The 72,089-nt window shown below is 33.3% G+C and overlaps 5 protein-coding genes across 5 annotated transcripts in view; 2 read left to right on the top strand and 3 right to left on the bottom strand.

The window, feature by feature from the left end:
• LOC131595619 (condensin-1 complex subunit CAP-D2-like) overlaps window positions 1-5,625 on the bottom strand; it is an 8,041-nt gene extending 2,416 nt beyond the window's left edge. The window contains exons 1-12 of the mRNA XM_058868016.1: window positions 5,403-5,625; window positions 5,019-5,329; window positions 4,672-4,835; window positions 3,413-4,583; window positions 2,988-3,179; window positions 1,725-2,375; window positions 1,426-1,602; window positions 849-916; window positions 522-744; window positions 333-432; window positions 102-217; window positions 1-19 (exon numbers count right to left, since the gene is read on the bottom strand). The exon at window positions 1-19 is cut by the window's left edge and continues 39 nt beyond it. Coding sequence (XP_058723999.1) covers window positions 1-19; window positions 102-217; window positions 333-432; window positions 522-744; window positions 849-916; window positions 1,426-1,602; window positions 1,725-2,375; window positions 2,988-3,179; window positions 3,413-4,583; window positions 4,672-4,835; window positions 5,019-5,329; window positions 5,403-5,538 — 3,328 coding nt within the window. The 5' untranslated portion in view covers window positions 5,539-5,625. The remainder of the gene's footprint in view (window positions 20-101; window positions 218-332; window positions 433-521; window positions 745-848; window positions 917-1,425; window positions 1,603-1,724; window positions 2,376-2,987; window positions 3,180-3,412; window positions 4,584-4,671; window positions 4,836-5,018; window positions 5,330-5,402) is intronic.
• An 11,626-nt stretch (window positions 5,626-17,251) lies between these two features.
• LOC131600029 (chitinase 2-like) lies at window positions 17,252-18,292 on the top strand. Its single transcript, XM_058872260.1, has one exon. The coding sequence runs from the start codon at window positions 17,282-17,284 to the stop codon at window positions 18,185-18,187; it is 906 nt and encodes a 301-aa protein (XP_058728243.1). The 5' UTR covers window positions 17,252-17,281; the 3' UTR covers window positions 18,188-18,292.
• A 7,595-nt stretch (window positions 18,293-25,887) lies between these two features.
• Window positions 25,888-35,109, top strand: LOC131598136 (uncharacterized). Its single transcript, XM_058870766.1, has 12 exons — window positions 25,888-26,025; window positions 26,110-26,205; window positions 28,979-29,099; window positions 29,190-29,280; window positions 29,364-29,491; window positions 29,570-29,660; window positions 33,918-34,043; window positions 34,181-34,301; window positions 34,383-34,553; window positions 34,644-34,685; window positions 34,795-34,854; window positions 34,945-35,109. Exons 1-12 carry the CDS (start codon window positions 25,888-25,890, stop codon window positions 35,107-35,109), a joined length of 1,350 nt encoding a protein of 449 aa, XP_058726749.1.
• A 3,598-nt stretch (window positions 35,110-38,707) lies between these two features.
• Window positions 38,708-40,624, bottom strand: LOC131598135 (uncharacterized). The gene is made up of 5 exons (XM_058870765.1): window positions 40,577-40,624; window positions 39,600-39,705; window positions 39,329-39,508; window positions 38,814-39,242; window positions 38,708-38,712 (listed from the first exon to the last, which is right to left on the bottom strand). Exons 1-5 carry the CDS (start codon window positions 40,622-40,624, stop codon window positions 38,708-38,710), a joined length of 768 nt encoding a protein of 255 aa, XP_058726748.1.
• Window positions 40,625-48,222: 7,598 nt separating this feature from the next.
• Window positions 48,223-53,885, bottom strand: LOC131595618 (uncharacterized). The gene is made up of 7 exons (XM_058868015.1): window positions 53,727-53,885; window positions 53,332-53,399; window positions 52,105-52,210; window positions 50,153-50,332; window positions 48,932-49,411; window positions 48,645-48,719; window positions 48,223-48,490 (listed from the first exon to the last, which is right to left on the bottom strand). Exons 2-7 carry the CDS (start codon window positions 53,377-53,379, stop codon window positions 48,486-48,488), a joined length of 894 nt encoding a protein of 297 aa, XP_058723998.1. The 5' UTR covers window positions 53,380-53,399; window positions 53,727-53,885; the 3' UTR covers window positions 48,223-48,485.
• Between the last annotated feature and the right edge of the window lie 18,204 nt (window positions 53,886-72,089).

Genomic DNA, 72,089 nt, shown 5'->3' with positions numbered 1-72,089 from the left:
GCGCTTCCATTTGACGGTCCTGGAGTACTTAAAAAACTAAATGAGGGAGGCAATCGGAATAAACATGGGAAGCAATGCAAACATTGTGAGATAACATATACCTTCTTGATGGAAGCAATTAAAAATTGCATGATGTTGCAGAAAGATTCATTGCTCAGGTTCTGCTTGGATAATTTGCTAAGTATGTCAGGAAGCAAATTATATATTGGATTGTTTCCTGTTGCAATGCCAAGAGAGTGAGACTATATTAAATACCTTTCTACCTGGAAAAATGTAATATCGAGAATAATAGGAGACAATTTTATGCAAATCAGAAAATTATAAGGAAAAACCTTTCTTAGAAAGTTCAAGAAAAAACAACTTCGCGAGATTTGAAATTCTCTCATCTTCGTCTTCTAATCTAACTGCCATTTCATTAATGTACCCTTTCACCTGATGGAGAAATGATTGCATCAGTGTCTAAAGCACAGCAAAATTTTGAAAGGGACAAAAACAATATTAACAACTTAAGTGTTCTATACCTTCATCATGTCATTTAATATGAGATGCGAAAGCACCAGAACCGCATTCTTCCTTACAGATACACAAGGATCTTGTAGGCGGGCATACATTTTTTCTGTCCATGGTTCTAACAGATTGGGAAACCTTACTGCTAAGTCTCCTAGTGCAATAGTGCAATTAGAACGGACAATTTCTGACTGTGCATTTTCCACAACTGTGAAGAGAAGCTGAAGATTTGCATCACTGAAAAAAACTTACTTAGAACACTTTCATTTCATTATATGGCATATATAAAGTAGGGACAGAAATTCAGGATAAGTGGTAGAGAATGGGCAAGAATAACTCACCAAAATTCTGCATCGATGGCCATCAAACGACACAAAGCAAGCATTGCAGGAGCCTGTAATTCTGGATACTGAAGAAAGCAGTTATATGTCAGAGCCCATATAACCCATATGTCCCTGGATAATAACCAGGCTCTGATACTATCTTGAGTTTGTGATTTTGTAAAAGATGAGAGAAAATTTTGATTGATAATTATTATTGACTTGATACTAAAAGACTCAATATTAATCCCTATTTATAGGGATACATAGACTCAATCATAAATCAAGAACAAATCATAATAATAATAATTAATATCAAACATGATACTAAGATATTATATATATTCTAACATTATCAAACAACAAATTAATGAATTAAAGCTGTGAAATCACATAAAGATAAAAATTTAAAAAGTTTCTTTCCTTGAACACTTTAAAATTGTATCTGACATTAATTATATGTAAAAAATATATTCAATTTTCACATTTCAAAACTGCTGTTTTCCATATACATGATGAAAAATACACCAAATTACAAACAGATCAATACAAAATGGAACATATTAATTTTTATGAAGTAGGATATCAAAGCAATCACCTTTTGCAGTAGTCCAAAATTTCTACAAAGCTTTGACAAAAAGGTTGCACAAATACCAACCAAATTCTTTTCATTTGAACCACCAGAAACAATTTCCTTTTCTGCTTTTTCAAACATTGCATCAAGTGCAGCATCCTCAGAGGCTGCAAATCCTAACTCGGCATTTATATCATTATCCTGCAACACATTAATTAACCAAATTTAAAGAATTGACAGTAAAAGATCAAAATATGTTAATGAAAACTGTTAGTTGAAGCTATCAAGTATGACAGAACAGTAGTTAAAAACACTGATTGCACCTTTTGTGTACCACCAGCTGACGCTGTGCCATTACCGTCGGCACTCTGACTCTCAATGTTTTTTTTCTCTTTTGCAAGTTTCTGCTTCTGAATTTTACGGCCACATGATTCAATATAGACCAAATGATTCATGGCAATATGACTTATGACAAATAAACATCTGCACAGCTTTGCCTCATGAACTGTGATTGGAATGCTGCTATTAGTGTCAATGTCACTACCACCACAATCCTTAAAAACAGAACTGAGAGATTTATTTATCATGTCAGATGCTATGGTTTCTGGAGTAGGGTGAACAGCATATATGGCAGTTATTGCTTTGTCAGCAGCAGCATACCAAATATTTGCTGGAAGCGAATAGCCAGTAATTAAACTATCGAGAATGCCAAATATTCGAACACTATTATTTGCCAACAACTTTGTCTTGTCGTCTTCAGAAAGCCTCTCAATAGCAAGACAGGCTGTCCTTGCCAGCAAAGGATCAACTTTAGACCAACGGCCAAACCCAATATCAATGATGTCTTGTAAATGTGAGCCAAGTACCCCAGTTGATGTCTTTTCGACCATGCAAAGGACAGATAAAGCACCACGGCTTTGCTCTGCAGTGGTTCCACCAACATTGAAACAAAAGAAATCCCATAGTGCTGATATCTGCAATAGTGGAAGCATTTTGAAAAAAATCAAATCAATAGCAACAATGTATTTTGATGGAGGAAATGAAAGGAAGCCACTGTAATAATTCAAACAAGAGTTCGTAGCTTATTGCCAGCATTAACAATCTGAATCCTACTTCCCAATTTAAAACATATTTGCGTTTATTTATGCTTATCTAAGAGCAGTGTTTATCATCAAATGATATTTAAGTATGCAAGTATCAGCCAATTCTCATCACAAATCATATTTAAACTAGTGAACAGGGATATAAAACAAAAGAAAACATACAGCCTTGTTTACATTAAATATCTAAATCTTATCTTATAAAGTAATTTATTTAACTCAGAAAAGAGCCACTGAACTTTTTTACAACATGAATTAATATTTGATATAACTAGGATATAGTGTTGCTAGTCATGTTTGTATAAAATACAGGCTCGTGTTTGAAATTGACGACCTCAATGCATTTATCATTTTAGGCCTTCAAAAAATCAAAGTTCTAGTTCTTCCTAGGTATATTAAATATCATCATTGAGGCAAATCTAGAGGCAGTCAATTTCAAATAACTTATTTATATAACATACAGCATAACTATGCATGAAAACATACTGTGCTGGAAGATATATCTCCCTTAGAGACCAGGGTGCCAACTATAAACTCAAGAGCTGCCAGATCTCCTATATTGGAACCAGTTGCAAGGCTCAAGAGATTCTGGGCAGTTTCCGTTGGGCTTTTCCTTATGTATATTGTACTGAAAGCATTCTCCACTGCTTCAAAGATGGATTTATCCTGAGAAAATGCCTACAACCAAGAGCAAATGCCAGAGTAAATTAATTTCAGAAAAATCAACAGTCAACAATTCACATACAAAGAGTACACAACACAACACAATTAAGAAACAACTACAGCCAACGACAGAATCAGTTGCATGGATCATACAGAACCATTCCACTTTGTCATTAATAAACATTGAAGCAACAACTAAATAAACTTTGAATAACCTTGTTAGACAATAGAGAGAACTTATGGCTTACCAGGGGCAACATCTTTCGGAGACATTCTTCTGAGCCATCAATTTGAAATTGCTTACACCTCATCAACAAGAGAATTGTATTTTCAACATCAGTAGCAGAAGATGACGCCATCAACTGGACAAGTGTTGGCATTGTGGCCTCTATACATTTAGAGAATCTCAATCCAGCCTCAAGCGATGCAACCAATGCCCTAGTCTGCTCCAAGTTCCCAACATCAGGCACACTACTATCACTACCATTCTGCATAGGGACTGCATCTTCTTCCTGTGACATAAATGTATCAGTCACACTCTCTTGCCGTTCCTTCTCAACAACTTCAAAATTCAAATCATCTACTTCACCATCCACATTAGAATTTTCATTATCAGAACCTTCGGAAGGCTCAAGCTCTTTCAACTTCTTCTTATACTGATCCAACGTTGCCTCAAATGAAGCTACTCGGAGCTGTGGGCCAAAAGGATTATGCTGCAACATCATGATTAACAGATTCAAAGCAGACTTTCTGACTATTGCACTCTTGTCCTCCAATCTCCCAGCAGCAACTTCTGCAACCTCAATCCATAAACCAATTGAAACTGAGTGTTCCTCACATAACTCCCCCCACACCTGAAGCACACGACTCCTGGTATAAGCTGAAACATCCCTACATCTCTCAAGCAAAATTTCCAACATAGCTTGCTTAGTACGCAGCCGAATGTTCTTCGTACTCGCTTCACCATCAATATCCTTAAACGCCTTTGATACTAGCTTCCCCAACACAGCAACAAGAGCATTTCTGATCTTATAAGATTCACCACCAAAGTGAGGAACAAGAATGCCAATGTTAGTTGATATCAATTTGGGAATACGGTCTGCTAACTCCACAAGAAAACGCCCCACATTTTCAGCACCAACAGTGTCCTTAACATAATCTTTTGGATTAGTCCTTCCAATTTCTCTAACAATAGAAGTTGCAAGGCTTCCATCTAAATACTTCTTTTGGGCACCAGCGACCGCATCCGCCATATGGACAACAACAAAATCATATTTGTGAATAAGGTGCATGATGGATACACTAGACTGTGTCGTGTAATGGTACTTAGTGGAGCAGGCTCCGATTATGCGACAGAGGGCATCTTTCGAGTTGGAATCTTTTAAAATCACCGCATTTTCAAACATCGAGAATGCATTTCTACAAAAAATGAATGAAAAAAAATCAGAAATCCTGAATAGTGATGCCACACTGAAGAAAAATGAAAGAATAGGACATCATTACTCACTTTGTGATGAAAGACAAGTAACCTTCGTCAGGATCAGATGAACCAAAAAGTAATTCAAGGTTTATCTCCAACGAGCTGGCAATGAGAGTGAGAATCCGAGCTCTCTGCGGCTCCCAATTCCACGAATGTACGGGCTGTTTCTTCCTGGCACTAGCTGCCACTACCTGAAACCACAATACAGCATGCTTCAAACTAAACAATTTTGCTACCCTATAAAATCTGCTACTAATTCCTATAATTCTCGAATATTAGATCTACCTATACCAGATATTTCAATTTACACAATAGAATATAGTTTGATTTCTAGGTTAACATAAACTAATGTTTGAAATGTTGACAGTAGTTACCTTGGGGGCATGGTTGGAATCTTCAGCGAGAACAATGTTAACAAGGAAGTAAGTGTAAATTTTAAAAGCGTTGCGATGGGAAGCAACGCGGTCAATAACAAGAATATGGTCGTCGTGGTCGTTGGAAGCCCTTGAAAGAGAATCAACATTGGGGAGAAGAACGGCGAGATTGGAACGGAGAGTTTCGACGAGGTTGAGTTTAGATAAGTTAGGTAAAGAAGCGTAACCGCGAAGGAGAGAGTAAAGACGGTCGAAAACGTCTTGGTCTTCGACGCAGAGGATTTCTCTGTCTGAGAGGTCGAACGAAACACCTGTAGAAGAAGAGAGATTGTTAGATTAGTTGAGTATTTGGATTTTGTTGAGTTTGATTGAATTGTTGTTTACCTTTTACGAATTCTTCGAGTTGGGAAGAAGAGAGGGAAGCGATGTTGGTGGGGTTTTGGACTGTGAGGGAATTGTCTTCCGGTGAATCTTGTTCTAGGTCTTCGAGAGTACGAGGGAAGACGAAGTGAGGAGCCATGAGAGAGAGAGGTTTTCTCTTCTGTTCAGTTGTGTGGCGTTGGATCTCGGCTCTGTGTGTTACCGTTTGGTGAACTACGAAATTCAAATGAAACTGGAAATGATAAGAGCGGGGAACCGATGTTAAGATAATTAATAAATTTTATAATTTTTTTATAAAATTATTTATCTTTCTCTATTTTTATTTTTTTTACATTCCTTTCATATTCAACACTAGTAAGATACCCGTGCTTCCGCACGGGTAAATTTATTTAATATTGTATGAAATTTAATTGAATACGTATAAATTTAAAATAAATAATTTAATTATAAATTAAAAATATCATATAAATTTAATTATATTAAATAATTATATAAAATTATTTCTCAATTTATCTCTCAATTTAAAGTAATTGTTGATTAAAATAAAATAGATATTTTGTTGATAATGACCCGTGAAATAAAAAATTTATTTGATGCAATATAAAGGATATTTAAATACAAACGAAAAACGAACAATAATCATATGAATTTAATTGTATTAAATAATCATTAAAAAAAGAATCGTGAAATGAAGAAAGAAAAAAAATTAAAAAATAAGGATATTATCTCTCTAATAAAAACAATTATTAATTAAAATAAAATAAGTATTGTGCTGATAGTAACCCGTGAGATTACAATATTTTTAATTTTATTAAAATTAAAAAATACATTATTTTTTAGAGTTGATACATAAATAGAGAAAAAAAATTAAAGTGAAAGTAAGAAAGTGTGGGAAGAAAATTTGAGAGAAATTTGAAATTTTAATTAAGATAGAGAAAGTGTGTAATGATCGATTAAAATAAATTAAATATTGTATTGATAGTGACACGTGAGAGAAATAAATATTTAATTTTATTAAAATTAAAAAAATAAATTATTAATAATTTTGTGATTAAATGAAAATTAGTTAAAAGAAAGTAAGAAAGTGTGGGAAAATGAAATGTGAAAGAAATTTGAAATTTAAGTAAGAGAGAGAAGTGTGTTGGGGAGAAAAAGTTGTTTATTGAAAGATTAAAAAGTTGGACCAATGAGAGACCAACAATTGTCGCTTGGTTATTGAAAAGTTGAAAAAGTGATATGTGATTTTGTTAGTTACAGAATTGCCCTTTTTTATGTGTAAAGAATTTTTTAGTAAAGGGCATATTAGTCAGATTGGTGAATCTCTTATTAATTGTTTGTATAGTAGATAGTAGATTACACCTTCATTATATTTTTTTTATTTCTTAATATTTGTTCAATTTAAACTTGCAATATTTTATACATTCACATATTCTTCTTTCTATATACTACATCTTTGTTCTTATTTTGTAGGGTTGGTCAAGAAATCAATTGTTTTTTATATTAAGTGATTTAAAGTGAGATGGTAATGTGATTTGGATGTTTTTCTCATAATAAAGACATTTTATTATTTATTTTATATATACATAGTTTATTTGAATTATGATAACATTTGATTTTTTTTATAGGAGAATTTTGATAAAGAACTTGCGATAAAGTTGTCAGAGCATCCTGAAATATCTGAACCATCACCGGGGTATCCTGTTGACCCTAATATTGGTTTTCAGACTTGGTATAAGGTTTCAGGTGGAAAGAAAAAAATAGGAGAATGTATTGTATTGGAGGGTATTCCAAAAGTATTAAGCGGCGTAGTAGGGATTTTAAAATGAGATATGCTGATGGAGAAGGATCATCCACTCCACCTATATTAACCGCCGAAATGCTTGAAACTGTGAGAAACTTGGCGAATACTGAGGCAGCACAACAAGTAGCAACAAGAAATTTGGAAATTGAAGAGATGAAGAGAAAACAATTAGAGATGCAAGAAGAAATGCAAAGAAGAGAAAGAGAATTACGGGAAGAAATGAGGAGGCAATCACAAGAGTATCAAGAAGCAATGCGTATTGCAAACGAGCGGGCACAAAGGTTTGATCAATTTTTGGCTTCACAAAATACCGGTGGTGGATTTGGAGGAACTAGTGGATATGGAGGAGTTGTTGAAGAAGAAGAGAAACAAGATGAAGAGAATAATTAAATTTGGAAATTTAAGTTTATTTTAAATTGTATGGAATAATTTATGTGTTAACAACTATGTTGAACTTTATTTTTAAATATTATTGTAATTTTAAGTTGAGTTTTATTTAATTTTTATAATTAATCTAAATTATAATTATATTTTTATTTTAATTATTATGTTTGATTTAATAAATTATATTTTTTTCACATGAAAAACGTTTTGCCAAGGGATTTACTCCAAACAAGCTAAAAAAGTTGTGCAATTTGCGAAGGGCTTTACCCTAGGCAAATAATCTGACGCATTATGTGCACTACCTGTCAACTAGCTGGTGCCTATGTCTGCGTGATGCAGACTTTTAAAAATAGTTTGCAATTAGCGAGGGGCTTATCCCCTGGCAATTTAGCGACGTGGTTAACCCCTCGGAAAAAGAATTACGATCCCCTGTTTTCCTAGGGGAGTTGTCCCCTCGCAAATTTTGTATTTGCGAGGGGTTTTTTGCCACTTGTGAGGGGATTTGCCCCTGTTTTTCTTGTAGTGATAGATGTCAAAGATATTGAAAATTGAAAAAGAAGAGAAAAATCATAACTTAAAGAAAGAAAGGTGACAAGTTTTTCAAAGTGATGAATAGTAATTTAGAAATATATGGAGTTGAGTATTATATATAAAGAAAAGAAAGAAAAGAAAAGTTGAAGAAACACAATGGCTTATATCATTTACTTTCCTTCAACCAAAACATAAGTAATAGAATAGAGAAAATTTAAGAAAATGATCGATAGAAAAAATATTAGAGAGAGATAGAGACATATTTGTGAAGGAGATAGATGGAGAAAAAATCTTGAAGGAGTGGATCCAAATTTGTTGAAGAAAAGAAAAATGAAAATCACATCTTGCCATGCCACTTTAATTCATTATTCTCCCATGTAATTTATATTCGCTACAATCACTCTAAACACGCTTTGATTCGCTTTTTCAATCATGATCATCTGATCTTTATCAAAGGTTAATAATGCATCACACTTTAATCACTACCGATCATTTTTAATCACACGGCTGATATATTTGCGCTACCACATAACAATATTGATGCAACTTTTCAAATTTCCTGCCTCAACCCATTCTCCAATATAGACGCATATCTCTCTGATTAGACATATTTGAACCAATCTTTACTCTTCACTCTTTCATTTTCACTTTTCATCTCTCTCTCGTTTCTCATTTCTCATTATTCTTCTCATATGAAACAAAATATGATCTTCGTCTCTCCAACACGCTATCAAATAATCTCATTATTTTAAAGTTGAAGTTTTTACAAATCTCACATTTTGATAATGTTTGGTGCTTATTGTTTGAAGTTGTTACTTTTGTTATATAATCCAAGTTGTAGTTCAAGCACAAATTAATTACTATTAGAGTTTGTTATGTTATTTAATTAGTATACAAGTAACATAGTTGTATATATACAAATATTTGTAATTCAATTGTATTAAGCATTCAATAATACGCCAATTCTTATTTTGCATTCTCTCTCATTCTCTTCTCACTCATGTTGAGAATCAAGTGTGAGGAAGCTGTGTAAGACTCACACTTGAGGGGGAGTGTTGAGAATCAAATGTGAGGAAGAACTCTCACGTTGGTTAGAAAAGGGAAGAAAGAACACTTTATAAGTAAGAGAACTCACATACCTATCACCTTAAGGTTTTAGATGGAGAAGTGGTGTGTCTCTCACAAAGTGTGTCCCAAAATGTAATATGCTCCCTCGTTGACCCCCTCGAAGTGTCTCCAGCAGTGGTATCACAAGCATTTGGTTTTTAGATAGGGATCGGCTCACTTGTATCGAAACACTTCCCGTAGGTGGTGCGTAGAAGGTGTTCCATTGAAGGGTGTCAATGGTGGTACAAGTGTATGTGGAAGAGAGAGATTTCACATGAGGGGGAGCATTGTGTAAGACTCGCACTTGAGGAGGAGTGTTGAGAATCAAGTGTGAGGAAGATGTTTAAGACTCACACTTGAGGAGGTGTTGAGAATCAAGTGTGAGGAAGAACTCCCACATTGGTTTGAAAAGGGAAGATAGAACATTTTATAAGTGATAGAACCCACACACCTATCACCTTAAGATTTTAGGTGGACAAGTGGTGTCTCTCTCACAAAGTGTGTTCCAAAATGTAATATGCTCCCTCGTTGACCCCCTCGAAGTGTCTCCAACAACTCAAAGTGTCTCTGATAAGTCCCAAAATGTACTTATTTTGTGTATGTAAATAGTGTCACTTATCGAAACTTTTGTTAATACCGTTTGAATAATTCCCCGTTTTGTGTATAAATACGTATACTTTGTGAATAATTGTATTTTCATATACTTATATACCGTTTAATAGTTTTTCCTTTGTTTTTATAGGTATTCATGCTTATTGGAGCCTCGAGGAATAAAGTGTCGAAGGCATGGCTCCGATTGCGCGATTTTGGATCAAATAAGCAAGTTTTGTGCAGAGAGCACCGCTCAGCGGCGTCTAAGCGCTCTTTCCAGGGGCGAACCAATTTTCCTGGCCGCTAAGCGGTGACTCTGGCCGCTAAGCGGAGGCCTGTTTACTGTTCTTGATATTTTTGTAATACGTGTAGTCCGCTAAGCGAGATTTGGCCGCTAAGCGGCCGTAGCAGAAATTATGTTTATATTCTTTCATTTGAACCATTTTAGGGTTATGGTTTTGGGAAAGTTTTAGTTCCAACTCCATCATTTTCATTCTTAGAATAGGATTAGCTTAGAAAACAACACCGGGTCATGCACTTGGAAGATCGGAGGTGGATTTCTCATCAACCGGAGCTGACAACCCGCGAGATGTTTGGTTTATCTTCGCTATTCTTTGTGTATTTCTTTTGTGTTGGGTTTGTTTGTATAGTTACTCGAATCTTATGTATATTTACCGATTATAATGTTATATTTAACTTGCTTTATAAATCTGTGTTGATGTTGTTCTGGATTTTTGCTCTATGCTGGGGATTTGGGGTGCTTTAGAGATAAACTTCTTGAATCCTTATCTAGGATGATTATCTGTTGGTTCTGAACTCTAGAGATAGATTTAGAGCTAGCATTCACTGTTTGTATCTGTTCTTAATGCTTTCGTGTTTGAGCGGCGCGCGAGAGATCGCCGACGCGAGAATACGGATGTTCTCGCGACTTCGCGTTAGAGATAACCTTAGTTGTGAGATGATCTCGTTTGTGCTCCAGAGATGGACACTTATGTGAGAGATACGTGATGACATAGATGAGTATCGTGGGTTGAGTATAACGGGTTGGTAAGTGTATGTTTGTGAAGAGTGGATATATTTACATTCCTGATAAGTTATTTCTCTTCTAAGAATGTGTTTATTCTTTTCTTGTCTATATCTTTGTTTACTTTTTTTTCTCATTCAAACCCAAGCTCGAAACCGTAGAAACTGTTGAATGGCATCTCTCCATCTCTGTGGACGATAAATCCCGGATCAATATTTCCAAATCTTGTTTGTTGCTTGCCCTAAACTGCATTCAACAAAATGGCGCCGTTGCCGGGGATGGCTTGATTGCATCGCAATAGTTTTAGTGGTTTTGAGCTTTGTATATATCGTATATATTGTATAGTTTCACTTGTATATATATATTTACTTGTACATGTTTACTTGTTTATGTTCACCATATAAGTTTACTTGTATATGTTACATATAAGTATACTTTTATTGGTGAATGTTGGTGAAACATGTTGATCTCGGATGAGCTCTTTAATAACAAATCTTCACTTTTCAAATTGTGAATCCAACATTCACCAATTTTCTCTTTTTGTATGATAATAATTATATTTGTTCCATACTTGTATATACGTGTTTGTTTGTGTATATAGGTGTAGACTTTCGTTTTTATGTTCGTTTAATTGTTTTATATATTTGTACCCGTAACGTTTGTTGAGTGTTTGGTTAGGACACTTTCTTTAGGCTTGTGCGGTGAGACGTCACCATGGCATGACGGGAGGAAGCTACTTTCCAAACACCAAAACAATAAAGGCGTCGAGCTAACGACGTAAAACAAGCGCTTGTTGGGAGGCACCCCAACGGTTGTAAATTTTGTTTATTTGGATCAAATAAGCAAGTTTTGTGCAGAGAGCGCCGCTGAGCGGCGTGTAAGCGCGCTTTCCAGGGGCGAACCAAATTTTTCTGGCCGCTAAGCGGTGACTCTGGCCGCTAAGCGGAGGCCTGTTTGCTGTTCTTGATATTTTTGTAATACGTGTAGTCCGCTAAGCGAGATTTGGCCGCTAAGCGGCCGTAGCAGAAATTGTGTTTATATTTCTTCATTTGTAACATTTCTAGGTTATGGTTTTGGAGAGTTTTTGGTTCCAACTCCATCATTTTCATTCTTAGAGTAGGATTAGCTTAGAAAACAACACCGGGTCATGCACTTGGAAGATCGGAGGTGGATTTCTCATCAACCGGAGCTGACAACCCGCGAGATGTTTGGTTTATCTTCACTATTCTTTGTGTATTTCTTTTGTGTTGGGTTTTGTTTGTATATTTACTCGAATCTTATGTATATTTACCGATTATAATGTTATATTTAACTTGCTTTATAAATCTGTGTTGATGTTGTTCTGGATTTTTGCTCTATGCTGGGGATTTGGGGTGCTTTAGAGATAAACTTCTTGAATCCTTATCTAGGATGATTATCTGTTGGTTCTGAACTCTAGAGATAGATTTAGAGCTAGCATTCACTGTTTGTATCTGTTCTTAATGCTTTCGTGTTTGAGCGGCGCGCGAGAGATCGCCGACGCGAGAATACGGATGTTCTCGCGACTTCGCGTTAGAGATAACCTTAGTTGTGAGATGATCTCGTTTGTGCTCCAGAGATGGACACTTATGTGAGAAATACGTGATGACATAGATGAGTATCGTGGGTTGAGTATAACGGGTTGGTAAGTGTAACGGCCAGGAAAATTGGTTCGCCCCTGGAAAGCGCGCTTAGACGCCGCTGAGCGGTGCTCTCTGCACAAAACTTGCTTATTTGATCCAAAATCGCGCAATCGGAGCCGTGCCTTCGACACTTTATTCCTCTAGGCTCCAATAAGCATGAATACCTATAAAAACAAAGGAAAAACTATTAAACGGTATATAAGTATATGAAAATACAATTATTCACAAAGTATACGTATTTATACACAAAACGGAGAATTATTCAAACAGTAAAATTTTGTTTTCTTGCTTAGTATCAGTGGGATTCCTATTCCACTTGGTTCACTCATTTTTCCCACTTTCACCAAGGCTATTTAGTAGTAGATACTAGTGTTATTTTTCTAATTCTTTTATTGGTTGTTTGGATTCAAATTTTGTTCGGTGATTCAAAGATTTTTGAGGTGATTCTCCGAAGATTGAGTGTTTCAACTTGCGGATGTATGGTAGAATATTGTTTTTGAAGTTGTATCATTCAAAGTACTCATTTATCGCTTTCTATAGCATAACATGTTTAGGAAACTTTTCATTTGCACAATTACCATACCATTTATTCTTTTGCATTACTTGCTTGTTGATTGAATCACTTTAGTTCCCAAACCATAAATGTGAGGAAGCTTTCCATTGTTCATATATGCTGGAGGCCACAATCTTTGTTTTAACTGGATTTTATTATGCTTAATCTTTTGTTTATGTTGATTTTATGAAAGCATGAAAAGGATCAAGGCATTTTGTTTCATTTTGAGCACAACTACCAAAACCTAATAGTCAATTCACCTTGTCAGTGTGTGATCATTTGTTAACCCTTTTTAGCCTTTTTGTCAATGTCCATGTTGTTTTTGCTAAATGCTTATCTTTGAGTGTTTAGTTCTCATTTTTGCATGGATGATTGATTCTTTGTTTTCTTGAACCCTCAACCATGATTTTTTGTATGATTTTTTACCTTGCCTTAGAAAGTAGGGAGTATTCATATGATGGTGTGGTTGAATTCAAGTTGGGGAGAGAAATGGTTGCTACTTATGTGGTTGTTGCTATGAGGTTGAAAAGAAAAGAAAAAAATGTGTAAAGAAAAGAAAAGAAAAAAGAAAGAAAAAAAAAGGGAGAAAAAAGTTTTGAAAAAGAAAAAGAAAAGAGAAGCGAATAATTGTGCTAATAAGTATTGTGATTGGTTTGAGAAACTTGTGGTTAAGGAAGAAGTTTAATCGAGATTTTGTTGTTTGAATCTTTGGTGGATTGATCACTCCCTTAGGTTATTGCAAGTTTTTGTTTCGATTAGCCTTAGGACATATCCCTTGTTTGTTAACCAAGCCACATTACAACCTTGAAAAGTCCTTGTGATTCTTGCTTTTGTATCTTCAATGTGATTTTTGGATGAATGCATAATTTAATCTTTTGTTTGCAAGATTGTTGGATGAGTGTTAAAAGTCCTTCACCCTTGTGTGTTCTTCATCCATTGATGAATTTTTGCTAGATGTGATTCATGATGTGAGCATGTATTGTGTTAGAATATTTTGTATGCTTTTTGTGCTTAGGACTTGTTTCGTTTACATGTTGTCGTTGTAGGATAGTGGTAAGTATTTACTTTGTTTATACGTTTTTGTATTAAACCATACATTTGTTTTTGGTTTTCAAAACTTGTTGATTCACAATTCTTTGGTTTATTACTTTCAATTCTTTGATTTATTTGACATTGTTTGAGGACAAACAAAGTTTCAAGTTGGGGAGAGTTTGATAAGTGCCAAAATGTACTTATTTTGTGTATGTAAATAGTGTCACTTATCGATACTTTTGTTAATACCGTTTGAATAATTCCCCGTTTTGTGTATAAATACGTATACTTTGTGAATAATTGTATTTTCATATACTTATATACCGTTTAATAGTTTTTCCTTTGTTTTTATAGGTATTCATGCTTATTGGAGCCTCGAGGAATAAAGTGTCGAAGGCACGGCTCCGATTGCGCGATTTTGGATCAAATAAGCAAGTTTTGTGCAGAGAGCACCGCTCAGCAGCGTCTAAGCGCGCTTTCCAGGGGCGAACCAATTTTCCTGGCCGCTAAGCGGTGACTCTGGCCGCTAAGCGGAGGCCTGTTTACTGTTCTTGATATTTTTGTAATACGTGTAGTCCGCTAAGCGAGATTTGGCCGCTAAGCGGCCGTAGCAGAAATTATGTTTATATTCTTTCATTTGAACCATTTTAGGGTTATGGTTTTGGGAAAGTTTTAGTTCCAACTTCCAACTCCATCATTTTCATTCTTAGAGTAGGATTAGCTTAGAAAACAACACCGGGTCATGCACTTGGAAGATCGGAGGTGGATTTCTCATCAACCGGAGCTGACAACCCGCGAGATGTTTGGTTTATCTTCGCTATTCTTTGTGTATTTCTTTTGTGTTGGGTTTGTTTGTATAGTTACTCGAATCTTATGTATATTTACCGATTATAATGTTATATTTAACTTGCTTTATAAATCTGTGTTGATGTTGTTCTGGATTTTTGCTCTATGCTGGGGATTTGGGGTGCTTTAGAGATAAACTTCTTGAATCCTTATCTAGGATGATTATCTGTTGGTTCTGAACTTTAGAGATAGATTTAGAGCTAGCATTCACTGTTTGTATCTGTTCTTAATGCTTTCGTGTTTGAGCGGCGCGCGAGAGATCGCCGACGCGAGAATACGGATGTTCTCGCGACTTCGCGTTAGAGATAACCTTAGTTGTGAGATGATCTCGTTTGTGCTCCAGAGATGGACACTTATGTGAGAGATACGTGATGACATAGATGAGTATCGTGGGTTGAGTATAACGGGTTGGTAAGTGTATGTTTGTGAAGAGTGGATATATTTACATTCCTGATAAGTTATTTCTCTTCTAAGAATGTGTTTATTCTTTTCTTGTCTATATCTTTGTTTACTTTTTTTTCTCATTCAAACCCAAGCTCGAAACCGTAGAAACTGTTGAATGGCATCTCTCCATCTCTGTGGACGATAAATCCCGGATTAATATTTCCAAATCTTGTTTGTTGCTTGCCCTATACTGCATTCAACAGTCTCCCGCACCGACAAATTGGTATCTAGAGCTCCAGTTATTTTGTTGACCATGTTTTTAAGAATAAGACGCTAGTGGCCGTGTTTCTAGGGATCATGAATCAATTTTGTTGTAGATATGAATGGTGGGAACAATATTCTCAATTCTCTTCCAATTCATGACATCAAGAATTGAATTCGATGGAGCAAGCAGATGAAATCTTTATTAGGTTTCTATGAAACCCATGAAGTTGTCATCAATGGCGTTCTTGAAGTAGCTGACAATGCAATTGATGCTTAGAGAATCAATTACAAGAATGCCAAGAAGAAAGACTGCAAGGTGGCGTTTTGAATTTAGTCGTCGGTAGATGCGCCGAATTTTGATCGAATTTCTCACGCTGAATTGGCAAAGGAGGCATGGGATATTCTTATAAAGTATTATGAAGAGGGTGATAAGGTTATAACTGTCAAGTTGCAGACACTGCGGAGGCAATATGAATTACTGCAGATGGGAGAAGAAAAAAAGAATGTAGACTATGTCTCGAAGAAGCATAATCTTGTCCATCTCATAAAAGATTGTGGTGAAACCCTTACTGATAAGATGATAGCTGAAAAGGTAATTCATATATTAATTTCTCACTTTGATCACATTATCGTAGCTATTCAAGAACAACAATCTTGAAATACTAAAATTAAAAAAAAAATTGATTGGTTAGTTGGAGCACAATGAGATGAGGTTTCTGCGAAAAAAATGAGTACAAGATTCAATTCACAACTATGTTATAAAGTGCAAATAAATTATTTATTCACACATGTCCTTAATACCTTAAAGTTTTATTTGGGAGTTTGGAGGGGAAGGGAGTGGAGGGCTTTGGAAAATAGGAAGAATTGGGTGAAAGGAATAGAAAGATTTTGGGTAGGAAGGTTTGATTTTATTCATAACATCAAAAACCTCATAAAATGGTGGAACTAAAAAATTGTATTGAAGGAGGATTTTGGAGGGCTTACATAAATTTTCCAAATATCATTTAGGTTGTTATACTATTTTGAAAATTAACAATTTAGTAATGATAATGACTTTTTTATCATTGTAAACAAAATCATTTTTTTCAAAAAATGTCAAATATTTTTCTATATTTTTTTAAAATTTCGTTTTCGAAAGCCTTCCCCTCCCATCCCCTCCAAACTCGCAAACATAACCTTAGGGTCCGTTTGGTGCGTAGGATAAAAGACATAATAGAATATCTGTATCATATACTATCCCAATCTAGTGTTTACTAACACAACATAATAGAAAAAGTTAATCCTCATACTTATACTTTTAAATATAGTTTTAACATTCCGTAGAATTATCAAAGATCACAAGTCAAGAAAAACTAAGAAAGTGGTCAAAAAAATTAAAATAGTGGAAGTAAGCCGTAAACGGCGATTTACTTTCAAAACAAGCTTCAACAACTTAAAAATATAGTCATACAACTTGACGTTTATAAAGCAATAATAATTATTCTTATAAAAAATGAAAGAAAGATAATTATTCTTGTAAAAAATAAAAAGGATGGCCAAAACGGCAAGCATAAATCAAATATAAAATTGCAAAAAGTTATCCTCCTTCCTCTATGTTCATATACTACTCGTTACTTTACTATATATAAGCTTATCAAATTCAATGCAAAGCAAACATATTCATTTACAATTCATAATCTCTTTAATTATCTTAGTTGCACAAGAATGGAAATGGTTAAAACAATGTTGATATTATTATTCTTCATTTCATCAACTCATTTAGGAACAACAACAACAACCACAAACGACCTATTCAGAGAATACATAGGAGCTGATTCCAACAACGTTAAATTCTCAGATGTTCCAATCAACCCAAGTGTCCAATTCCATTTCATTCTCTCCTTCGGCATCGACTACGACACCTCATCTTCTCCTTCTCCCACCAATGGAAACTTCAACATCTTTTGGGACACTAATAACCTTAGCCCCTCCCAAGTTTCTTCCATCAAAAACCAATATTCAAATGTCAAGGTAGCTCTCAGTCTTGGAGGTGACACTGTTAACGGTGGCTACGCTTATTTCGATCCATCTTCGGTTGATTCATGGCTCTCTAATGCAGTTTCTTCACTCACTAAAATAATCAAGGACTACGACTTGGACGGAATCGACATCGATTACGAGCATTTCAAAGCAGACCCTGATACCTTTGCACACTGCATTGGAAGGTTAATCCAAACTCTTAAAACAAATGGTGTCATAAGTTTTGCTTCTATTGCTCCTTTTGATGATGATCAAGTTCAGGCTCATTACTTGGCCTTATGGAAGAGTTATGGACATGTTATAGATTATGTTAATTTCCAATTTTATGCATATGATAAAGGTACAACTGTGTCCCAATTTATTGATTATTTCAATAAGCAGAGTTCGAATTATAATGGGGGGAAGGTGTTGGTGAGTTTCATTAGTGATGGGAGTGGTGGATTGTCTCCAAGTGATGGATTTTTTAAGGCATGTCAAAGGTTAAAGAGTCAGCAGAAACTTCATGGTATCTTTGTCTGGTCTGCTGATGACTCGATGGGAAATGGTTTTCGCTTTGAGAAGCAATCACAGGCCCTCTTGGCTATCCACTAGTCAATTAAATACATCTCATGTCATATATATAAATATGTGTAGTTAATTAGTACTCATGATGATGAGACTTTGTTGTGTAATATATATGTCAATGTATATACATGTTTGATTTCATATATATGTATCCTATATATTTTAATTTGCATTTTGATTCAACTTGGTATTAAGGATAAGTCTTATTTTGGTAAAGAAATTATCTAAGGTGTTGTTTAAAGGTATTTTTAGCTTAGAAAAGTTGTTCGAATTTAAAACACGAATAAATGTATAATTAATTTGTCTGAGTTTGAACACGTGTTTGATTAGGGGTGTTCGCGGTGCGGTTTGGGCGGTTTTAACGTGAAAAATCATCCGAATCGTAAGAGAAAAAAGTGTGCGGTTCGGTTTGGTTCGGTTGGCTTTTAGATATAAAACCGAACCAAACCAAATCAAACTAATGCGGTTTGGATTGGTTCGGTTGGTTCGGTTTTTTTACAAAAATTTATAGAGTCATACATACACATATTGATGACAACGTAACTTTGTATTTAGTCATTTATGCATTATCAAATAACAACAAAATTCATCATATTTGGATAACAACTTTCTATTTAATATACAAAAATAATATTAGATAAAAGTGGAATAAAAAACATAAAATAGTAACATAAAATAATATCAAAAACATTATAATGAAATAGAAAGAAAAAAAAAAGAGCAGAAGAGATCTGATTAAATAAGAAGAGGAAAATTAAAAACGTAATTGGAAGAGAGAATAGTAGAATAAAAATAATAAGATGAAAAAGAAAGAACTTAAGAGATGAAAGACTAGAAAAGAATATGTGATATATATTTGGAAAAAAAGATGAGAAGAAGGTACAATACCGTTAGGAAGATTTGAGAAGAGTTAAACTGAAAACTTAAGTGTGAGGAAGAGAAAATCATTCGTAATCGTAAGGCTAAGACATACTAGGTTTGAGTTTGGGTTGAATATAAGTTAATTGAAGTTTGGGGGGCTGTAACATAGTGCGGTTTGGTTTGGTTTGGTTCGGTTTGTAAAATACAAATCGCAAACCAAACCGAAACGTGTGGTTTGTTAAAAAATGGCCCAAACACATCCGAATCAAATGCGGTTTTTGCGGTTTCGGTTTGGTTTTGTTTGATTTTGCGATTTTCTATTGGGCCGGTTTGGTTTTGAACACCCCTATACTTGATGATTGGTTTTGAAAATATCTTTTAAATTGAATTGAGTTTTATGGTAGAAATTGGTCAAAATATATTTTAAGAATGATTTGTTCGAAAAGTCAATATCTTGAAATAAAATGAGATTAAGATTAAAGAGTATTAGGACAAAGAGAGTTTTTAAGAAAGACCAGGAAAAAGAAGAAAAAGAGAGAATATTGTATTTCAAATATTTTGAAGTTGTTATTACTAAAGCTTACAATTCAAGCCACAAAAACATATAGAGTTATATTTTAACTTCGACAAAACAATTAAATGATATATTCGACTATGTCGAATACAACTAATTTTTACTACTTTGACTATGTTGAATACATCTATGTCAAATACAAACTTGCATCCAAAACATTTAATTATACTCCCTCCGTTTTTTATTATAAGTCTTTTTGAAAAAAAAATTTGTATTTAAATATAAGTCGCTTTACAATTCCAATGAATAATTAATGCTATTTTTCCTATTATATCCTTAAATATTTATTATTCTCTTTCTTTTTAATTATATAAGTTTATCTTCCAAATGTCATTAATGAAGGATAATTTTGTAAAAACCTTCATAATTTCCCATTTTCATACAACAATTATTATTTTTCTTAATTTGTGTGAAAAGTCTAAAACGACTTATAATAAAAAACGGAGGGAGTAGCTTCTAACACTCATGCATCAACTTTGTCTTGACTCTTCTTATCTCTGCTTCATTTGCACCTGTAATCAATATATCATTTATAAACATGTATAAAATGATTCGACTGATCATGTCTGCATCATTGACATACACTCCATGTTCAGAGACACACTTTGTAAAACCTGCTTTGATTATGAAGCTATAAATTCTCTTGTTCTAAGCCCTCGGGGCTTGCTTTAAGCCATATATAGTCTTCCTTAATCTATAAACCTTCGACTCCTTCCCTTTGATTTCAAATTCTGGTGGTTGACTGACATAGACTTCTTTCAAAGGTCCATTTAGAAATGCTAACTTTACCTCCAACTGATGTATCTTCCACCCTTTGTATGTTGCATTCGACATAACAATTCTGATTGTCTCCAGTCTTTCAACATGTACATAGACTTTGTCGAAATCAATACCAGGTTTTTGCAGAAAACCTCTCCCCACTAGTATTTCCTTATGCTTGGAAATTTTAGCGTTTGGCCTTCGTTTCAATCTGTAAACCCACTTCACATCAATTGGCTTCTTGCTAGATCTTTTGATAAAGCTTCCAGGTCTTTTTCTTCTCGATTTCCATGAGTTCTTATTTCATGGCTGCCATCCAATTCAAATCATTCATGGCTTGATCCAAATTGATTGGTTTTTCTTCAGCCATCATCACCGCTTCTTCTATTAAGTCATCATCGGCATCAACTGCTTGATGTAGAAATCTTACATATATATCTAGCCTTGCTTTGGTGGTTCTTCATTTCGACTGGTTGTGACTTTAATTTGTTGGTCTTCTTCAAACATAATTGTGAATGATCCTCCTTCATTTTTGTATATTTGACATTTGAAGTTGTGATGTGGACCTGACGTGGTAAAGTCTATGTGACGCCATCTCATTCAACTTCGTCATGTCATAAATTTTAAAAATACAATTTTTTTTTGCTATTTGCATCGGTGTCGACCCACCATAGGTGGGCCACTAATCCGGCTCGTGCGGAGAGGCATGCGCACTGGCCAAGCAAGATTGTTCCGCTTGGGAATCGAATTCGGTATTCCCCGAGTACGTCCTTGGACGGGGTTCCTTGCCAATGGAGCTCAACCGCTTGGTTTAAAAAAATTCTAAATTTTATCTAATATAATACATTTTCATCTAATATAATACATTTTCAACCTTTGGATGTATCCGAAGTAAACAATTCTAAATTTTATTTTACATAGATTTGTTTTAATAATTGAATTATATAATATATAAGTAAAATTATATTTATAAATATCAAGTATTGATTCTATAAATAATTATCTAATATGACCTTTAGTATGATCTCTTTTAAACAATTTATCAATTACAAAACTTAAATACTCATTAATGGTCATTATTATAAAATAAACACTTATTAATGATTATTATTATTATTTATAAAATTATGACAATATTTATACAATTATAATTTATGATATCACTAATACTGCTGAATCTCTATATTTAGGATTTCTTTTTTTGTCAATTTATATTTATGATTTCACTAATACTATAAATTTCAAAAATGATTATTTCAAGTATTAAAAAATAAAATAAAGAAATTTATTTATCAATTTAATATTTTTATTAATATCTTTAAATGATTAAAATATCAATATTTAAAATTTTATTATTGATATAAATATTTTTTATAGGTAAAATTTTTTTATTGTTGATACAAATATTTTTAAACAAGGTTATTTTTATAATCGAGGCTAAGTTACTATTGATTCAAATATTTTTATAAATATCTAAATAAAAATAATATTTATTATTTTAATATATCAGAAAAATATATTATTGATTCAAATATATATATATATATATATATATATATATATATATATATATATATATATATAGGGAGCGTATCCAGTGAGAACTGATATTTATGTGAGAAACGAGAACTATCAATACCGATCGTTTGATTTAAATAACGGCTATGATTTAAAAATTCCATATAAAGAACACTTTACTTGATTTTTTTTCTAGAATGGTTAATATTTTAAAGAAAATAATTTAAAGATATTCTAACCAAAAATATTTTTATTTGATTAAATTGTTATAAAAATATTGTGAAATATATTTATTATAATCAAAATGTATTTAGTATTTTTATTTTAAATCAAAATTCTTTAAGCTATATATACATTTTCAAGACTAAAAAAATACTAAAAAATAATGTAAACTTTAAAATAATAAGAAGTATAAATTTTTTTAATAATTTTATTTGTATTTAAATTATATTCAATTAAAATTATATCATATCTAATGTTTTTAAAAAAATATTAGTTCCTACAAAATTAATATAATTTTTTAAAAAAATTAACTTAATTATTAAATTTAACATTTTTAAAATAATATAACAAGTCTTTCTTTTTAAAACAAAACATGCTACCAAATATTTTAAAAACAATTTAATCATTGCAGTGGAAATTAATAAGTAAAAATTTAACAATAATTATATACAACAATGGAAATTATAATTCTGTAAACTATGAGATACCATTTTAGATAAGTTTTGTTTAAATTTAATTACAATCGGTAAATATAATTTTAAAAATTACACTTTTAAATCATATACTTTAATTAAATTGTGATTAAAATATTTGGTAGCATGTTTTGTTTTAAAAAGAAAGACTTGTTATATTGTTTTAAAAATGTGAAATGTAAGAATTAAACGTTAATTTTTTTTTTTAAATTATATTAGGTTTGAAAGAACTAATATTTTTTTAAAAACATTAGATTATATAATTTTAATTTAGTATAATTTAAATACAAATAAAATTATTAAAAAAATTATACTTCTTATTATTTTATAGTTTACATTATTTTTAATATTTTTTTAGTCTTGAAAAAATATATATATATATAGCTTAGAGAATTTTAATTTAAAATAAAAATACTAAATACATTTTGATTATAATAAATATATTTCACAATATTTTTATAACAATTTAATCAAATAAAAATATTTTTGGTAAGAATATCTTTAAATGATTTTCTTTAAAATATTAATCACTCTAGAAAAAAAATCAAGTAAAGTGTTCTTTATATGGAATTTTTAAATCATAGCCGTTATTTAAATCAAACGATCGGTATTGATAGTTCTCGTTTCTTACATAAATATTAGTTCTCACTGGATACGCTCCCTATATATATATATATATATATATATATATATATATATATATATATATATATATATATATATATATATATATATATATATATATATATATATATATATATATATATATATATATATATATATATATATATAAAATATTATTGACACTGATTTATTATCTCTTTAAAAATAATAAACTCTTTTAATTCAACAATTTTATCATTTTATTCAATTATTATTATAACATTTTGGAAACAAATTAATGCGATAATTTATCATATATAATAGTTTTTTTTATTATTGATTGATATAATCATTTCTTAATTAATGTAGTGTTTTCAAATAATATATTTCTACGATGTTAAGTTTTTAAAAAAAATAATGAATTTAAACTTTTTTTAAAAAATAGATTAGACTAGATCTTTAAATAAGAATTTTAAAATAAAATTCATATACGAGAATAAGTTACATTTTAGCATTGCATCCAACATAATTACACTTCATACGACTTAAATTAAGACGTTTCGAATTTTAGTCAATCCAATTATCACACCTATAACAACTTAATTTTTTCAATTTTAACATTTTAAACTTTTAATCAAAATCTATAATATAAGAAAACTCTATCTTTTTGAAGAGTTCCTGTCATGCTGCCAAGTGGCTTATTCTGATAGTAGGATTCTGTTTTTCAATGTTGCTTATTGATGCGCCACGTAGACTTTTCATATATGAAGTTATGTTCATCCATCTTCCACTATGGAGGTGTTACGTAATTAACATATGTGTAGTTCTGTCCATGCATCTTCCATTCTGCATCAGTTATGTAATGAGCACTTTATGTTCTTCTGTCCATTCACCTTCTGCATCAGTTATGTAATGAAGAGTTTGTAACTGCTACATTATACATAATCATTGTTTTATGGGTTAAATAAGTTTTTGGTCCCTCTAAATATCTCAAACTTCATTTTTAGTCCCTCAAAGAATTTCCTTTAAAGAATGATCCTCTTAAAACTTTCCGTCCACACTTTTGGTCCCTCCTGTCAACGCCGTTAACAAAAGCTGACGTGGCACGCCATGTGGCAATGCCAACGTGGCCAAATGCTGATGTGTTATGCCACATGGCTAATCGGTAGCTAAAATCGTAGCTAATCTGTAGCAAATTCAAAAACTAAAAAATTTATCATATTTTCCATGACTTCTAATTTTTTTCCTGAGCATAGTCTTTGAATATTTACAACAATTATACCCAACAGAACTATCATTACAAGAATTGCAAATATAGGACCAAAAGAATCATGTTGTGATGCGCCATTGTAAGATTGTTGGATGACTTCAAAAGGAGGTTGTTGTTGTTTATATTATTTATTATTTAGTGGAGTCACTATTAACCAACTACTTATATTATATGTTGTTGGTTTTATATTATAGACTCAGTAGGGCATGTTTATTTGGTAAAGGAATATTTATACAAAAGCTTACAGAACCCCACGAGACTGATACAATATAGATCCTTCTATGCCCATTTTTTTGACATACAGGGAAGTGAGCCAAAATATATAAACATATAGTTGAAGTGGCTTAAACCATTTTCTCAGCATGCACACATCAAGTTAGTTTAGAAAAAAAGTTATTCACGACACTCTTTGATCTCTTGAGTAAATCTTCACTGAAACTCATAATTAGTGAAACAAGTTTTAGAACACATAAGCTAGACAATTCACCAAACAATAGCAGATATATCATTTTGTAAGCCTAAATGCATGTTTACTTATCTTAAATATTGTAAACCATTGGGTATATGAATTTACAGTGAAGCTATGTATTGATATGAACTTAGTATCTTGTCAAGATTTCTTGGATTGTAAATAAGAAATATTTTAAGAGGAAAGGTATATGATACAAATCAACATAATTTGTGAGGTATTTGAAAAGGATTTAACAACGTTATCGATCAAATGTATACTTCAAATTTTATTAGGTGCATGCGTGGAATATTGTTAACTCAACCAGAGTCTATAATATAAAACCTACTGAGTCTTTAATATAAAACCAACCAACATATGGACATAATAAAATTCTAAGTAGTTGTTGAATAGTGACTCCACTAAACAACATAAACAACAACAACCTCTTTTTGAAGACACCCAACAATCTTAAAATGGTGCATCACAACATGATTCTATTTGTCTTGTAATTACTTTTTTTTAGTAATAATTGTGTTGGGTATAATTGTTGTAAAGATTCAAAGACTATGCTCGAAAGAAGAATCACGAGTCATGGAAAATATGATAATTTTTTTGGTTCTTGAATTTGCTACATATTAGCTACGACTTTAGCTACTGATTAGCTACCTACGAAATTTTATAGGTTCAAGTATCATGTTGACCTTAGCCACGTGGCATGACACGTCAGCATCTTGCTATGCTGGCATTGCCACATGGCGTGCCACATCAGCTTTTGTTAACAGACGTTGACAAGAGGGACTAAAAGTATGGACGGAAAATTTTAGAAGGACCATTCTTTGAAGGTAATTTTTTGAGGGACTAAAAAAGAATTTTGAAATATTTAGAGGGACCAAAAACTTATTTAACCCTTGTTTTATTTATAGCATTTGTGGCTTCCACTTTTCTGTAGTGTCAGACCACTTTTACTTTGCTGCTTGTGCTAACTGGATGTACAATATGGCGAGACCATTGGCGAAAATCTGTGACATCAACGATAGCAAAGAGCTTTGGAAAGTTTCTGTTCGAGTTCACCACAAATGGAAGGTTATTTTGAACAAGAGGGAGCATTTTGAGATGATTTTTGTTGACGTATCGGTAATGAAGTGGTTTCTTTAGTTGGTTTTTCCTATACTGTTTTTGGTTTGTTGTCTGTCTAATATTGTTTTTTGTGTTGCACAGGGTGGTGACATACATGTTGTTGTTCCTTCACCACATGTATCTCTATTTTATGAAAAAATGGCATTGGATCATAGTTACACTGTTTCCAATTTTAAGGTTCAGCCTAATGTCGCGGCTTTCAGACCTTCGTCGCATAAATTTTTGTTGAAGTTTACCGCAGGTGTCATACCCCAAAATTTGCCCGGTCAATTCATGTTTTTTAATTCATCAAGGATCAAAATTAAGAATCATCGGGTTTGACATTCCTATTGTCAAACCTGCGTTCTTATAGAATATCCTGAGTTAAAATGAGGGTTAAGGTTAGAAGGTGCTTGAGCCCAGCCATCTATCCCGTTTTTGAGGTTTTCTAGTCTGTTTCACAATTGATCATATGCCTTATGATTTTTTGTTTGATTATTAATTGTAATATTTGGTTTAATCATTTTTTATTATTGTTAACTATTATTAATTAATTATAATAGAATTATCATATTTATTAGTTTTAATTATTGTTATTTATCATTATTATTTTTTATTACTTGATTTCTTTTAGTTAAATAAAAATATACTCTATTAGTATTTTAATGTTATTATTATTTTATTGTTACTATTAATTATTACGATTAAATATTATTAACTATTATTGTGGTGTTTTTTAGTCAAAAGAAAAAAAAAATAAAAATAGACCAAAAGAAGAAACGTGTGCACTGTTCACCATCTCCAAATCAAATCTCCATCAAATTGCAAATCCGCTTATACATCAAATCTTACCAAAAGGAAGATCGCTGATAATTGCATATGAAGACCCTAAGGTTTCACTATAAAAGGACATTGCAAATGCATCAATAAGGGGTTTTTTTTGGTGCGGCTGCAGAATCCTATTCTAGAGGGCCAAAATCGTAGAAATCAGTGGCAATGGTGGAAGGAATTTGAAGACAATTCAGGCCTCTTTAGGGTTCTAAAAGGTTTCCTCGGCCTCTTCTGAATCGAGACAGATCTTGTTTGACCGTCAACGCCCCTTGAAGCGCAGCATCGCACTTGCAGCTTGCATCCCTTTTCAATTCTTCGATTACACTTATCCAGGCATTTTAAACGAGTTTTGATTGCATCTTTATGTTTGGTTTGATGTTTTGAATGATCCTGAATGGTTTAATTTAAGTATAATCACATGTATCAAGATTCACCATAGTTAGGGTTGGTGTTCTTGATTTTAGGGAAACCGATTATAGGTATTTTTAGGGTGAATTAAGGAGTCTACTGAGTTTGGGACATCCCGTACATTCGTTCTGGGCTATTATTTGGCATGGTTGAATGTTGATTTGCAGGTTGGAGGATAAAAGACCTACGGCCACGATGGAGAACCGTTGCCAAAAGCCTGTGTTGTTCTTTCAGAATTTTACGAGGAAGAAGGAGACTCTACGCGCGCTGATTTCTTTTTTCGAATTCTGGGAAATTGTTTTTTTATATTATACTCGTATGGCATAATTAACAGCGTAATGTGATTGACCTAGTGGTGGAAAGCACGCTCAAAGGTTGTGGCGCTCTAAGACCCGTGTTCGAGCACGAGCAGGGACATTTGCTGTTTTATTTTTTTTCTTTCTCTTGTCATCACGCTCAAAGGTTGTGGCGCTCTAAGACCCGTGTTCGAGCACGAGCAGGGACATTTGCTGTTTTATTTTTTTTCTTTCTCTTGTCATCACGAATCCAGCGTAGCATATCAGGGGACGCCCACAGTAGGACCGCGACAATTGGCCATCAGATCTGTATCAATGGCAATCCAATGCACATGGAACTGAAGGATCACCATGGACCTTCCCAGGGCACATACACAGGATCTGCTAGGTTTTTTTTATATATTATTTTTGTTTTATTATTTAATTATTAGTATTTAGGTTTAATTAATTAATTTAGGATTAATATAATTTAATTTTTTTAATTAGGAGTAGAATAATTAAATAGGGTTAGGCTATAATTAGGGAATAATATTTTCCCCGATTATTCGATTATTTTTATTAATTTATTTAATTGGTTTTGACCATTATAAAATCACAATAAAACCTATAAAGGTTTATACTATTAGGGTTCGCCCAATCCCACTGCCATTTGGCAAAACATTAATCATTAATCAATTTTCTCCTCGACCCGACTAAAGCTATTAGTCGCATTAGATGATAAATAATTTTTGATTCATTTAATTTATTTATTAATAATATAATCGGTTCTAGTTTAGTTCTCTCCTCGACCCGACTAAATCTATTAGTCACATTAGACGAGAGATGAAAAATATACAAAATTAAAATACATTTAATTTGTTGCCCGCGACGATCGAATCTATCGATCTGAGTAACCAGCAATGCCTCATTAATCTGTTAGCTATACTGATCAAATCTATTGATCATCGCATCTAACGGTGACATATCAAATCAGGGTTGTACGCCCAAAACATCTAAAACACACTAAACCACGATACTACGGATTTTCATCCTTTTCAATCAGGCAATTCAAAATGCCTTTCGAATCAAATTCAAACTACGACAGGCCAGTCAAAAAGGCTTCAAACAATCAATTCAAATTCAAAGGCGTACAACCCTGTACCCGAACTACGTTGACTCTGATTCTCCATAAGGAGATACGTAGGCACTTGGATAACCCAGGCGAGTCCCCCTCCCTAAAATCTCAATTTTCCCCTATTCAATTCCTTAGCTATTAACCTTAACTTTTAGCCATAAAACTTGACCCTTAGATTCAAAGCCAATAGGAAAGGGTTGAGGGTGCCTAACACCTTCCCTCAACCTGATTATAATAACTTACCCCGATCTCTTAACTGCGTAGGGTTTCCTATTCGCCCTTCAGAATAGGTGGCGACTCTAAACCTTCAATTTTAGGGCAGGTTGCTACAGCAGGCACAACAGTTACGAATGATAACAAGAATGAAATACCGCCAAAACCGCTGGTGTTTACTAAATTTACTGATATAATAACCGGTAACTTTAACAAGGATGTGCTAATAGGTAAAATATTGTACCTCTCTTCTGTTTTACAGCGTTTGTTTTTTATGTGTTGTTTCATGTTAAGTTGTTTTGTGATGTATGTGTTTTAAGACGTCATTGGTATGGTGGAAAGTATTGTGTATTCTCATACCACATCAGGTGCTTGGAAGCAGCTAATTAACATGATGTTGCAGGACGGCGGGTTTGTATTTATATATTTCGTGTAATTTATCGAACATATCTTATGTGACTATGTAGATGACATGGTTTGTATTATTTCTTCAGTGGCAATACTATCAATTGCACTCTTTGGGAATCCTATGCTGAACAATTCCTCAAGTTCAAACAGGAGCGTGGAGATGATTCTGGTCCTATGTTTATCATGCTCCAATATGCCAAAGTCAAGGAACAAGGTTAGTGATTGAGTAAGCTTGGTGTAAGATATCCTCATATTTTGAAATAGAAAGTTATGTAACACTCTATTTGTATAGGAAAGTTTCCACTATCCGTGTCAAACACGTTTAATGTCACTCTGCTTGGTCTGAATACTAATTTGCTGCCGATGAAAGAATTTATGGAAAAGTATGCACCCTGAATATGCCCTTGTGTGGGTTCCATTTTAATATGATGCGATGCTCACACTAATGTCTTCCTTTGACAGCATTCTGAAGGAGTCCATGATTACTTTGTCTGGGCAGGAGGGTTCGAATTCGTAGCTTTCAGCGCAAAACTCTAAAAATTAACAGTTGACTCCTGTTCAGAAATTTCTTTCAAAGGCCATTGTTATGCCTATTGGGGATATCATAAAACTTAGGACTGTATGTTTGTCATACCCCAAAATTTGCCCAACATATTTATTCATATTTCAGTCCATCTGACTTTCAAATGCTCAAAGATACGCAAGAAGGCAACATGCAGTCTCTCTCCTGAACAACAACCTCTAAATTAGGGTTTATGATTTAATCAAGGAATTTGAACTTCTGATACCTCAAGTGGATTCCATGATCTCTCATATGATTCAAATAATCCTCACATCAAGTTTCAAGCTCTGATTCAAAAGATTGCTCACTCAATGGCCCAAACGATCAATAATCGACTGGTCGACCTAAAAGTCAAACTATGGTCAAATCACAGTCAAAGTTCCTGATTTTTTGTCGACATTCTCATTTTGAAGTGTCATTCATCATTTGATCAAGGGTTGATCATGATTCATCAAGAAAAGGTCAAAAATCCACAAAAGTACAAAGTTGCTAAATTAAGGGTTTCTAGGTAAAAGTCAACCGAACTTTGACCAGCCATAACTCTCTCATACTTTCTCATAAATTCCTCAACCAAAGCTCATTCTCAAGTAAATTTTATTCTCTACAACTTTGATGTTGGGCCCAAGGTCAAGAAATGCTTCCGCATAAGAGATATGAGCCAATACATTACAGGTCCTTCTAGAAGATCGCAAAAAGTTGTTTTTTGTCAGGAGCAATATCATCAAGATAAAGTATCCAAATACAAATATGTTCCAAAGTGGATTGAAGAAGACATCTTGGGCTTTCCAAAAAGTTCTAGAACATCTCCATATGATAAAAATTGAGAGAGTTATGGCTTGCGCAAGTTGGGCAAAATTGAGAAAATGCATGAAGTGCAAAGTGAATAATTTTGGTCTTTTGAGTCCATGGGCCTCAGTACTGGTTCTTAAACTTAATCCTAAACTCATCCACGACCCGTAGGTCCTTATATTCATTTTTATTATTTTTATTTATTTTTATTTTGAATTTAATCACTTAAATCCAAATTAAATGCAATGAAATAATAAAAATAATCAAAGATTTGATTGAGATTAAATTTCTATCAAATATTGAGGAATATATTGACATAAAAACAAGAGAATTTTGTGGAGAGAGAAAGAGATATGATTGGAACTAAAATAGCATGATTTGCATGATTTTTCAATCAAATATTCTCTCATCCAATCTTGGTTTTTTTTGGGGCTCTCTTTGACCTAAATTCCAAGCATTATATATACCTAATCTTTCTTCACATAAGGGGACGAAAAAAGATTGGGAGGAGGCTAGGGTTTCATGCCAAAATTCAAGAAAGATGCAAAGTTTGAATAGAAAGTTGCAGCCACTTTTAAAGCCTTCCACTAGTCCCATTCGTTTTCTAAGGTAACTTATGGTGAGAATGTGTTGGTAAATAAACCTCATGATGTTCAGAATATGTTCTTCATATTACCTATATTCATTCATATTCTTGAAATTCATCATTCATGTTTTATCGCATATTAATCAAAACTAACCATATATATAAGCTCATACTGATGTTTAGGGTAGGTCTAACGTGGGACATGTGAATTTCGTGGCTTAAATCGCAAACCACCATTGTTGGGGCAAGGTTGAAATCCTTCGTCGGATACACGTTTTCATTGGTTTTTAGACCAAACAAATACTATATTCGTGATCAGGGGATAATTTTAAGGCGATCTGGGATGTTATCTCTTTCGTTTGGTTCGTTTTTTTGTGTCTTAATTTTTACAAGTATTAGCTATGCTATTCTGTAGCTACCTCGCAGCAAAGATCCATGCAAATTCGTAGCTGAAGTTCTGTGAGTGTTTGATGAAGAAGATGATCCATACAGGGGCCCACGATGCCACGCGTGCGTGATGGTGAATGGCTGGTCAACGCGTTCGCTTCCTCTCTCCAAACGCCATTCGTCCGTCCAGTCCACAATGGGGCCCATTCTGACTTTGGTTTTGTTCCCATCATTAACTTTGTTATTTTTATTTATTCTATTTTTTGTGTTTAATTAACAACTAACGATTTCAGTCTAGTTTGCATACTCAATCTCCACGGAGGAAGGATCATCTTGGGTTTCAAAGATCCAATCCAAAGCAATGATAGTTAATGCCCTCATGACCTGGGTTCGATCCCTGGTTCATGCGCTTTGCTTCCAATTTTTTTCATAAAAATAACATGCTGTAGATCCAATACATTCACGCATGAGTGCACACAACGCACCCTCCATGCTCAGCCATATGATCATCAGCTCTCCAGATCCAATGCCCAGAAAACGAGTGTGCACCAAAGACCTTCACCAACGCATCACACCCAATCGCAGCTAAGTTTTCTTATTTTATTACATGAATTCTTTTATTCCTTTTTTTTATTATTCTTTATTAAGTTTATATATTGTTTAAACAAATTATTTTTGTCATATTTTTTTTAACTATTTATTTAAACACTCGATTTTTCTCATAGGATTAAAAATAATTAATTTTAAACAATAAAAATTATTATTTTTGTATATATACTTTTAATTTTAATTAATTAATTGAAGACCAATAATTAATTATTAGGTTTGTTAACCTCAATTCATTTATAAACCCTAGAATCCTCAGGTAGGTGTTATCCACTAACGCATTTTTAAGCCTTTTAAACCTTTTAGGTCACAATAAGTTTTCTTAAATAACCCTTTTAGGTTCAGGATTAGGGTTTGTAAACTTTTTAAGATTTGTAGATCTTTTATCAATTAGGGTTTAGATCAATTAATACACTAACCTTTCTTTTCTTCATTCTTAATTTTTTCAGGGTTAATCAAAGGTTCTTCAGCCACGCGCCATCAATCAATAAGCTAAGTTCTAACTCTCCTTTCTTGTTTGAATATCATTTTAATTTTAATTTAAGGTTTGTTCCAAACTGCCAATGAATTTGTAATGCACTCACCCCTATTATTTTCTGTTTAATTCTCAGATGTTCAGAGTCAATCGAAGGTTCGAGGAAGATCAAGGCTCGAGATAAAGATAATTAAATTAATTATTCATATTTCTTATTTTCTGCTTTAAATCTCCATCCCCGCAGGTGTTTATTGTAATAGCGTAGGAACCTTTATTTTTCTGCAATTTTAAACTGCGTGGTTAGTAAAATAGGGAGTGCAACCATGAATTGAACATAGATCACTAATTTACAAGATAAATATCATCGAAGTTAACCACGTGATTGTGCACCCACACACCTTTAGGGTAACCCCTCTCGTTGCTTGTTGCCTTATACTGTTGCCTTAATTGTTGCCTGTTGCCTCTAAGTATGCTAAATAGTCAAAGTCCCTCGATTCCGAGGATACCTAAAGCAATGTTGCCTTTAAAGTTATTGAAACTCCCTCGAGGTTGCCTTATAAAAACATGATGATTGTCCCAATTGCTAAGGTATCCTCGCTTGTTGCCTTAAATGACTATTATATCCTTTCCTTAGACTACCTGCCCTCTTTATGGCATGGGACAGTCTTGTGGCGAACGATTATACTCGATGACCCTTAAACATCCAATTGAAAGACTTCCTGCCCTTTCATGGTATGGATAGACCCTTTCGCCCTGAAAAGCTAAAAGAACAAATTTCTAAACTTAGGGTAGTTGCTATTAATTGCTTGCTCTTTTTCAAATTCAAATTCAAATTCAAAATCTTTTCCCACTTCTTTTCAAAGAAACTTTTCAAAAAGACTACGCTTATTTACAAGCTAAAGTTCTTCTTCAAAATCTTTTCAAACAAACAAACAAGGGAGCTAAGCAATTAAGAGCCCATGGATACAAAGGGTGCCTTACACCTTCCCTTTGTATAACTAACCCCCCGAACTCAAAATCTTTTTAAAAGGTCTTTTCCTGTTCTTTTAGCCTTTCTTATTGGATAAAATAAAAGTCGGTGGCGACTCTTGCTTACTGCGATATTTCAAAAAAGTCAGTTCATCGTATTACAATGTTTCCAAGTTGCTTGCAATTTATCGTGATTTATTGTATATTGCCATTTTTTCGTTGCATTTGACTGTGTATTGTATTATTCTTTTGTGCCATTATTGCAGATTACATTTTGTGCGACTGTTGGAGAAACTAAAATGCTGGTGGCCTCTCCCTATGGCTGGTATTATCGTGGTTTCCATGCTTGCTCCTGTATTGCGCGTGGTGACAGACCTCCGTTTGAGTGTGAGGCAAGCCATTTCACTGAGGCAGAGATTTTTAGGTTTGCATACCTTTCATATGATTTACGTTATTTCATTTAAATGTGTGATCGTCAAGATACGTGACACTGAACTGTTTGTGTGATCTATCTATACTGGCAATGTAGGTATAAGATTGAGATTGAAGTTACTCATGCAGGGAATAGCTGTAACTTTCTATTTTGGGACAGAGAGTGTGAGCTTCTTTTGGGATTGTCTGCTTCTCAGCTGCGTCATACAATGATTAAGGTATTTCTGTTTACATACTGTCCCAAAAACATAGACAATTATGCCAGACTTAAATGATCATTGGTTTGCAATCTTGTACAGGCTGGCATTCATGATCCATTGGAATTCCCACTGGCATTGGATCAGATGTTGGATCGCAAGATGGCTTTTAAAATCAAGTGGCAACCACTGTGGAAGAATGCCTCGGTAGTTATGCTATTGAAGAATGACTCTTTTGTGAAAGAGCTTGCTGATCAGCTTGACACAGATGAAGTATTTGAATTTAATCATTGCTTTTTGATTTCGAAGCCTTTTATAATATATGTTTTTTCATGTTAATATATTTTAATTTACTCTTAATAGGAGGTTGTACCTATAAACTCCATACCGGCTGACCAGCTTGAGGTATTTATGTTTCTATATGATTTTGGTCTCTTAGTAGTTGAAAGTTAATTCATTTTAAACTGTCTTTGCGCATATTATGATTATGTAATATATTTCCAATGATTTGTAGATCAAACAAGCCGGTGTTGAAGCAACATGCACTGTTCTTTCAGAACCTGATTTTGTTATCGTAAGCACATTTAATGGACTGAAATGTACTCCAATTTGATTGCATTGATCAACATCTATATTGTGTGATGTTTGTTCACTTATGTAACAGGATCTTGATGTCACTTCGACGCATAACACATATCCAATTACTCCTACTGGCAAAAGACAGTTTCCAGGCGCATCAAGTGAGTCGACAACCTCGGATGGCACTTGTGATGGAGAACTTTCATCAAACAAGCTCAAGAAAATTATAAAACTAGAGAAGATAGATTAGTACTTCCTGCATAATTTTATGTATGTTTTGGTGTGTTTTTGTTTTATGGTGTGGACATGTTCTAATTCCTTTCCACTTTGGCCGGTTTTTGTTTTGATTGCCGCATAAGCAAATAAGACTTGTGAGTGTAGTCTTACATTCTTTCTGAATCCGCCTCTCATCCAACACCCTCTTTATAAAAACCTCCTTTTTCAGCCTATCCCATGTTTCTTCAAATTCCATCTTCACTGCATTCCTGCTAAAGAAACACTTTTAATAATCAGTATATAATTTCTAAAAAAACCGTGAATCATCGAATAAACATGCAAATCGAAATACACCATCATGTATCAGCATTTGCTGACCATCCCATAAACATGACAAAAGAAATTTACACAGACAAAATCACCTTCGACCAGAAACCATTGAAGTGTTGTCACCCATTTCATTCATACCTCAACCAAACTTCTGAAAAAGTATTCGTAAAACCTTTGAGGGCATAAACCTTATATTAAAAAACAAACAAATGTAACGTATCCAAACCAACAAAACGTTTCGTACGTCATATGAAGTAATATATTCGTCTGCTCAACAGTAATGACACTTAAAGCCCATTGCTACTTACACCTGACCATTCATCTATTACAACCACCGAATTTCTTAATTTAGTCATTCTTTTCATTAGCAACTTAATTCAAAACGTTTACCGTTATCTTACAACTAATAAACACACCTGCTAAATAACTCCAACAATATAAACACTAAATTTCAATTTCAATTAAACACATTAAATCATAGACCAACAAACAAATACTAAAGTTCACAAAAAACCAGTTTTATGTCAATGTAAAATCACCATGTAAATGTAACCTTATTATTGGAACTTCATTATAAATTATTCAAGAACAATACCCTATGGAAAGTTGAGTCAATAATATAACTCATTCAAAACAAAAAGACTTTCATAAGGATCACACATGTATCTTATAATTTAATACAAATGAAACTACATTCACAATTCTTTTAAAATTGTTCACATGACCATAAAAAAAACCTAAACTTCACCTTGCATCACTTAAAAACTTACACAACAAACATTTCTTGTCTCAGAACTACCAGAGTATTCATACCACACATATTACAAAAACCAAAACAGATTTAATATTACAGATGAAAATCCAAACCACCCTAAGCCTTGATCAACGTAACATACAGACGTCTCGGAGGGGTCACTATTGTGAACCACAAGACATCTCCATTTCTGACATTCCTGTTCTTCGCATACTCGTGCCATCCTCCAGCCATAAATTTTTCATTCTTAAACACCTTTTCGTTTCGCCTTGTGCAGCCAATCTCCACATAATAGCTCTTCCGAGTATCTTCGTCTATAAGCTCAATCCCTCTTTGATTCCACAACAGATAGTGTTTGGTAACACAGGCAGGAAAATGCTGCAACCAAAAGAGATAAAATGTAAAATCACTGTCCATATGTTTTATATACTAACACATATAATTACTGTCATAGTACTAAAGAATTACCTGCACATTAGTCTGCGTGTTCTTTCCATCTTTCACCTCGACCTTCCAACTATAATCCATACCATATCCTTCATCCCCTGAGTCATCCCCGTCCGAATCAGAGCTGCGACCATCGTCATATGGATCCTTCAGTAATTCGAGAACTCGCACCTGATTCACACAATATTTTTCAAACAGCCCTTCATATTCATCATCTGAGCTAGCATATCTGGCGTATCATCAAAAACATTACAAACTGTCTTTCAAATAAACAAAATACATGCCCTAAAAACAGAATACTTACACAAATTTAGCCTTCACAGATTTTCCCTTAACGCCATCTCCAGCAACAGTTACACCACTTCCCTTCCCACCATCAAATTCTAAACAACTGCATATGAAAAACAATCACAATAACATAAAAACAATATCAAAACATACACACATGCAGAAAATAGAAAGACCTTAAATTGAAAACAATTCTTGCACACAACTATATAATATATCAAAAAATTACACTTTATAAACTTAGAACATACTGACTAATTTAAAATGTTTTACCCTTTTAAATCACTGGGTACAGATGTTTGCACGCATGATTTGTCAGGAACAACAACAGCTTCTTCTTCCTTATTCATTCCTATGTCATCACCCTCATCCTTAATATTATCAACACCAACTGGTTCGACCATATAACGAAAGTCTTCAAATGATATCAGCTTACACTTCTTCCCAGTCTTCTCCTCATGCTCTTCCTCAGCGTAAAGGTAGTCAGCATGTAGCTCTTTTAGCTTTGAATCGTAGATACTGACAACCTTCTTAGATGAACAAGTGCATGCATACCGAACATTATTAGCAATGTGGCTCAATAAATTAGAAAATTATTAAATCTACACGATCAAGAGAACCACAGAAATGGGTACCAAACAACAACAGTGCATGAACAACTACAATATTCTACTACCGATTATATATCAAAACACCCCTATGAACTCCATATCTACAATACTACATACTTCTTTCTAAAACAAACTGCAACCACAAAATCATGGCCGAAAAACACCCATGCAAGAAGAAATATACATTGTCACTAATACAGATGAAAATCGCACCACAGACGCACCTTTCATCTTCCACTTTTCGGTCAGACCTCGCCATTGTTGGGCTCTGCGAAGTAGTAAGCAAAACCGGTTTCCGAAATGACCAACAACCTAGGAAACTTCTATTTCGAAAGTACTTCTATAACTGTTGGGATTCATTAAAAATATTATTTAATAACTATAACACACGTGATATATTTGTGATGTATGGGCCCTTCCTTATGTAGTACCTTTTTATGCATTTCATTTTATTAAATACAACAACTTTACATTTTTGTTATTGGAAAATAAATCAATATTACCAGGATTAAACATTAGATATTTTACACAATTTCTTTTAGTTCTAATATTACACATATTATTACATACTTTACATACTGTCCCAAAAACATACACAATTAGGCAAGACTTAAATGTTAATTGGTTTGCATACTTAAAATAAATAAAAAATATTATTTATCATACACTCACACCTATTTACAAAACTTTTAATTAGATAAAAAATTATTAATTAAACAAAATGACCCAGCACAAACAAGTACCCGTGCGCATGCACGGGTATCGCACTAGTATCGATTATAACAATTGGAACACCAAAAGAGCTGGAACCGGCTGTTGTTGAAAGCTGAAACTTTTTTTTAGTTCAGTAAGCAACTCATTAAGGTGAAAACTGTATCCTTGTAAAACAGTTTCATGCATTCTAAGCCAAAAACAACATCATCACAACACAATAGAGAGCTGGTATATACACAAAGTAGAAAAAACCACACTATGCAAAGCTATATACACGAATGGACTGAGGATGAAAAACAAACCAAAATAAGAGAGATTCATTATTTAATAAGTACATATAAACCCTTTCAAATTCAATTTCCCTTCACTGCAGAATGCAGATTATGGTTAGTGAATTCCTATACACACGTTCACCGAAGAGTTGGAAATTCATAGTCTGTCAAACTTCTAAGCTTCTATTTACAAGCACTTCATTTTAGGGGTGATGTTCAATCTGCAAGCAAGATAGCCAAATATTATCAGTACGTGTATGACCAAAGATTAAGATAATGTTAATGTCAGCAGCATAGCATATGAATTGGAAAGAAAACATACCAGAACTCTGAAAAAAATCAGCAGTCAGATCTGAAAGGCTGAAGTTTCTAGAAATCTGCCCCAAAGATCCAAATGATGAAATATCTGAGTCAATGAGTGCTCCATTCATAGAATGGGAGTTTGAGTCAACACTATTAAATGATGTACCCGCTGCATCACCAATAGTTGGCCATACTTCCAAGACAGTGCCATCATGACCAAAAATATAAGGGGGACTACCCGAATATCCGGGTTGAGATGAAAGCGTGCTTGGTGGGCTGTTAATCCCATTGACACGAGCAGATATCGGAGTCAAATCGTGCATACTTGTGATCAGCGACGAGCCGCCATTATTACACACATCAGGTAAGGTGGAATGTCTCATATTCTCTGACTTCTTCACAACTGCACTGGATTGCTCAGAGGCATAGCAAGATGGATTCTGAGGTACTGTTAAGAAAAGAGACATGAAAACTTTTAGGAGACTGGAAAATAGAAACAATAAAAGTTCACTTCAAAGGGATGAAAACAATTACATGAAGAAACATGTGAACCATTAGAGTTGGGTAGTGAAGCAACAGCAGGTGATTGTAGTTGACTTAACTCAGCTTGTTCCTGAAGCAACCTGTTGAACTCAGTTATTTGCTCCTTCAGCTTCAACCTCAAATAATAAGCCTTGAAAAATTCTTGATTTTGTTCTTCAAGCTTTTGCCAAACTGAAGCATCAATACACCTGTACATGTTAGAAAGAGAAAACTACATAATGCAGTAAAACAGAAAAAGATAATAGTGAACAAAAGTTCGTACCAGATTCTGTAATAGCACGCTCAATTTTTGCTTTAGTTAGTAGAGTTTCCACAATTTCTTTTGGGTTCATATATAGTTGCATACATCGTTCTATGAGATTTTGTACCTGAAATCAGCCAAATAAACACCATTATCAGTGTCAGATAAAAATAAAGAGATTTTAGGAATATTCGATCAAAGGGGAAAGATATTAACTGGAATGTATTTCTTTCCTAATTGTCATTGGATGAAGCATTTTAAAGATGGAAAATAATGTTTTGAGAGAATTTAAAATAATTTGATCAAAATTTATTGTTTGGATAATAAATATAGAGAATGTTAAAATAATGTAAATTTATTTATAAAGTATTTTATTTAAGGAGTTTTAAATTACACCAAAAAATTTAAAATTTAAAATTACTTCATAATTTAAATTTAAATGTTAAATTGTTTATTATTAATTTTTCAAAATTTGTAAGATAGTCTATATTTTCTGAAAATTATAAATTTATTTCAAAAATCTCAAAAAAATTGCAAATTAGTTCCTAATAATTTTTAATTTTTAGAAATTGGTTCTTTGAAATTTTCAAAAATTGTAAATTGGTCCTTATTTTTTTTAGTTTGGCTGAAAATTTATAAAAATTATCACAAAAATTTAACAATGAATTTTTTTAATACTCCATCTAAATAAAAAAAAATTTAATTGAATCATATGAATTACTTAAAATTTTAAATTTATTAAAAACAAATTAATTATCTCATCCAAACACAATCTTACGAATTGGTTAAATTTCCCATGTGCATATATTGTATCGTGATCTCTCTTTGATTCACTAATACGAGAGATACAATATTCTTCAATCATAAGTTTGTATCAAGAGCTGAGTTCCAAAAATCCTAGTAAAAAACTCCTGGTTTCAGTTTTTGATGTCCTTAATTACAATGGTACAAATTAAAAACTGAAAGTTTAGATGTGTGTAGTAAAAAGATCAAGTTACCTGCTCGATTTCTTTCAGCGAAATCTCTCTGACAGATCCACTTGACATGTCTGAAATTTCAAAATTCAGTAGCATAGTAAACTTAAAGAATAATCAGAAGAAACCATTAACTAGTTTCACTTCAATACTATTGAGAATTTTATATTTTCTTATATGATCCTCATGTAACACAACATTCTCATATTACGCAATATTTAGTAATCACTAAGTAAACACAGAGACTGAAACAGAACACAAAAATGGATATTGTTTTTCACAAATTACTAACAAAAATAGGATGAATTAAACAACCTGAAAAGATTGGGAGTTTTAAGAGAGGAAGAGAATTGACACTGATGAGTGATTATGAGAAGTGTTGTAATTAGTTTCTTATTCTTGGTTTCACATTATTTATAAAAATATATTTGAATCAATAATTTCCATATATAAATTTCAATTTGAAATTCTATTTTTAGATATAATCAAATCTATTTTCAAATATAACCAAACACATTAAATTTAATTATACATTTTCAAAATTATATTTGATTTTGAAAGTAGAAACTAAAGATAATACATATTTTATAATATATTAAAAAATAATTATAAATATAATATAATTAAAACTAATTATACAACATATAATCAAATCTATTATAAAAAATAATCAAACACATTAAATTCAATTATACATTTTTAAAATTATATTTGATTTTTAAAGTAGAAACTAAAAATACTCTTATCAAATTTGTAAAATATACATATTTTATAATATATTAAAAAATAATTATAAATATAACATAATTAAAATTAATTACACAACATATAATAAAATCCATTATATAAAATAATCGAACGCATTAAATTCAATTATACATTTTTAAAATTATAATTGATTTTTTAAAGTAGAAACTAAAGACACTCTTATCAAATTTTTCAAATATACATATTTTATAAAATATTCAAAAATAATTATAACTATAATATAATTAAATATAATTATAAATATAATATAACTAAATATAATTAAAATTAATCATACAACATATAATCAAATCTATTTTAAAACATAATCCAACACAATAAACTCAATTATACACTTTTAAAATTACTTTTGATTTTTTAAAGTAGAAACTAAAGATACTCTTATCAAAATTTTAAAATATACATATTTTAAAAATATAAAAAATAATTATAAATGTAACATAAAAATAAACATGATTAAAATTAATTATACAATATATAATCAAATCTATTTTCAAAAAAAATCAAACACGTTAAATTCAATTATACACTTTTAAAATTACTTTTGATTTTTTAATGTAGAAACTAAAATACTCTTATCAAATTTTTAAAATACACATATTTTATAAAATATTAAAAAATAATTGTAAATACAATATAACTAAAACTAATTATACAACATAACTAAATATTATTATTAAATTCAATTATACATAATAATTATATATTGTTATAACTAAAAGTTGGGAATAAAGGGTACATAAAATTATTTTATATTATCAACCAATTACAATCATGTTAGTGTCAAATCATATTGTTATTTTTAAATAAATTATATGACATGACTAAATTAATTATACAAAATAATTAAATATTAGTATTAAAATCAATTATACATAATAATTATATATTTTTATAAATAAAAGTTGGGAATAAAGGATACATATAAAATTATTTTATATTATCAACAAATTACAATCACGTTAAGTGTCAAATTATACTGTTATTTTTAAATAAATTATATGGCGTGACTAAATGATAAATTTTCAACGGATGACATTGTAAATTTATTTTACACCACTTCCTTTTAACTCATAAAAGTTATTTAATATTGTATTAGATAAATTATTCTTTTAATTTTTTTACAAGTAAGTTATTAATTTATAATCGAGAATAAAATTTTAAAATAACCGCTGGTGGTGGGTATTATTATTAAAACGTTAATGTTATATTATAAAATTTATTAATTTTTTTATGTAACTTTATTTTATCCTATTTTATATAAATTATTAATATTATTAAAACAATAATAATGTATAATACACTAGCCATTATTAGCAATTATGGTATAAACAATGCGTAGTAACATAAATTTAAAATTGAATATTAATTATGATTCTGTTACTCTTTAAAAAATTATTATTTTCTATTTCCTTTTAATTTTCATTGTTTTTAAAGATTGGTTTTGTATTTTTTTTTTGTTAAATGTATTAATTGGTTGTTCCATTATGACCAAAATTACATATAGAATTTTAGTAGCTTATTATTAAAAGATTCTCTTTTAGGCTATGTTTAGATTGATGGAACATAACGGAGCGGAGTAGAGCGGAATATGACGGAGTGGAGCGGAATGGAATATAGATCACATTCCATTGTTTGGTTAATTTTTTAAAAATCTTTTATTCCATCTCATACAATTGGATGGAAAAAAAATCTTTCATTCCATAATTAAATAGTTAGTTAGTAGGATAATTATGAAGTAATTAATAATAGTCAAGTAGGATAATTATGAAGTAATTAATATTAGTCAATAAAATAAAAAATTACAAAAATAACCTCAATTTGTATAGTTAGTTAGTAGGATAATTATGAAATAAATAATATTGTGTTACTTAAAATATTCAATGAAATAAAAAATTACAAAAATAGTCTCAATTTTAACGCCAAAGTTGTTAAGTGATTCAACAACTTTTTATATATAAGATATTTTGAATTTGAATCAAAATAATTATTAGTTAGTTGAATTTGTTGAAAAAGAATCATAAGTGTGAGTAGTGTGTGGAAGTTCCACGTTGTTTATGAATATAGAGATATGAGCATTTATAAGTGGGAGAACACACACCTATCACCTTAAAGTCTTGAGTGAGTATGTGGTATGTATTTCACAAAGGATTTGCTCTTAAAAGAAATGTCTCAAACTAAAAAATACTCTCTCGTGTTGACCTCCCAAATTGCCCCAACAAAATTTCGATAATGTGACTTCAAATTGAATCTAATTACACTTCTAACAACTTAGTTTTTTATTTTTTATTTTTGACATAGCAGACTTTTAATTAACCTAATTACACATTTAACCACGTAATTGCTCAAGTTTAGACATATGAGTTACTAGAATCTTCATGTTCCGAATTTTAACCAACCTAATTTACACATGTAACATTTATTTACTTGAATTAAGTGAACTCAACTTTGAATTCGATCCACATACACATATAACTATTATGTTAGTTATTTGAGGTTTAACGTTATCATCTTTGAATCTAACCTAATTAAACTTTTAACAACTTAGTGACTTGAACTAATATGTTTCTAACTTTGAATCAATATAACTACACATGTAATGACTTAGTGACTTGAACTTCGTCGCTCCGACTTTGAATTCAACCTAATTCCACTTATAATACTTAATCACGTAAATTTAAACTTTTTATCTTTGAGTTTACTTTAATTACATCTCTAACGTTGTAGTTATTTGAACTTAGAAGTTCCAAACTTTGATCTAACATAATTATACTTCTATCGACTTGGTTACTTGAGTTTAAACACTTCGAACTTTGAATTAGCAGTATACTTCTAACTAGTTAATTACTAAAATTTAAATATTTTTATCTTGGGATCAGCCTAATTACATGTCTAATGATTTAGTTATTTAAATTTAGTTATCCCGACTTTGACCCAACCAAATTACATTTTTAATTTATCTAATTACACGCCATAAAACTTAGTGATTTGAATTTTCGAGAATTTCTTTGCCAACCTCCCAACTCTCTAGCCCATCCCTGGTAAAAAACCCAAACTACCCCTGACTTCGGAAGTTCATTTCCGAAATGCAAGAAAAAGGTGTTTTCGGAGATGCATCTCCGAAAACGCCTTTTTTTTTTGAAAAAATTGTCTTGTTTCGGAAGTTCATTTCCGAAAACAGCATTTCGGAAATGAACTTCCGAAATAATGCGCGTTTTGCAGATTAAGCAAAATAGCCCTCCCTCCCCCTAATCATTTACCCTAATCATCATCAAACACTTTCAAAGGAGAAATCTCTGCAAAAAATCTACAAAAGCAAGTGTGAAGTAGCCAAACTCATCTTCCAAACTCAACCAAACTCATCATCAAACACTAATTGGTAAGTTTATCATTGTTTTTTCAAGTTTTAGATCTATTTGATTAAACTATATTAGGGTGTTTAGAAACTGAAAAAATCACATTAAGATAGGTTAGTACTGATATTAGGATGTTTAGTAGGCATAAAAATGGTTTTGGTTTAGGTTTTTGGGGTCTGCCATTGGAGGTTGGATTGAAGCTCTGCGCAGGGGTGTTTCGGAAGTTCATTTCCGAAAACACCTCAATCCCAGTTTTCGGAAATGAACTTCCGAACTGTATCAGAAGTGCATTTTTTTTGTTTTTTATTTTGTCTCGCATATTGATCGATTTCGATTGTTTACAGGAACATGTCAGGCAACCAACCAGCACGCATCAGACAGGATAGGGAGACCCAGACTACGTCGGCTAGACGCGAGCGGGCGGCGGCGCAGCTGGCGTCGACACAGGGACAGGGGCGGGGCCGGGGACGCCGTGTGCGAGTATCCGAGGACGTGGGAGAGGGTACATCTGGTTCAGGATCTAGGAGTCGGCTGGCTCGGGCATCTTCTTCCCGCCAGCGAGAGGAGGAGGAGGAGGAGGAGGAGGTGGCGGCAGTGACTTACCACGATCCGGAGGGGGTACGGGATGTCGACCCTCCAGCCGAGGAGGAAGATGAGCAGGAGGACGGCTATCCGGGAGGGCCCTTTGACACTTCCGTGATGATTCACTACCACGATCACGTCGTTCGGCGGATCTGGGAGGGAGAGGTATTTTTTTTAATTTAACCGTTTATTTGTCACCATTTTTTATAATTTAACCGTTTATTTGTCGCTTATTTAATATATGTCGCTTATTTAATATATGTCGCTTATTTGTTTTTTTTTTTGTAACAGGAGAGAGAGCCGCTGAAAATGGTGAACCACGCCCGCAAGATTTTCAGTCTGTTTAAACCAGCAGCTGAGTGGCTTAACGACCATGTGCGAGGTTCAGGGCTCAGCGGACTCTGCATGACGGGGTACACCACCATCAGCACCGGCATGCAGGGGGCATTTGTGGAGCGCTGGCACAAGGAGACGTCCTCTTTCCACTTGCCGGTTGGGGAGATGACGATCACCTTGCATGACGTGCAGTGTCTTCTCCACCTGCCGATTAGGGGGCCGCTGTTGACCCACTCCAAGATCCAGAGGGTGGAGGCCATTGAGTGGATGACGCTCTACTTGGGCATGGAGCACGAGGTTGCTCACTTTGAGTGCGTCACGAAATCTGGGCCTCATGTCCGGTTCACCACACTGAGCACTTATTTTGAGCACCACCTGGACGCGGCTGCCGAGGCTGAGGGTGTGGGTAACGAGCTGTTCACAGAGTATCACCGCGGCTGCGCTCTCCGGTGCTGGTACATGCATGTGGTAGGCGCTGCATGCTTTGTGGATAAGAGTGCCAGGTACGTCGACGTGACCTACCTCCGCTACTTCATGGACCTGGATACCGTTCACCAGTGGAACTGGGGGGCAGCTACTCTGGCATATCTCTACCAGAAGCTGAATGAGGCCTCCAACTGGAGGACGAGGCAGTTGGTCGGATCCTGCACACTGCTTACGGTACGTTTTATTTTAATACATTATCGTATTTATTTATTTATTTATGTTTCGTATTTATTTTTAAAACATTATCGTGTTTCTGTTTCAGAGCTGGATCATCTCCTACTTCTCCCGTATCCACGGCTTTCACATCGATCCTGCGTACGTGGACGCCATGCCCAGGGCCGCCAGATACGCTCTCCAGAGGGGGAACAATGCGGTGGGACCATACCGTCTGTACTTGGACCGCACGATGCACGACGACGTCACCTGGAGGCCGTTCGTCGACTACGCTCAGATTGTCCCCTTTGACGGCATTGCTCTATATTCAGGCTGGTTGGCATGCGGGACCGGCATCATGGTCCGGTATCTCCCTGAGCGGTGCATGCGTCAGTTCGGATTCGTGCAGCGGATACCCAGGTCACCCTTTGAGGCAGCTCCCGACACAGTGACCCGAGTGCAGCTCACTGCCATATGGGAGGACTGGCAGCATCATGTGGTACCGCAGGAGTACCGTCTCACTCGGGTCACACAGGACTGACACAGTGAGGAGGGGTACGTCACATGGTTCTACCAGGTGTCCCATCCTCTGCTGAGACCCGATGTTCCCGGCGCTCCTAGGCCAGCACATGAGGAGATCCTGGAGAACCAGCAGGCCGAGGATGACCACGCCATTGATCTCCTGCCGATCTGCCAGCGGATAGAGATGCTTGGGCGGGACGCGTTGGATCGAGGTGTCGTTCAACAGGGCGGTCCAGATGCAGTCGCCGTGATGGAGATGATCGTCACTGATGCAGGCCGTGCGGCGGCGTACAGGCGGCAGAGGTGGGCCCAGGGTGAGAGGGTTAGGCACACCCAGTAGTGGTCGGGTTTATTTATTTTTTGTTTTCGGATTGTATCTTTAGCACACTATTTTTATTTGTTTCGGTTTGTATATATTATTTTCATTGGATTAGTATTTTTTTTATTTATCATATTAGTATTTTCAGTTTATCTATTGCTTATTTTATTTGGCGTTTACGTTTAATTAAAATGCGAGACTGTTTTAGATAAAACATAAAAAAAAAACACAGTTTCTGCATAATTCGGAAATGAACTTCCGAATTCACCCCCCATGAGGTGTTTTCGGAAGTTCATCTCCGAAGACACCCCCCATGAGGTGTTTTCGGAGATACACTTCCAAATTATGGAAATTTTTTTTTAAAAAAAAAAAGCGCTTCGGAAGTTCATTTCCGAAGCAGGGGTATTTTCGGATTTTCGCTGGGGGTGACCCCCATAGGGACGTGGCTAAAGAAATTTTCTGAATTTAACATAATTACACTTCTTACAAGTTGAATCAAGATTTTCCGAATTTTGATTTTGCATCAACATAATTACATTTCTTACAACTTACTTGAATCAAGATTTTCGGAATTTTAGTCAATTTACTTACACACCTAAGATCTTAGTTACTTGAGTTTAGATGTTGCAACTTTGAATCCAACCTAATTGCACTTCTAACAACTTAATTTTTTTTTTCAATTATAACATTTTAAACTTTTAGGTCACCTCATTACACGTTACTTGAACTTACATGTTCCGACCATGTATCCAACCTAATTACACTTGTATCGACTTAATTTTTTCAATTTAACATTTTAAACTTTTAGTCAAACATGAGTAACGAGACTTAGTTAGCTAGTTAAACATGTCTTGTCTCATTAAAATATTGATTAGATTAACTTAAGGTTGTGTTGTCTCATAAAACGTGATTATTCCTTTCATTTCTTCTCATCTATTGTTAAATTTTGATATTAAATTAATTGGAATGTTTCATTGAAGATTTATACATGAAATTGCAGAATGTAGCTAGGTGCTCAAAAACACATGACAATAAACCATGCTTGTTTTTCTATCAAAAGAGGTGTTCAGTAAGTAACAGTAGTGTTTTTCATTTGATAAGGTGAAAACTGTATCCTTGTAAAACAGTTTCATAAGCCAAAAAGAACATCATCAAAACACACTAGAGCTGGTATATAAACAAAGTAGAAAAAACCACTATATACCCGAACTGACACAGGATGAAAAACAAACCAAAATAAGAGAGATTCATTATTTATTAAGTACATACAAACCCTTTCAAATTTAATTTCCCATCACTGCAGATTATGGTTAGTGAACTCCTATACACACGTTCACCGAAGAGTTGATATTTCATAGTCTGTCAAACTTCTAAACTTCTATTTACAAGCACTTCATTTTAGGGGTGCTGTTCAATCTGCAACCAAGATAACCAAATAGTATCAGTACGTGTATGACCAAAGATTAAGATAATGTTAATGTCAGCAGCATAGCAGCGCCGACAAAATGGATGAATGGATTCTCTCTCTTTCTCTTGAGGTTGGAGAGGAAAGAGGGAGGTGGTTTCTTACTCTGTTCTCCATTTTGAAGGAAGTTCTCATTAGTAGTACCCAGGTAGGGACATCTTGGATAGCTCTCCATTATATCTGATAAGAAAGAGACCAATCTGTTAGTGCTAACATACTTCCAGAACTTGATGTACAAAATTTGAAGCCTGGTTGAAAGATCTAACATGAAGCATAAATGGAATTGCAATTTACTCATCAGAAAACACACTCATTCATGAAAGCAGAAAAGCATGCAACCACACTGAAACAGATGCAGCGATGACTCTTTATGAATTGGAAAGAAAACATACCAGAACTCTGAGAAAAATCAGCAGTCAGATCGGAAAGGCTGAGGTTTCTAGAAATCTGACCCAAAACTCCAAATGATGACATATCTGGGTCAATGAGTGCTCCATTCATAGAATGGGAATTTGAGTCAACACTATTAAATGATGTAACCGCTGCATCACCAATAGTTGGGCATGCTTCCAAGACAGTGCCATCATGACCAAAAATGTAAGGGGGACTACCCGAATATCCGGGTTCTGATTTTATCATTCCCCCATTAATTCCTTGTATCAAACCCAAGCTTGAGTTTTGAGATGAAAGCATGCTTGGTGGGCTGTTAATCCTATTGGCACGAGCAGACATCTGAGCCAAATCGCGTAAACTTGTGTTCAGCGATGACCCGCCATTATTAAACACATCATGTAAGGTGGAATGTCTCATATTCTCTGGCTTCACAGCTGCACTGGCTTGCTCTGAGGCATAGCAAGATGGATTCTGAGATACTGTTAAGAAAAGAGACAAGTGTTGGAAAATTGTAAAAATAATGAAAACATCTGTAGTAACAAAACAAGTAACTGGATTCCACACTCTGTTTAAGTATTCAACCACTTTCCATCTTATCATTGTCTCTCTGGAATAGTACAGGTTGTATTTTAAAAATGAAAACATTTCCCAATTTCTCCAATCAAATCCACCGATTTGGCAGCTCAAAGAGGAAAGGAACAATAGAATTTCACCCATTTTACTTTCTAAACAGTTGCAGAAAATAGTAGAGAAAGGGAAGCTTGACAGAAATACCCAATATTTATAATAAAATGCAATTGAGTGGAAATTCAATCAATCCCACCGCCCTTCACAAGATCAATTGTAGTCTATAACCAAGAAACTAATATTTTGAATTGCAGCATAACTGAACTAAATACTTAACTTGAGACAACACAACCAGGAGTGCATGAACTATAAACAGTGCAAATTGAGCTTAAACCTACTTCATGTTTGCAATATTTCATAAATGGTAAAACCCAACTAACTTTCTCCAATTCTATGCAATGTGTTCGGAAAGAGAAGGGAAGGGAAGGGCCGGGCCGTCTGAGTAAATGAGAGGCAAAATCTAAAACCTACTAGAGTGAGACAAGGAACAGGATAGCTCTTTAAAATAACTTTTAGGAGACTGGAAAACAGAAACAATAAAAGTTCACTTCAAAGGGATGAAAACAATGTCTATGGAAATCATAGAGACTTACATGAAGAAACATGTGAACCATTAGAGTTGGGTAGTGAAGCAACAGCAGTTGATTGTAGCTGACTTAAATCAGCTTGTTCCTTAAGCAACCTGTTGAACTCAGTTATTTGCTCCTTCAGCAGCAACCTCAAATAATAAGCCTTGAAAAATTCTTGATTTTCTTCTTCGAGCTTTTGCCAAACTGAAGCATCAATACACATGTACATGTTAGAAAGAGAAAACTAAATCATGGTTGACAGGGTAACTATTTACTTTTATTAGATATTTTAGGAGTTTAGATAAAGGATGAAGAGAAAGAATGAAGAATTTAAAGAGTAATTATGGTTTGATATGACGGATGATAAATTTGAAACAAAAAGAGACTAAGCACTAACCTGCACTAACCTTTATATATACTAATACAAGATTTTATATCCTAATTAAGGGAAGTAAATCGTGAAATAGATACTCTAAGATAAAAAACTAATCTTGTGAGATAATCTAATATACTCTGAGATGATATGATACAATACATTCACGTCGTCTAAGTTTTTTACTGCAATATCTAATTCAAGCACTAAAGACTTTCAACAACAACTAAAAATCAAAACCAAACCTTAATCCTGATAGGAACATATCTCCAAGGGAGGTTTGGGAGCTAGAACATAACTTTACGTTTATAATACTGACATGGCAAAAGTACAGAGCCCATGTTTGAAATTTCTAATTTCAGCAGCATCTATCAACAAGTATCCATGTAGTTTATATATTGTTTCTTTTTCAGAAGTTACTTATCTTTCTTGTAAAGGAAGTTAACATATTATGTGATAGTAAATACAAACTAATTACAGCAAAAGTAAATAAGTTGAGACAGAAAACAAATGTGAAAACATGTAAATATGAATCACAATTTACATGGTGAAAGACTCTATAGGTTTCTCTGTCTCTGGCATTCATTTTTTAAATCACTGATAAGTTTCTATATAGAATATAAGACATGATTAAAATTTGCATCATTACTATCAGAATTTCAATGTTTTTCATTTTCAAAAGTACACACGAATAACTTTAGAGTTTACGAAGTAATGAGCAACAAGAACCGCATCTTATACTATAATGATGAGGTTAGATTAATTGCCTCAATATTTAACTCCAATAGAAATCTCTGGAGGCTTCTTACAGCAATCTATGAACAAAGTATCAAGCAACAAATACTATTGTGTATATGACAAAGAAATGCTTGTTTGGATAAGTAAATTTGAACTCAATCAATTAAACATTTTAAATGTCATGTTTGGTCCTTTTAAGCTAGGAAGCACATATATGACGGGACAACATTACAACCTGCGAGAATAAATAGATAACTTTTAAATTTATAGGACATGGTTATAATATGACATATAAAATGATATTGTTTATTAATTATTGTACTATTCCAATTTGTGTTGGCACAAATGTTCAAGAAACAGTAAGTAAAATAATTGAATAATACAATTAGGAGTACTAAAAGTGTTTATAAAATTTTCAACATAAACTCATGCCTCAGATAAACGCAACATGGACACAAATACTATTTCGCGGCGTCTGTTCTTTGCCTTTTAGTAAATAATCTTTATCATTAAGTGCCAGACATACTGCAAAGCCTCAAAGACAGCAGACAAAATATTACACAAAAGCAAAGAAAAATGACAACTGGAAGGTCGATGAGTAATCATCGAAAACAGAAACGAAGAATAGAATGCGAAAGTAGTGCAAAAATCAACTCTTAAAGGCTAAAGCGGATTTCATAATATTCATATCACATTTCAGCAGCAGAGGATTCTGTCATTGATACAATACTATCCACAGCATATGTAAAGGCAAATAAATCATCTAGAAGATTCTACCAACTCAAATGTAAATAAAACTTGACTTATTTGCAATTTGCATAAGGCAGTAAAGCAGAAAAACATAATACTGAACAAATGTTCATACCAAGTTCTGTAAAACCAGGCTCAATTTTTGCTTGAGCTAGTAGAGTTTCCACAATTTCTTTTGGGTTCATATATAGTTGCAGACATCGTTCTATGAGATTTTGTACCTGAAATGAGTCAAATAAACACCACTGCCAGTGTCAGATAAAAATGAGAGTAGAATGAACGGTAAAGAGATTTTAGGAAGAGTCGGTCAAAGGGGAAAGATAAAAATAACGGATCAACAGAATTGTTTAGATATTGTAAAATAGTATTAGTAGGCAAGCAATAGTCCTTAAATACAAACCTTTTTGTTTAGATATTGTAAAATAATATTAGTATCAGCTAATATATTAACTGGACTGTATTTGTAGGAATCTTTCCTAATCGTCCTTTTATGTTGATTCTATTTCCTAACCTTTAGGAAATGGCTAGATTTGCCTAATGTGTATATATTGTATCCCGGTCTCTCTTTGATACATTGATACGAGAGCTAGGTTCCAAAAATCCTAGTTTCTAGGTTTAGCCATCGTTAAATAAAGGGGCTCTGCTGGTTTCAGTTTTGGTATCGGGTGTACAAGAGACCATCAACGTTTGGACCAAAGGCTGCCAATTCGCCATGCCCCTGAGCCCCATTGCCCTAGGATGTCTCACAAACTCCCATTACTGAGTTTTTCAGTTGCAGTGATGTATAAGCCACTGCACGTCTCTCACTGTTTGAGCGCTTTCTAGTTGTTTGCACTCCACTTTTAGTTCATTAGCAACCTGAGTTTGATTTTTTTGGTTCCCCGTTTTACTCCAATACTGTTGGAGATTAGTTCTCAATCATAATTTGGTGGCTCTCCAACAGGTTTTCTCTTCAGCTACTACCTTGGCTCATTTTGGTAATTCTACTGTTTACTTATTCCTTCCTAAATTTTAGAATCTGGTGCTTCTGATCATACAGTCGATAATCCCTCTCATCTTTAATCAACCACCTCCTAAAACACCTCACCACACAAACCCTCACTGATGGTTCTAACACACGTGCAGCTACTAGTGCTGGTCAAAGACTAGAGTCATCGAGTATGAATAAAAGTTACGATAAAGTTTCAAATAACCTTTTAAGTTTCCAATCCTACAAAACCTCTTACTAAAGGGTTTTAAGATAGTAAAATTCTCTTTTCTCGTTCTCCTTTTCCCGTTAAACTAACAATGGTACAAATTAAAAACTGAAAGTGCAGATGTGTGTAGCAAAAAAACAACTTACCAGCTGAATATCTTCACGAGAAACCCGTCGCACAGATCCACTCGACATGTCTGAAATTCCCAAATTCACTGGGCATAATAAACATAAACAATAATCAAAAATCATAAACTACTTTCACTTAAATACAACATTCTCATATTTTTCTATCAAAATTTTAGCAGATAAGTTCAAACGTCGAACAGAACCGAAATTGCTTTTCACAAATTAGCAACCAAAAATCTAATATCAAAATCACTAGGCAAAAAATGAAAACCGATTTTTGAAGTTCTCTTCTCAATTTCGAAAGAAAAAAAAAAGCAGATAAAAAATAATTACAAGATGAGATGATTGATGTGGAGAAAAGTTGAAAATGAAAATCAAAAGAAAGAGATAAGAATAGAATGAATTAGACGAACCTGGAAGGGTTGGAAGTTTTGAGAGAGGAAGAGAATTGAAGAGGTGACGACGGGAAGTGGTGTAAAGAGGTTCCGGATGATCACCTTTTCCCAATAACAATAATAATCGGGTTATTATTCTAACCAACTTCGTCTAAAGAATCAAATACTCCATTTGCCAATATTATAATCAAAAATATATTTTGTTCTAAATTATATATTTTGATTTTTTTTTTTTTTTGAAATTTATTGATGGGTTGTTCCATTATGACCAAATTACATTTAATATTTTAGTAGTAGTGTATTGTTATAAGATTCTCTTTTAAATTCTCTCTTAAGCATTCTATCCTTTTACTCATCAATTTGCTCGATTTTTGGAAGTTAATTTTATTTTACTTCATAGTGTTTATGTATGAATACAACAGGACGACTATATTACGAAGAATGGATAATAAAGATATACACGGTCTGACATTCCATCTTCTTCTTTTTCACACGTGTTTCTCCTTTATTCTGCCATTTTTCTTCTACCCAGAGTTTTTTTTTTGCATATATTATCCTCATTCCTGCAACACCTCCAACGTGTCTCCTGTCAATTGGCCATTCGCAGATTACACCTTATCTTCTTCTTCTTGATTCAGATAAGAAAAATCAAAACTTTTCTCTCTCTCTCTCTCTCTCTAATTTTTCCTTTTTCACTCTCTCTATTCTCTTTTCTACTAGAAAACATATTCAGATTCTCTCTCCCAAAACCCAGATCTTCGTCTTGTTCCTTCATCATATTCATTTTTTTTAATAGAAAAATTCATCACTTCAAAAATCTCATCTCTCATAAACTCAGAAATCACCTTCACTACCAAGAACTGTATCCTATCGAATCTAGAAAATTTATTCCTTCCCAGAATAAAGTATCACTGAACTCATAAAACCTCTTTCTTACCAAGAACATCAATTTCACGAAACCCAAATTTTTACTTCCCTAATCTCCCTAAACCCAAAATTTGTTCTTACCAAAATCACTCATCTCTCGAACCCAAAAAAATACGTCTTTTCAAGCCCACCGCTTATATAAACTCATATCTGATTTGCCATCATTGACAATCTCCAGAAAAAAATCTCCTTACAAATTCTAGAAAACCCTATTTCTTCATATTTCACACCAACCCCAAAATCTAAAACCCTAATTTCTCTTCTTCTTCCTCCTCCATTCACACTAAATTCCACAAAATTATACCAACCCTAACCTTTGTTTTCCCTCTCCTTCATCCTTTTTATGTTTACCCTTTGTTTTCAATGGCTGATTCCACTAACCAACGCCTATAACCCTTACTATCTCCATCTAAACGAAATGTATAAGAGGTGCCTCCATGTTGTAGTTTCTTGTTCCTTGAAAAAATACAAAGGGATTTCAATTTATTCTCCTTTGTGTTAGATACAAAATTGATACAAATGAGAGAAAAAAGGAAAGAGAGACATTATCAAAATATTTATTAGATCTCAAAGGTTTCGCAGTCAATAATGGTAGAAAAATCGATATGGGTCTTTGCTCTTGTTTTGAATTTCACTTTAGGAAAAGAAATTTGTCATTAAAAGAGATGAATTATAAAACAGAGAGGAGGATGGGGTTAGTAGAAGATAGAGAAGAAGAATGAAAAACAAATAATGAAAAGAAGATAGAGAAGAAGAAGGAAAGTAGAGATAAGAAAAGAGAGAAGGAAGGTGGAACAAGTATTAGATAATTAGAATGAATGAACCAAAGAAAAAAGAAACTAAATGCAAAAAAGAAGAACTATGCATTGGAAAGAGACAATATGACATCAATAGTTAGAATTTGAATTTTTTTTTACATGTTTTGCCTCTAAATCAGACACTTGACATATGAAAAGGCAAAGGCAAAATTGGTGTTTCCAGACCCATTAATCTTCTTATATCAGATTATTTAGTTTGAGTTTTACTTATATAGCAACATATGTCCTTTGACATTTTGACATAATATAATATACATATAATTTTACCCAAGAACACATGGATGAGATAGCGAGAGTTTCTTCCAATTTAACTAGAGGTTTTAGGTTCAAATTTAGCCTTGGACAACAATAAAGCTCTCGCTTTAGGCCTCAAAATTTATTTTTATATGAAGAGACCTAGGTTATTTTTTTATTTAAAACACAGTCATAATAAATACTATTTTATTTATTTAAAACTAATATATATTTAAAACTAATATATATAAGTCAATATATATAACTAATATATATAAGTCAATATAATAAATTTATATATTTTATATTTTTGATTAAATACTATATTTTGAATAAAAATAAATTTAATTTCAATGATAAATCACTTTTTCAATGTATCAGTGCTCCCTAGTGAAAAACTCCCTCCAACAAATGGTATATGAGTCTTTGGTTCGAGAAATAGACCGACTAACTTATATCGAAATGTCCAAGAAAAAGTAACATGGTACCTTAATATTTTGGATGAATAATTTATGTGTCTCCCACAAAAATGTCTAGTCTTACATTATGTATCAATGTTTCCTAGTGAAAAACTCCCCCAACACTAATTTTGTAAAAACTAGGTTCTATTGTTCTAATTTGTTCATTTTAATCTTTATTTATAACAATTTTTTATATTCTGTGAATTTTTTTTTTATCTTAAAATATATAATGTCAACTCGAAATCAAGTTATTCAAAATTACAACAAAAAAATGAAGCTTTTATTGCATCACAAAAAGGGGCTCTAAATAAACATATTAAAACAAACAAAAAAAACCAATATTAATACGAGTTTGTGAGATTTGTTAGTAGAAAAAGGACCGATTAAAGTTACCAATATACATTTTCCTAGGGATTAATTATCAAGACACTTTTCCTCATCACTTTATATTAAAAAATGTCTAATAGAGAAAAATGAGAAATACGATGGCTATTTTACTCTCAAGACATATATACAACATTTTGTTTTTGTTAAAAATTGTTTAACAATGTTTATATTTCAAGTAAATTATCTTATGAAGGGAGTAGGGATCAAAGAAATATTAGTTTTAAGTTAAGGAATCATGACATATGTAATGAACACATTACTAATAGGAGTTCTTGGTTTGATTTAGAAACAGAACTATTAAAAAACAAAACAATAGATAAACATGTTTAAGAACAAATAAATAGATATAAATAATATTGGAGAAATGTTTTATTTAGAATTATTGCACTTGTTAAAACTTTTGGAAAAAATAACTTAACCTTTCGTGAAGTAAGCAAAAAGATTAATGAAGATAACAGTGGAATTTTTTAAGTATAATTGAGATAATTGCTGAATTTGATCCTATAATACAAGAGCATATTCGTAGAATTAAAGAGGAAGAAATTCATAATCATTACCTTGGACATAATATACAAAATGAATTGATATCTTTGCTAGCAAATAAAATTAAAACAAAAATTATAGAAAAAGTAATGAATACAAAATATTTTTCAATCATACTTGATTTTACTCCCGATTTAAGTCATCAAGAGAAAATGTCTATTATAGTGCGATACATGGATATTTCTTTAACCTTAATACAAATCTTAGAATATTTTTTTAGAATTTCTGAAGGTAGATGATACATCTGAAAATGTCTTTTTGATGTTATTATAAATGAAATAAATACTATTGGACTTGATATTAGTAACATTGGAGGACAAGGTTATGATAATGGGTCTAATATGGAAGAAAAACATCAAGGCGTGCAAAAAAGATTTTTAGAAATTAATCCTAGATTATTTTACACTCCATGTGGTTGTCATAGTATAAATTTAGTGCTTTGCGACATAAATAATTGTTGTCCTAAAACTATATCTTTTTTTGGAGTGCTACAAGAGTCTATACAATATGTTATTTTTCTACTGAAAGATGGAAAGTTCTAAAAGATCATATCCCTTGCTTAACTCTTAAATCTATGTCACGTAAGCATTGGCAAAATCATGTTAAAAGGGTAACACCTTCGAGATTTCAAACATCACAAGTAAGAGATTATTTATTAAAATTAGGTGAAGTTAACGACGAACCTAAAATAAAGAATGAAGTTGAATGTTTAGCAACTTATGAGCTTGAAAGTTTTGAGTTTTTGCTAGGCATAACTATTTGGCATGGGATATTGTTTGCAGTAAATTCAGTTAGTAAAATGTGTCACATTGGTCCCTTAACTCTTCAAAAGGTGTCATTTTAGTCCTTTTTGTCACATTAGCGACGGAGAAACACAAAAATCAGTCGCTAATATGACAAAAGGACTAAAATGACACCTTTTGAAGAGTTAAGGGACCAATATGACACTTTTTGAAGTTAAGGGACCAAAATGAACCCCGAGATTAACATAAGGGACCAAAAAGGGTATTTTGTCTAAAAAAATTTAATCCAAGGATATTCGTATTGATTTTACTATAGAATAATTGAAAATTCTTAAAGCTTCGAAGTGCGAAAAAGAGAAAGTGTGAAAGCTCGCCCTTCTGCGTCTGAGTAAATTATGCTTTGTAAAAACACAAGGAATTTTTCGTAAAGTTATATATCTAAATCACACACACACACAAAACAAGCTTTTAAGCCTATATTTTTAAATAAAGTATCCCTAAATATGTTTTGGAGCCGTCATAGTGGATTTAGGAATTGTCAAAATATTTTGGACAAAATTTTGTACTTTCTAATCGATTGACACTCATACCCAGTCGATTGGGTTAGTACAAAAGTTTTTCTTAAACATTTTGACAATGTCTTAATGAAGGGAAACCTTTTTGTATCCTTTATTTCCTTTTTAAACCTTGATAATCATTTATTTTTGGGCTTCTAATCGATTGAAGAAATATGACAATTGATTGGCACAATAACTTTGGCCCATGGATATTTCCTTTTTTGTGTCAACCTTTAGCCTATAAATAAATGCCTCTCCTTTCACATTTTCACATCCAGAAATGTGAACCTTCTTTCTCACTCATAACTTCTGCACACACATTCTCTCTCTCTCTCTCTCTCTCTCTCTCTCTATATATATATATATATATATATATATATATATATATATATATATATATATATATATATATATATATATATATATATATATATATCCCTCTCTCTCTCTCATACACATTTATCCTCAAGAGAGTGTTTGTTTAGATTAAAAGCTAAACCCTTTAAAAGTTTTGGTTTGGGAATTTAGTTTTTAAGTCATCGGTTCGATTTTTAAGCTCGGTCTAGTTAAAAGTTTATTTCGATTTGAGATCTACCCAATTTGAAATCTCAACTCGGTTCGTGATCTAAACTTGGTTTTAAAGCTCACTTTGGTTTGATATAAGTCTAATTTAAAATATTATTTTGGTTCGTGGTTATCCTGGTGAAAACCTTAGTTCAATTCGTGAGTTTTTTAGAATCCAAAATGTGGATAGTTTGTTAATAACTTTTGTGGTATTTCGATAACTTTTTTCCATACTTTTGAATCAATTACGTTTATAATCGTGTAAATAAATAAAATCGAGTTTTAGTAGTAAATATGTAATTTACTAGTTTTTCTTATTTGTGTTGAAGGTATTTTTCATATTGGGAAATCTTTGGATGATAGTTGGGAAAGATGTCACTTTGGAGCAAGTTTGGAATCATTTTTGAAGAAGTGATGTTGAGCAAGGTCTGCTAAGCGGCGGTCTAGCGCGCTTTCCAGTGGCAATTGAGAATTTTTGTTCAGCAAGGTCCGCTAAGCGGGCTTTCCAGAGGTGAATCATGTTTTCAGTTCCGCTTAGCGGCCTCATTCCGCTTAGCGGACCCTTCGTGGCAAAAGATATTTTCTCTGGTCCGCTTAGCGGCCATCTGTGCGCTAAGTGAGACTACTTTTTGGGAGACACTACTTTTAGGCACTTGGAGATATTATTTGAGACATTCCTTATCTTTTCTCATTCTATCAACCATCAAGACTCTAGGGCAAAGAAAGAGGAAAAGAACTCATAATTTATTCAAGATTTCTCAATCATATTTCTTCATCATCTTTGGATTTTTATGCTAGAAAATCTCGTGTTGATGTTTGTTATTGAAGCTATGGAGAGCTAAACTTCTCATGTGTCAAGATTAGAGGTAGTTAGCTTGTATAGTATGTATTTAGCTTGATCTTTTGTGTATGAACCTTGTTGATGACTAATATATGGTGAATATCTTTGTTGTTCATGTTTATATGTTGTTTTGATGCACTATTGAGAGATATGTTTCAAATCTTGACCTAAAGGATATTCATCTATCAATAAGTAAACTCTAAAGATAGATTTGTGAGTTGATAATCACTTGTATCAAGCTTTTAAGATTATTATGTTGATTGTCGGCATGAGAGATCATCTGACGGTTAATATGATAATAATCACGATATTGCTTTAGAGATAAACGGTATCGAGAGGTACGTGGTTGTATTAATCATTAATATGTTCATATACATGATCATTAGAATACATATAAAGCAAACTAATGAACACTAATCTTGGCACAGTTTTCTCAAATCGTTTTCAAACCCTATTTTATTGTCTTTATTTACTTTTCATGCTCTTTATATTTTATGTCACCAAACTTTTACCCAACCTTAGCTCAAAATACACTAAACTGTAGAACGACGGTAGTATCGCATCAATCCCTGAGAAAACGATAAAGGAAATACTTATCCTATACTTTTAACAAAGTTCATCCTAATTTAAAATCCCACCTTGGTCCAATATAAGCCCGTATAAAATCTCGATTTATCTTAAGGACTAACAACTTCAAATTCATGTTTGGAAGGAAGACTAACCGCTTCTCTTTGTTGTTTTTTGTTTGGATGGAAGTTAGCTTAGAACTTAATTTTTCATTATTTAAGGGGGTTCAAGAGTTTAACCTACTAAAATCTCTCACTCATTACTAGATACTTCCAAGATTAAATATTGGGGACAAGATTAATAAGTCTTCTTAACTAGACTTGTATAAATCTCTTGTGTCATTTTTCTTACCTCAAACACTTTATTTTTCACATATTGACTTTTTGCTGCTATTTATTAATACATCTTAAAAATTGGTTTTAAAATCTGAAAAAGATTATGAAATACTTTCAAACTACCGTTTTTCTAAAACTCACTATTCACCCCCTCTCTTGTGTGTGAAGTCACATGTCCAATAAATAAGTAAAGCGGCTTTTTCTTTGTGATCGAACTTGATAAACATCGAAGCGTCTTCTATCATGTGTCTTGAACATTCGCTATCTAGGAACCATAACCTTTTTGCGAAGGCAAGACGTTTTTACATCCATAGTACCACAACCTTATAGGTACCCAACTAGTAGGTCCTAAGGGGTTAGTTAAAGAACACTTAGGTATCAAAGCCTTAGTACTATTAGGAACTTTGACATTCCTAAAATGGAAAAGAGGTCTAATGTGACCTTTATCACCACAATAATGACATGTTGCTTTAGATGAAATACTATTTCTAGCTCTTCTAGTAAAGCAAGGGTTTTTCTTAAAACTAATTCCTCTTTCACTTGAATAAGTAGAAACAATAGTAGATAGAGAAATAACTTGTGATAATTTTAATTTAAGTTTTTCATTTTCAAGTTTCAAAATTGGACAAGTATCACAATCTATCTTTACTTCCTTTTGAAATAAAGTATCAGTAACATTAAAATGCTCACTGTAACACCCCGATATCCGCTGCACGCATCAACCGTGTCGGCCAACCGAGCATGTTACCGGCTTAATCAATAATCCCCCTAGGTCCGCTTATCGAACCACGTACCTAGGGGTTAAGTACGTATTCATAGCAATTCCTGCTACCACTTGAGCTACTAGCTCAATTGGTAGCAGGAATTGCTATGAATATGTACTTAACCCCTAGGTACATGGTTCGATTCTTGCGGGAGGCAAAAACAATATTTCCTGGGCAGCCGGTAAGCGGACCTAGGGGGGATTATTGATTAAGCTGGTGACATGCTTGGTAGGCCGGAAGCCCCGCGGGGTAAGCGGAAATCCAGGGTGTTACATTAAAAGGCGCCTTTTTATGTAACAGCCCGAGCCTTCGGCGTTCCCGGCACTGTCACCTCATGATCTTCTCTACCCCCCTCACTAGTAGAGTTTTTGCCTTTCGTGGGAATCGAACCCTGTACCCTGGGGTTCAAGTACATGTTCATTCCATTCCCACTACCAATTGAGCTATAGCGATTCATTTCTCTTGTTGACATTCTCTTTCTTTTTCTAGCTTATTTCACTTACAGCGATTCATTTCAGTTCATCTCATGTTCAGTCAACTTTCCAAACAGCTTTGTGATATCTAAATTGTTAATACCATTTGATCCTTTGATGGGTTCTACGATTTCATCAGGTTCCATAAAGAAAAATTCATACTCCTTTATCAACATATTGTTCATAGAAACCTTAACATCTTCAGTTCCACTGTAAACGACTTAAAGAGTGTTCCACATTGTTTGTGCATTCTTATGATGTGATGTAGAGTAATATGCTTTAACGTTTAATGCGAATATAATTATATTTTTCGCCTTCGAATCATAGGACACCTTTTTTTATCATATGGCTATTCTTTTGGGAGTTTACTAAAATTGTCGACTTTGTTTTTGGGAATAAAAGGTTCGCTGATAATTGCTAGATAAAGCATTTTGTCTATAGACATTAAGTGTACGCACATATTTTCCTTCCAATAAGTATAATTTTTGCCTATGAAAATTAAGGCTCTAGTATACGTTCCATTAGGATAATCTTCACCAATATTCTCAAACTTTTGGGTCACTTAGACCTGATCAAAAGACTAACTCTGAGGCTAATTGTTGGGTGAGAATATGGAGAATATAATGGTCTAAATGGGGTGGGGATGAATATACCTTCCAAATAAAAATTGACCAGTTTAAAATAGTTTTGAAAAGTTTTATCACAGTTTGAAAAACAAAAGTTTAGCTTGTGCAGTGGAAGTAAAGTGCGTATGAAGTGATAATGCTTCTAGAACGGTATACATACTAGACACCTTAACTGTTACAAAATATGGCAAAGATCAAATTGAATAGTTAACCAAAATAAACAAACAAGTAGAGTATTGAATTTATATCTAATTTACACAAGACATGTATTTGTTCAATGTCAATACGATATGGATTCTAACAACACTATTTTTCATCCTTACTCAACAACAAGATAAATAAATAAAATGTCGATTCTAACAAAACTTATACTTAATTAATAAATATCTACCAATACAAAGACCTGATGGCATGCAATTCTAGAAAAGCGGTAAAAGAAACTTAACATGCATTCTACGAAATTAAAATAGAGAAAAGTGTACGTTGACACGCAACAAGCGTACGAAAAATGTCAGAGTAGTAAAAAGATATTGAACCACAAGGACCAATGGTTAAGTACCGAATTTTATCCTATATATGTAAAGCTAAAGAAATGGAATAGCGGAAATAAGATCAACTTAAGTGAAAACGCACTTAAGTCAAAAGAACTTATTTGAAAAGCACTTTTGGAAAATAGCTTAATTGAAATCTTATAAAACAAGCATGGCTTAGGGTCATGACTCCTATCCTAGACTTCTTTGCATAACTTAAGCACTTCTATCATGAGAATTCCGACACAATTTATAGAAAAATAGATTAATATGGATAATACATATTTTTGCCAATGTATTGTCATATCTTTGACAAATGGGACGCTCGTCGGTTTTCGTTCGTACGAAAGCGTTTGTCAGTAATCATTACTTTTGCACACCTATTAAAAGTGGAACCTTTTCTCAATTTGTCTGATCATTTTCGTGACTTTCGGATTAGAATATTTAAAAAACTATTTTCCGGCAATTTCACTTATCCTTTCCGATCAAGGCAAACGCGTAAGAACATTCCCACTTCCGTGGCGAGGTTTGAATTAAAAGCTGAGTATTTATAATAAAAAAGAATGAAATTCTCGTAATTGGCTTAAGTTAATTCTTACTGATAATTTGATAGGGTTCATGAACCTTAGTCCCTAAGGAACTACTCACTCAGAGGGAGAATTCAATCAAAGTAACTATTTTGAATGAAGGCATAATTAACAATAATGATAAATTAAAATCTGAATAATGGAAAAGAAGAACTTGAATTAAAATATGATCCAGCCACTCCAATGGAGACTTGAGTACAGAATTTTAGAATACATGGATTGAAAAATGGAATAAAAATTGGATAAAAACTCAAGACTACCTATGAGTTTTAGATCAAATTCTAAACATGGAAAATATCTCATTGGTTCAATTGGAATTACAATCAGATCAAAACAATCAAAAGTATCAAAACATATGGAATCGGGCCAAAAAAGGAAACATATTGGGAGAAAGTGTGCCTGCCTTTTATGACCCGTAATAGCCATTACGGGTGCTCATAACAGGCCTATGGAATTTGGCTTGGGCACCTCTTTTTAGAGGGTTGAAGGTACATGCCTATTACAGCTCGTAACAAGAATTTCAAGTGGCCGTAACATGGCCTTGGTTTTTGTATGGAGAATTTCATTTCTTCTCTTTTTCCCACGTTTTGTCCACTTTTCATCCTTCCTTCGCTTGAAATGCCTGTTATGCCTTGGAAATAAGGAAAATGCAATACCAAAGCATAAAACATGGTAAAAGGAAAGGAAAGCAGATAAAAGCGATGGAATAACAAAGTAAAACTACTAATAAAAATGATGTAAAGAGCACTTATCATACGTCATATTTATAGTGGTTAGACTATCATCCTCTCTAAGCCTACTCCACTCTCCAATATTTTCCCATTGAAAATTTTGGTCTTCCACTATAGTTTATGATAAAATTACACGATGTTTAGTATAATCACAATATCCAAATTATGTTGAAAATTTAGAAATCTTCTATATGGATACCTTGACTTATACACATTATCCAAACGAAAGCCGTATGAATCTTTACTCAAAATCATCTTGAATATTCCAGCCCCAACAATCTTGCTCCTAAGTCTCTGTTCTGCAACGACATTTCATTGATCTTACTGGTATCTTGAGTGTTGGTCTGCCCGAAGATCGATAAAAACTTCAACCTTGCATGCATGCTTCCACACAATACTACCAAAGTGCACCTAGAGAAAAGAACCTCCTTCTTTTCTACTGGACTTGTCAAAACCAACCACAACATCACACACCTACAAAACCTATGAAATCTCAAGAAAATATTCAAAAAACTGTTAAACAAAATAAATGAATCTCCTCAATAATCACAAATCTCCAAAGATAAGATTTAGATCCACGTGAATATAGAATTAGAATAAGGTAGATGATGAAAGAAATCGTTTGCAAGCACTCAATAAAGATTCAAAATTACTTTTGAAAGTGAGAGAACAAGTGAATTGTGAGTTTTCAAAAGGGTTAAATATGTTGTTGGTCCCTATAAATATCTCAATTTTGAATTTTAGTCCCTATAAAATAAATATTGACTTTTAGTCCCTATAAAGTTACTTTTGCACACAGTTTTAGTCCCTGAAGAGGGACTAAAACTGCGTGCAAAAACTCATTATAGCGACGAAAAGTCAATATTTTTTTATAGGGACTAAAAGTAAAAAAATGGTAATTTTATAGGGACTAAAAACATATTTAACCCTTTTCAGAATTAACAACAAAAGTGTATGTTTTCCAACATTGTGAAAGGTTTTGAGAAAAAATCATTTTATATGTGCTAGAGATATAGCACAAAAATGAGGGGAAAATAGTGTATGATTCAATTCATAAGCAAGAGGTATGGTTTGAGTCAAGTGAATAGTGTGATTCAAATCACACTATCGGAATCTCATTTTTGCAAAATTTCAAAGGATTTTTTAGATTGTGCTATAGTCATTGCTTGAATCATTCTCAAATATAGTTCTTGATCCAAAAACTCATTAGATTGACTTGAATCATATTTTTAAACTATAACCAAACACTTTGATTTTTACATCCTAAAAATAATTTAAAAATCAACCATAAAATGCGCAATTAATGAGGAGACTCAATAGGTAAATAAACAAAATCAAAGGATTAATAGACAAGCAATCAAAACATTTAATTCATAAGGCAGAGACATGCAACAAGAAACTTCATTGATAACTCTTTATCTATAATCTATAAAATGTGATCACCAGTATATTCACATAATAGTCTCAATGATTTAATGTCATCTCATTTCATAATAAAACTCGACTACAAATATTTTAAGAATAATGACCTTATGTTTAATGTGATCTCATGATTAATCACACTTAATGTTTTATTAAACAAACTAGCTATTCTAGAAGCTTTATTATTTTGAAAAAACAAACGTAACGAACAAGTGTTTTATTATTATTAGATAATTGGCTACAAATACCAAATTCAATAAAAAATTATTGGTCTCTAAAACTTACACCACCATTTATTACCTGTGTCCTCAAAAGATTAGTTGGTCAATTTCTTTACTAAACCATTATGAGAATTTCTTAACCCACCCTATGTTTCTCTTATGCACCACGTGAATTTCCAAATATACCCCTGGAAACCGAATATACATTTCTAAGATGCACCAAAACCTTGAAAACTTGGGTGTTGGTGGACGAGGCCCTAAGGTTATGTTTGCGAGTTTGGAGGGGAGGGGAAGACTTCCGAAAACAAAATTTTAAAAAATTATAAGAAAATATTTGACATTTTTTGAAAAAATGATTTTGTTTAGAATGATAAAATAGTCATTATCATTACTAAATATTTAATTTTCAGAATAGTATAACAACCTAAAAGATATTTGGAAAATTTATGTACGCCCTCCAAAACCCTAGTTCAATACAATTTTTTAGTTCCCCCATTTTATGGGGTTTTTGGTGTTATGAATAAAATCAAACCCTCCAAAACCCTCCCACCTAAAATCTTTTTATTCTTTTCACTCAATTCTTCTGATTTTACAAAGCCCCACTCCCTTCCCCTCCAAACTCGCAAACAAAGCCTAAGTAAACTAATAGGAAATAACAAACTAATAGGAATTTCTTAACCCACCCTATGCTTTTCTTATGCATCACGTGAATTTCCAAAAATACCCCTGGAAACCGAATATACATTTCTAAGATGCACCAAAACCTTGAAAACTTGGGTGTTGGTGGACAAGGCCCTAAGGTTATGTTTGCGAGTTTGGAGGGGAGGGGAAGGCTTCCGAAAACAAAATTTTAAAAAATTATAAGAAAATATTTGACATTTTTTTAAAAAATGATTTTTTTTTAGAATGACAAAAGATTCATTATCATTACTAAATATTTAATTTTCATAATAGTATAACAAGCTAAAAGATATTTGGAAAATTTATGTAAGCCCTCCAAAACCCTACTTCAATACAATTTTTGAGTTCCCCCATTTTATGGGGGTTTTGGTGTTATGAATAAAATCAAACCCTCCAAAACCCTTCCACCTAAAATCTTTTTATTCTTTTCACTCAATTCTTCTTATTTTCCAAAGCCCCTCATCCCTTCCCCTCCAAACTCGCAAATAAAGCCTAAGTAAACTAATAGGAAATACAACTAAGGGTAGGAACTGGAGATATTTTTTTCGAAAGCGCCCCAAATTTATATGAATTTTTAAGACTTAAGTACACGCAGAAACAAACCAGAAATGCACTTACAAGATAGAACCGGAGATGCATTTTCGGTTTGTGTTGGCACTTAACGTGAGTTTCCTCTTCCCCTTCCTCATTTCAAAAATATTTTCAAAACACTAAAAACCATTTCAAAACCTCTCAACCCCCATTGTGTCAAAATCATCCCATTTTTGCAAAAGGTTCATCAAGAATCATCAAGCATGAGACAAAGTTCAGTGTTCAACCAGATTGAAGCAAGAAAAATCATCACTTGTAAGTTGTTTTTGAGCTTTTTGGAGAATATGTTATTTTACCTATAATTTTTTTTAGGGTCTAAAATTCAAGTTTTTTTACTCTTTGCAAGCTTAGAAGTCATAATACACGTTTTACTTATGTTGTTTTTACGATCAATTGGTGGTTTTTTAAGGTCTTCGCGGCAGAGCTTCGCCATTGAGAAAGCTCAAAAGTTGGAGGACATACTGGAAATGCATTTTTGGTTTTGTTCAACGTTTCAACAAAAACCAGAAATGCATCTCCGATTTTATCTTGTCTGCATTTTTCCATTTGTTTTGAGCCCGATTCTTATAATTAACCTTTCTTTCATTATTCTATAAGATTAATGGCTGGTGAGAGAGCTTCTAGACTTATACATGGCAGGCTTGCACAAGACACTTCTATGCGTAGGGAAAGGAGTTAGGAATCCCAGGTTCTTGCATTTGGATAGGTTGTCCCGGTTGCATATACACACCAAGATGATCCTATTTTTACACCTACTACATCTTCCTCCCGTAGTAGGAGAGGTTCTCCAATTCACTCCCTGCCTCCGTCCTCCCGTAGACGTACGTCTTCACCTATAGTATTTGAGGTAGGAGAGACATTTGGATCCCACTCGAGACCAGATGTCACACAGCCTGAGGCACAACCAGATACATAGCCAGAGACACGACATGATGCTCCTCAGGCCCCGAAGCTGAGGCGGCACCTGTTGCGCCTCAAGGTTTTGGAGGAAGACCTTTTGATCTGTCATTGTTGCCTCTGTACACGGGACAATTTGCTAGACATATCTAGGACAGAGAGGTATAAATTTATAATTATTGTTAAAGTTAATTTTGTTGATCTAATTTTCTTATTAATTTTTATTTAATGATTTTTTTATACCATGTATGCAGGAACATGATCCGTTAAAAGTCATTAATCATGGAAGAAATATCTCTAAACTCATACCTCCCGTAAAGCCATGGTCTGATCAGCTCTTAGTGCTTTTAGGGTTGAAGGACCCGACTCTTTGTGGATATACCACCATTAATCATGATATGGTTAACGCTTTTGTTGAGAGGTGACACCATGAGACGTCCTCCATCTATCTACCACATGGTGAGATGTCAATCACACTCGAAGACGTCGCATGTCTGCTGCACCTTCCGATAAGAGGAAGGTTTTTAGACCATGAAAGGTGCGTGCGACAAAGAGGAGACGTTAGAGTTGTTGGTTAATAAATTGGGAGTTGACTTGAGAAAGCTTTATGTGAGATGGATTCAACCCGTTGTTCTCATGTCATATATAGCTGGTTGAAGAAGGTGTTTAATGATGAGCTTCTGCTAGCACAGCAGGCTCATGGTGATTCGGAGCAGGTCGCCCATCACAGAGCGTATGGTATGAGAGCATACATGTTATATCTGGTTGGCACTGCCATTTTTTTGGACACCAATGTCACTTACACTGATGTCATATACTTGCGATTCTTTAATGATTTTGAGCGGACCCATGAGTGGATCTGGGGGCAGCTTGTTTGGTGTACTTGTACCATAAGCTGTCTGATGGTTGCAAATGAAGGACAAGGCAAATGACCGGCAACATCACACTCTTGACGTTAAATTTATTGGTATTATATTGTGATTCCATTTCGTTAATTATTGTGATTCTGGTACTAACTAATTGTCATTGTAATTTCAGGCCTGGATCCTACACCATTTCCCCTGTATCTTGGGTCAGTCATTTGCTGCAGGTTATATTGACGACCGTCTGCGTGCCGCTGCATTCGACCCGCTAAGAGAGAACCAGGATACAGAGCCGTTCATAGTCTATATTGACTGGTTGGTTGTTGATGATATACACTTTCAGGCATACGCCGATCGCCGTGTCATGATTCCATTCGACAACATTGCTTTGTTTTTCTTGATGGTTGGCTTGCGGGTTGCGCAAGATGGTATCTTATCTGCCTGAGCGCGTCATACGCCAGTTCGGGTACATGCAGAATATTCCCCGAGATCCTGATGTTTCTGCTTCTCCCCTCGTGAAACGGAGGGATATGGATGCCTTATTTGATGATTTTGAAAATCATCTTGTGCCAGATGAGGCCCGAAGTACCATAGCATCAAACGATTGGAGCTACGCTAATGGTTATATCATTGGGTTATTCAAGGTGTCTCATTCATATCTTACACATGATGCTCTCGGAAACCCACTGAGGTCAGCTTATCAGGAGATTCTAGAGGAGAAGTAGGCTAGAGATGATCATGCCACTGATGTGTTGCCTTGGTGTCTTCATATCATAGAGATTGCACAAGCGGGTATTGATGGAAGACTGTTTCTTGATGGGTCTGAGGTTAGAGGTGTACTATATGCCATCATGGCGAAGGCTCAGGGGGCTCTACTGTACAGGAGGCAGCGGAGGAATGTTGGGAGTGTGACAGACCGACTCACAGTCCGCCATACCCAGTAGACTTCGTATTTCTTTATGTATTTTAGTTTGGATATTATATTATGTGTATTGACATTTTGAATTGTATTTGAATATAATTTTGGTTATCGACTGTATTTAGATATCATTTTGGTTACTTTTGGCACAATTTGTATTCTTTTTATTACTATATCCTTACATATATGTTTATGTTTGAATTGTATTCAAAATTTGTTGTAACTGGCTAATTTTGTAACTTACAAAAAAATTTGAAACAAAAATTACATTTGCTAACAGGCTAGAAATGTATTTACTACAAAATCGAAAATACATTTCCGATTCTAAAACGAAGATACATCTCCGAGACTAATTAAAATCTAAAAAAAAAAAGTCTTGAAAATACATTTCTAATTTCCTAGGAATATTTTTGAAATTTCATAGGATGTTTTTCACCCCTATAAAATGGAATAAGACATTCCCACCCATTATTACCTTAAGCTTTTCATACTTTATCATCTAAGTTTAAGATAATAGACATTTACACCAACCTCTAGTTTAGAGAATTTCTTTATCCACCTTCCTATCTTCTTGGTGACCCCTGGTGAAAAATAAAAAATACCCCTACTTCGAAAATGTATTTCCGAATTTTTTTTTTTCAAAATTTTTCCAGAATTCGGAAATACACTTCCGAAAACATCAAATATGGGTGTTTTCGGAGATGCATTTCCAAAAACACCCATTTTTAGGTGTTTTGGAAGTATACTTCCGGAAAAAGACATGGTGAAGTCAGGAAGTATTGAAAAGTGTGATTAGTAGATGCAGTTGATAAGGAACTAACCTGTAGAAAATATGCAATTAAATGTTATTGTACTATGATAGATAGGTAATGATGAAAAGCAGTTCCAAATATCTTTGGACAAGGATTTTGGCATAACTTAATTTATGAAAGGATTGGAAAGTGTGATTAGTAGATGCAGTCGATAACTTTTTTACTTTTCACGGATATCAAAGCCAGAAAGTATGTGTACTACCAGTGATCTTTGGACTGTCATGGCTAGATGTGTACTACCAGAAAGTATGGCATAACCTAATATAATAGTGATTTTTGAATTGCATGGCTAGAAGTCTAAATATCACATTGAATATATTAAAGGATGAGTTGGTACACGGAACAATGATGAATAGATTAAAAAAAAATACTTAATTGCATCCATTTAGCATTTTTTCGGAAGTATACTTCTAAAACCCAAAAAAAGTAGTGTTTTCGCAAATGCATCTCCAAAAACACCCCCATTTGATATTTTTGGAAGTGCATTTCCGAACTCTGGAAAAATTTTGAAAAAATTTTTACTTCAAAAATGCATTTCCGAAGCAGGGATGGTTAGGGGTTTACGCTGGGGTCATCCCCATAGGAGGGTCAATAAAGAAATTCTCCCCATTTATTAGAATATTACATAAAAATGCTTGCACTTTCAAGTAACGATGAATTATGTAAAGCTGCAACATGATTAAATATAGCTTACAATTAAAAATTCTTAGTCTTCTTTAGACACTCATTAATTAGTGAACAAGACCGTGATATTCATTTTATCATTCAAATTAATATAGTAAATCATTTTCTTTAAAAAATGCAATACTTAAACTAAATATTTAATTTGAAACATATGTAACCATTAGTGGAATTAATAAATTAAATTTTTAAGGGATTGGATGAAGTTTGAGTGTAACAACTAATTTATCAAACACTCAAATTAATTTATCAATTTCTCTCTCCATTTAACAATAGATGTTCTCTTTGAGATTTTCACACTTTTAAAGATAATAATTAGTTAATTTTAATGATAAAATAAATAATATTTACTAAAATAATAAGTAATGGAGTAGTTATACGATTTAAAATACATTAAATAATGAGTGTTAGTGAAAATAAATAATAAATATTACATTGATATTCTAAAAGAACAATTAATTTGAGACAAATAAAAATAGAAAAGAAGACACCTATTGTGAGTAGGGGTGGGAATAGGCTAGGCCGGCCTACAGGGGCCTATAGTCTAGCCTACTTAAGGCCAGGCCAGGCCAGGTCAGGCCTATTTGATAAAAAGGCCAGGCTTGG

Source organism: Vicia villosa, linkage group LG4 (genome assembly GCF_029867415.1).
Source record: "Vicia villosa cultivar HV-30 ecotype Madison, WI linkage group LG4, Vvil1.0, whole genome shotgun sequence".
In the NCBI taxonomy this organism is placed as follows: Eukaryota; Viridiplantae; Streptophyta; class Magnoliopsida; order Fabales; family Fabaceae; genus Vicia; species Vicia villosa.
The sequence above is the reverse complement of the archived record's forward strand: the minus strand, read 5'-3'. Positions and strand labels throughout refer to the sequence as shown.

Bases quoted from the DNA above. Each gene is read 5' to 3' on its own strand.
- LOC131598136 (XM_058870766.1), top strand. From the start codon at position 25,888: ATGGCGAGACCATTGGCGAAAATCTGTGACATCAACGATAGCAAAGAG. The intron at 26,026-26,109 runs GTAATGAAGTGG...TGTGTTGCACAG, and splicing joins TGATTTTTGTTGACGTATCG to GGTGGTGACATACATGTTGT. The intron at 34,686-34,794 runs GTATTTATGTTT...AATGATTTGTAG, and splicing joins TACCGGCTGACCAGCTTGAG to ATCAAACAAGCCGGTGTTGA.
- LOC131595618 (XM_058868015.1), bottom strand. From the start codon at position 53,379: ATGTCGAGTGGATCTGTGCGACGGGTTTCTCGTGAAGATATTCAGCTG. The intron at 50,333-52,104 runs GTATGAACATTT...TTGATGCTTCAG, and splicing joins GCCTGGTTTTACAGAACTTG to TTTGGCAAAAGCTCGAAGAA. The intron at 48,720-48,931 runs GTATGTTTTCTT...CTTTCTTATCAG, and splicing joins TGATTTTTCTCAGAGTTCTG to ATATAATGGAGAGCTATCCA.
- LOC131598135 (XM_058870765.1), bottom strand. From the start codon at position 40,624: ATGTCAAGTGGATCTGTCAGAGAGATTTCGCTGAAAGAAATCGAGCAG. The intron at 39,706-40,576 runs GTAACTTGATCT...GGCTGATTTCAG, and splicing joins CGCTGAAAGAAATCGAGCAG to GTACAAAATCTCATAGAACG. The intron at 39,509-39,599 runs GTACGAACTTTT...TTGATGCTTCAG, and splicing joins GCGTGCTATTACAGAATCTG to TTTGGCAAAAGCTTGAAGAA.
- LOC131600029 (XM_058872260.1), top strand. From the start codon at position 17,282: ATGGAAATGGTTAAAACAATGTTGATATTATTATTCTTCATTTCATCA.